This window comes from Lepidochelys kempii, chromosome 4, assembly GCF_965140265.1.
Source record: "Lepidochelys kempii isolate rLepKem1 chromosome 4, rLepKem1.hap2, whole genome shotgun sequence".
Classification (NCBI taxonomy): domain Eukaryota; kingdom Metazoa; phylum Chordata; order Testudines; family Cheloniidae; genus Lepidochelys; species Lepidochelys kempii.
The window spans coordinates 139,781,563-139,851,029 of record NC_133259.1 but is presented as its reverse complement, the minus strand read 5'-3'; the positions used below and the strand labels follow the sequence as shown (position 1 = coordinate 139,851,029).

Genomic DNA, 69,467 nt, shown 5'->3' with positions numbered 1-69,467 from the left:
TCAAAGAATCCAAAGCCTTCTCTCCGACACCACCTGCGTAGCCATTCGTTAACTTCCACGATTCAACGGTCTCTACCCAGGTCTTTTCCTTCCACAGAAATAACCTTCCACGGTTATTTTCTGGTCTGGGAAGTAAATCCCTTTCCTGCAGCCGTTTAAACAGACCAGAGTTCCCGAAGACGCGAGCATCATGAACCTTTCCTGGCCATCCCACGTTGATGTTGGTGAAACGTCCCTTGTGATCCACCAGTGCTTGCATCACCATTGAAAAGTACCCCTTTCAGTTTATATACTCGCTGCCTTGGTTCTCCGGTGCCAAGATAGGGATATGCATTCCGTCTATAGCCCCTCCACAGTTAGGGAATCCCATTGTAGCAAAGCCATCTAGTATGACCTGCACATTTCCCAGAGTCACTACCTTTGATAGCAGCAGCTCAATGATTGTGTTGGCTACTTGCATCACAGCAACCCCCACAGTAGATTTGCCCACTCCAAATTGATTCCCGACTGACCGGTAGCTGTCTGGCGTTGCAAGCTTCCACAGGGCTATTGCCACTCGCTTGTGAACTGTGAGGGCTGCTCTCATCTTGGTATTCATGCGCTTCAGGGCAGGGGAAAGCAAGTCACAAAGTTCCATGAAAGTGCCCTTAAGCATGCGAAAGTTTCAAAACAAGTAACAAGTATCTGCATTTTGATTTAACCCTTCTATTTAGTTTTAAACTAAACTGTCCTATGAAAAATTAAACACAGCAATTCTGGCCACAAGACAAACACCACAAGACAGGACATAGAACACAGAACAGAATTTCTATTGTGCCAGTAAATTCATGAGATGTTGAATTGCTTTTTAGCTGGCATCAGTTTTCTCTGAGTTTCTGAAAGACAAAAATAAAACACAGATCTACCCCTTTTGGGCAGTCAGTCATTGCTTAAAATATTTTCTTTTTATACAAATACCCTTGTTAATTGCAGGCAAAACAGAGGAATTACCCATATTTTCTTGTATTTGTTTTATAGGCAGCCCAGGTTTCAGTGGCCTCTACCTTATTAGTTAGGTAATTTACATAAAAAATAAATGCTTTCCGGCTTGCTTTTGGATCCACAGGTTAAAGATTCTTACTTTAAAAAGGGCACAATAAACTTTACCAGACTTTTGATTGCCTTTTACTTTTAACTCCTGCTGTCAAACACACAGCGACCTGAAAAGGAAGACACCACCTATTGTAGACTCTTGGAACCTAATACGATATTAATTAAGTAGCACTGTATAATTGCATTTCTTTGGAAAAGGGCCCATTTTTTTCCAAAATGGCTGCAAAGAAACCAAGCATTTTTTTTTCTTTTCAGTATTTTACAAAGTTTAACTGCTTAATTCTTTCCAGCAACTAAAGAGTTAACTTTTTACTTTTTTTTTTTTTTAAATTACTTGCTTATTTTTCAAAACGACACCCAATTACTTAGATTTTACCATTTTAAGTATTATTCCGGGATTTACGTTTTTCATTCCTGTAATTATTTACTCTTCTTTTTTCACTATGACCTTTAAGTTTTCAACCTGTTTTCCAACCTCTCTATCTGTTGCCTGCCCGCTTGAGCCCGATCCTGGTTGTTTTTTTTTTTTTGGAACTGTCCCTTCCATGAACACCAGCTTTGTTTCACTACCAAATTAACAAGGAGGGTGGGCTTCTTAACTAGCCCCCAGCCCTCCTGGTCTCTTTTTTTAAAATATTTTTACTTACAAGGGCTACCCGAGTCCTCCCCACATGAGGCTTGTCACTTGGACAGAAAGCACGGCTAATTGGCAAGCAAGGAGGTGACAGGCATAAGTCAGAAAGCCGAGGGTAAGCCGGAGGAGGGGCAGAAGCAGGCATAGCACAGAGCGGGGCTGGAGACCCCTGAGATGAATAAGAAAAGGAGGAGGAAAGAGGATGTCCTTTCGCAGCGCATAAGCCCAGTTGTCCCATACATACCAATAATCCATCTGGGCTGGAGCTTTGTCCTCCAGCCTCCTTTTAAGCACTGTTAATGTATCCCCAGCAAAGGACCCATCCGGTGGCCATTCAACAGATGTTTGAGTTGTTAGTGCTGGCCACTCAACCTTACATAAAATAACAGCTTTTTTCTGCCTAATCCATGGGTGCCAGAAATATTCTCCCAATTCTTGAGAATTTCAGCCAAAGGGGTCCCCTTACTTACACTCTGCCCAGAACCTATAATGGGCTACCAAAAGAACACAAAATGTGCCACCTTATCGCCTAAGCGACGGCTCACACCCCCCCTCCTCGGAGTTCTCAAAGGTGAACTCACCCTGTGCCGGCTGGAGCTGTCCGAGAGGAGGAGTGTAGTCTCGCTTGTTGGGGCGAGCCTAGAGTCCCATCTGGGTCGCCAAAACTGTTACAAATTACACCTGATAGGACACGCACACCAATGCTGCGAATTACACCTGATAGGACACGCACACCAATGCTGCGAATTACACCTGATAGGACACGCACACCAGTGCTGCGAATTATACCTGATAGGTCACGCACACAAGTGCTACGAATTACACCTGGTAGGACACGCACACAAGTGCTACGAATTACACCTGGTAGGACACGCACATAAGTGCTACGAATTACACCTGATAGGACACGCACACCAATGCTGCGAATTACACCTGATAGGACACGCACACCAGTGCTGCGAATTATACCTGATAGGTCACGCACACAAGTACTACGAATTACACCTGGTAGGACACGCACACAAGTGCTACGAATTACACCTGGTAGGACACGCACATAAGTGCTACGAATTACACCTGATAGGACACGCACACAAATGCTGCGAATTATACCTGATAGGACACGCACACCAGTGCTGCGAATTATACCTGATAGGTCACGCACAGTTCGAATCTAGGCTGAGGCACAGAAACAAAGTCCACAACTGCAGAGTTCCCAAAAGACACTAAGTTTATTACGCTCGAGCGTGGTGCCCCCCTGCTAGCCAGGAGGGGACCCTGAATGCAGATTATACAAAGGTTATATACTTTTTAGCAAAGCATGTTGCCCTCGTGCATCGGAAACCTTAGCCAATAAACAAACCCTTGTCTTATCTACCACCTATCCCTGCTTGGTGCATTCCTCGTGCTATACCAGTATGTTAATTACACAGCATGGTCCTAAAGCCATGCATCAGTAACTTTTATTATCAGGATGGGAGGCCTCACATCAAGGCCAAGAGACAGGGAGTTAGAGACTGACAAAAACCAGATACTGGGAGTCAAGGCAGGCTGGAGACAAGGAGGAGGATTTTCACAGGGATTCAATATCTAAGGATTACTTCTCCTGGTGTATGATGTGCTGGCATTTAAACAATGGTGGGCCCCAAACCAAAATGGAGTCACATGTGCTAACTTTTCTTTAACAGGCAGAACTTGGTTTTAACAGGAAACTCCCCTTTCCTCCTCTTAAAATGTTGTTTCTCACTTTGGCTGACGATGGAAGCTAGCTTACAAAAACCTCCCAATGCAGTAGGGCTGGGTTCTGCCATGCTAATCCACACTGGGTTATACCTTCCTCCACAAGCAGGTTCATTCATTTCAAGGGGACCAGCTGCAAATTAAGGTATTTGTCATAGTGAGTAAAAGTGGCAGAATCTCACCCTCTGGCTTGGTCTACACTACAGAGTTAGACACTGCAGGTTACTTACATCGGCTGTTGGCTGTCATTCATGGAGCAGCTGTATTGTGAGCCTCTGTGACCGTGTAAACCACCAGACAGGAGAGGGACATGAACTGGTGTGAAGTGCCGGTCTCCAGCAGAAGGTGTTACATCCTTCCCGACAGGAAAGGTCCATTGACACCAGACAGACTGTTGTGGGATGTGAAAGAGGATAAGATACATTGGTTGTTCTGCCCCTCCCCTGGGAAGATGAGTCATGCAAGTGGATTCTTCCATCAGCTGGGTTCACAGCTCAGAGCACATGGCAGTTTCCTCTATATTTTTCTCTTTTATTTAACTCTTTTTAAATGCTCTTTTCTTAACATACCCTTATATTTAATACACCTTTTAAATTTGCCTCAAAATTTTTATTTTTTAATAACATGCCCAACTAGTCCTTTAAAAACACCTCTCCTTACTAAACCTAACCAAAAATCTTTCTTTTCTTTAATAACTTGCCTCTCTTCTTTCAAACTAACCCTTTAAAAACAAAAATCGTTATTTTCCTTTCAGTTCTCTCTTTCTATTCTTTAATAACATGCCAAACTAGGCCTTTAAAATCATCTCTCCGTACCAAACCTAACCAAAAATCTGAGCACAGAGTGTGGAGCCAGGCAGGCGCAGCCCAGCTGGGCTGGGGAGCCTGGGCAGCAGCTCAGCTGGGAGCAGGGAGCCAAGAGCCTAGGGCGTAGCCGAGCTCTAGCTGGAGCTCCCCACACATCCCGGCGTTCTTCTCAATTTCACGGCTCCATGAATGAGCCAACAGCCGAGGTAAGTAACCCACAGTGTCTACACAGACACTGTGTTGCCCTAACTACACCGACATAAGGCCTATGCCCCTCATGGAGGTGGAGTTATTATGTCAGCGTAGTAGGGCACTTACATCTGTGGGACCAAAGCTCTGGTGTGTACACTGACATGAATAGGTCGACGTAAGGCAGCTTACGTAGACCTAACTCTGTAGTGTTCACCAAACCAGAGGGTGAGATTCTGCTACATTTACTCACTATGAGAAATACCTTAATTTGCACCTGATCCCCTTGAAATGAATGAGCCTGCTTGTCGGGGAAGGTATAACCCAGTGTGGATTAGCATGGCAGAACCCATGTTCTGGGGAACTACAGGCCAGTCAGCCTCACCTCAGTCCCTGGAAAAATCATGGAGCAGGTCCTCAAGGAATCAATTCTGAAGCACTTAGAGGAGAGGAAAGTGATCAGGAACAGTCAGCATGGATTCACCAAGGGCAAGTCATACCTGACTAATCTAATTGCCTTCTATGACGAGATAACTGGCTCTGTGGATGAGAGGAAAGCAGCGGATGAGTTGTTCCTTGACTTTAGCAAAGCTTTTGACATTGTCTCCCACAGTATTCTTGCCAGCAAGTTAAAGAAGTATGGGCTGGATGAATGGACTACAAGGTGGATAGAAAGCTGGCTAGATCGTCGGTCTCAATGGGTAGTGATCAATGGCTCCATGTCTAGTTGGCAGCCGGTATCAAGCGGAGTGCCCTGAAGGTCGCTCCCGAAGTCAATCCAGTTCCATATCTTCCACAACCCCCCTAAGCCTCTGTTCCATTGTCCTACTGCTCTTACAGTTGGGAAGTTTGTCCTGAGATTTAATCAAAATCTGCGGTGCTGTAGTTTGAACCCATCGCCTCTTGTCCTGCCCTCTGTATTGCAACCCTTCCCTCCTAGCTTTGTGTCATCTGCAAACTTGATCAGTATGCTCTCCATACCTACGCCCAGGACATTACTGAAGATGTTAAAGAACACTGGACCTAGAACTTGAGTTAACTAACTTGAGGTAAAATCCAAGCGAAGACAAGGCAGTGTGTAGTTTTCACATGAGTTGTTAGCAGGTCAAGTTAAAGCCTGTGGAGGTGCCTAACAAGTAATGTGAAAAATATGACCCACCTTGTCTCCACGAGGTTTTAGCTTGTGTTAAGAGCGAACCTTTCTCTCCATCCAGACAAGGCCATCTGGCGCTTAGGAGCACAGCAGGGGACTGCTTAGCATGGAGAAAAAGACTTTCAATTAAAATTAGAATCTTTTGGTTAAACCCAAATGACAAAATCTCCTGCCACACAGAGTACAAAGGGAGCCTGAATCCATGTTCTCTTGAGGTTAACACTAGGCTGGGGCGGAACTTGGTTTTAACAGGAAATCCTCCTTTCCTCCACTGAAAATGTTGTTTCTCACTTTGGCTGAGGATGGAAGCTAGCTTACAAAAACCTCTCGATGCAGGGAGGTTGTCTGGGATGGTTTAGACACAGCAAACCTGGCATCTTGGCAGGGGTTAGACTAGATGACCCTTGCGGCCCCTTCTAACTCGATGGTTCTATGAGTTAACATCCCTCTTCTGCAGTGACGACAAGGCCTTAAGGGTTGGCTCCTGGCCCTCACTCAGGTAGCTCCAGCCAGGCCTTTCCCTCTGACTGGTGTGGGGGAGGATACTTCCTGATGCCTCCCTGACCCTGGATCCTCTCTGGATCTTCCACAGGTCTCTTTCTGCCCTTTACCCTTCTATCAGGGCCACAGGCACCAGCTCTCCCAGAGTGAGGGAGCTCTACCAGCCCCTTACAAGACTCTGGGCCTCTCCCACCAGCCCCCTATGTCTTTCTGAGCCCCTTGTCTCCCCTCTGTGATACAGCAGGCTCCATTTTACAAGCAGCCCTGCTGTGACGTTATTGACTTGAACTGGGACCGTATAGAACATTGTTGCAACCAAGATCCTGTAGTGGCACCACATTGTGTATAAAGGGGGTCAAATAGGGCGTTTAAGATGAGGTTTTGGTTTGCTGGTTAGGATTATGCTGTCTGTTTGCATGTGTCATTTTTGTATTTAAAGATATAAGTATTGGCTCTATACTGTCTGCATTCCAAACTTGGTTAGTCTCTAAGGTGCCACGAGTCCTCCTTTTCTTTTTGCGGATACAGACTAACACGGCTGCTACTCTGAAACTGTCATTATGCAAGGCACTGCATTTAGCCGTATGGAGTGGAAATCTATCAACTTCATGAAAAAACTCGTACAGATACAGACAGATTTCATGGTCTGTGTGTATAGAAATCTCTTCACTGTATTTTCCACTTTATGCATCTGATGAAGTGAGCTGTAGCTCACGAAAGCTTATGCTCAAATAAATTGGTTAGTCTCTAAGGTGCCACAAGTCCTCCTTTTCTTTTTGCGAATACAGACTAACACGGCTGCTACTCTGAAACTCGTGCTGTGCTTCTGGGTGACACCCCAGACAAATTGGTGTCAGCTCTGCCTAGCCTGCTGGGTGGCCTGTTAAGGACCATCAGCTACACCACTGACCCATTGAGAGAAGACAGACTCGCCTGGGGACTCAGCCAGGTGTGCAGGGACCTGCCTAGGGACAGAACTCTGAGATGTTTCCAGGCCATGGGATGGGTAGCTTGTCTTTGGGACAAAGAAAGAGAGACCACATGGCAAGAGACTATAAAAAGCTGCGGCAGCTCCTCCATCTGGTCTTCAACCCTGCTTCCTACCTCTGGAGGGACTTTGCTACACGGAAGCTCTGAACCGAGGACTGAAGGACCTATCCCAGCTGGGGATGTTCTCCAGAGACGGGATTTGAACCTGCTGTTTATTCCATTGCGGCTGCAAGCCTGAACCAAGAACTTGGCCATCACTGTCTGTCATTGATTCCATTGAACCCATTCTCGCTGTCATCTTCCTTTTATGAATAAACCTTTAGATTTTAGATTCTAAAGGATTGGCAACAGCGTGATTTGTGGGTAAGATCTGATTTGTATATTGACCTGGGTCTGGGGCTTGGTCCTTTGGGGTCGAGGGAACTTTTTTTCTTTTACTGGGGTATTGGTTTTCATAACCATCTGTCCCCATAACGAGTGGCACTGGTGGGGATACTGGGAAACTGGGGTGTCTAAGGGAATTGCTTGTGTGACTTGTGGTTAGCCAGTGGGCTGAGACCAAAGTCCTCTCTGTCTGGCTGGTTTGGTTTGCCTTGGGGTGCACAGAAACCCCAGCCTGGGGCTGCCACTGCCCTGCTCGAAGCAGTTTGTCCTCAGTTGGCACGTCTCCGCTGGGTCCCACCAGAACCAGCCTCGTTACACCTGCCCCTACCCCAGGCTACCATCATGTGATGTCTGATGCAGCCAGCATCCCAAACCCATCACCTGGGGGTGGGGGAGAGGTAGGGGCTAACGGCACATTGATGGGGCTGAGCCCAAATCCCCTAAAAGGGCCAGCCCGCCCCATGACAGCACCCACCTGGCAGGTGATGGGGAAGCCGCTGCCAGGAGTCAGGCAGTGCTGTACCAGGGTGATGCTGGGGCAGTGCACAGAGATGCAATGGGCTAGGGGAGGGGTGGAAGCAGATTATGTGTAACTCTGACACCCCCTTCCCTCCCCCTCAGCACAACTCCCTGCTGAAGCGCTGGCCTGATCTCTGTCTTCTTAGGACTTCAAAAAAGAAAAGTATTGCACAGAGCAGCCCCTGACTGAAGGGGTTAATGACAGCGGCCAGTCAGCTCAGAGAGTCCCAGACAATTTCTTAAAAAGAAAAGGAGTACTTGTGGCACCTTAGAGACTAACCAATTTATTTGAGCATGAGCTTTCGTGAGCTACAGCTCACTTCATCGGATGCATACCGTGGAAACTGCAACAGACATTATATACACACAGAGATCATGAAACAATACCTCCTCCCACCCCACTCTCCTGCTGGTAATAGCTTATCTAAAGTGATCATCAAGTTGGGCCATTTCCAGCACAAATCCAGGTTTTCTCACCCTCCGCCCCCCCCCCACACAAACTCACTCTCCTGCTGGTAATAGCCCAACCAAAGTGACCACTCTCTTTAAAATGTGTATGAAAATCAAGGTGGGCCACACAGACCCTCGCAGGCAGGATTTGGGATACTCTTCAGTCCCTTCAGCAGCACGGGTAGGCAATAAATCTGCGGGGTTCCTTACGGAGACTCCCGGTGCTGTTGCTGTTACGTGTGTTTCAGGGCAAGGTTACAGCACAACACTCGCTTGTGTAGTTTCGGCCACACCTTCAGAGCATTCCCCTCCGAGCTCTCGCAGATCATTTCTCAGTCTCTGGGGCCGAGGGGGCGGGGGGCTCCAAACGTATCTGTCCCCCCTCGGGAGTCTCCGGGGCCTGAGGAGAATGGCGGCCTCTCCATCCCTGCCCAGCGCCTCGGCATCTCCTCAGCAAACACCAGTCCAAAGAGCGTGCGGCCAGCAGCACTTCCCGCCCCACGGCTAACAGACAACCAGACAGCCGTCTCCTCGTCGTTCAGTGAGATGGGGAATCCGGAGCCCGTTTCCAGGGTGGTTCGGGAACTGGGATGCAGCCTTCACAGCTCTTGGTCCCGCATGGATCAGCCACCAAGCCCCCAGGGCTGCCCCTAGCTCCCAGGTCTGAACCTTTCCCCCCTGAGCTCTGACCGGCTCAGCTCTCGGGGAATGTGTGGAACCTGCAAGGCTGCTTGCCCTTCCTGAAACTTCCCGTACAGCCTCAGAGATGGCTACCGAGGCCGTGTCTCCGCTACAAAGTTATGTCAGCGTTCAGCCACCAAAGTTTGTGTATGGCTGGGCATGTGCCCACTTGGCTGCTTGCATCAGTGCTGCTCACACTCACCAGAGTGCTTGTGTAACCCACTAAACTTTGATTCCACAAGTGCCCCCGTCAGCCCATGTTACCGCAGGAGCAGCGAGCAGGTTCTGTCTCTTTTGACAGCAGAACTCCCACCTGTGGATGATCACACACAGGGAAAATATGCAGATGTGAACAGTCGTGGATGCCCATAGGATGGGGCCGGCCTTCAGGGCGGGTGGCATGGGTGACTGCCCAGGGCGCCACGGTCCGGAGTCAAGGAGCAGGACACAGGCCTGGCCCCCACACTGCCCCCAGCCTGCCCCTCACCGTGCTTCAGCGGGATGATGCTGGAGGCCCAACAACACAAGCGGGGCCAGGACACAGAGCAGGACTGCCATGGCTGGGGTGGAACTGAGGGCATCCCAGGAGGGGAGAGGGCACAGGCTTCCCCAGGCCCAGCCCCACCGCTGCATGACCTCCGACAGCCAACTGCACACGCGGCGCATGGGGGTGATGCCTTTACGCTCTCGCCAGAGCCCCACCCACAAGAGGGGGCCATAAAATGCTGGGCACAGAGGGCTGGAACAATGTGTATAGTGGGGGGCTGAGAGCCACTGGACCCAACTGTAAACCCTGCATGTGATGGAAACCGCTTCCAGCCAGGGGGTGCGGCAGCCCCCCTAGATCCAGCCCCAGAGCACTGTCTTCCTCTTTCCTCACACCTCCTCCCCACATCGAACCACCTCTCCTCTCCACTCCCTCCCTGTCCCCCTCCTTCTCCATCCACCCATCTCTCGCCTCCCCCAGTCCTTTCCCCTCCAACCACCGTTCCCCTCTCTTCCCCCTCCTATCACCTCCTGTCAAGGTTCCTTCCCCACTCTGAACTCTAGGATACAGATGTGGGGACCTGCATGAAAAACCCCCTAAGCTTACTTTTACCAGCTTAGGTTAAAACTTCCCCAAGGTACAAACTATTTTACCTTTTGCCCTTGTACTTTATCGCTGCCACCACCAAACGTCTAACAAATATATAACCAGGAAAGAGCCCGCTTGGAAACGTCTTTCCCCCCAAAACCTACCCAAACCCTACATCCCCTTTCCTGGGGAAGGCTTGATAAAAATCCTCACCAATTTGCATAGGTGAACACAGACCCAAACCCTTGGATCTTAAGAACAATGAAAAAGCAATCAGGTTCTTAAAATAAGAATTTTAATTAAATAAAAAGTAAAATAATCACCTCTGTAAACTCAGGATGGTAAATACCTTACAGGGTAATTAGATTCAAAACATAGAGCATCCCTCTAGGCAAAACCTTAAGCTACAAAAAGACACAAAAACTGGAATATCCATTCCATTCAGCACAGCTTATTTTCTCAGCCATTTAAACAAACAGAATCTAACGCAGATCTAGCTAGATCACTTACTAAGTTCTCAGACTCCAATCCTGTTCTGTCCCCAGCAAAAGCATCACACAGACAGAGAGAGACTTTGTTTCTCGCCCCCTCCAGCTTTGAAAGTATCTTGTCTCCTCATTGGTCATTGTGGTCAGGTGCCAGCAAGGTTATCCCAGCTTCTTACCCTTTTACAGGTGAAAGGGGTTTTCCTCTGGCCAGGAGGGATTTTAAAGGTGTTTACCCTTCCCTTTATATTTATGACACCTCCCCTCCCCCTCCTTCCCCATCCAACCGCCTCTCCCTTCCACTCCCTCCCTCTCCTTCCCCCTCCAACCGCCCCACCCACACCCACTTCTTCCCCCTCCAACCGCCTCTACCCTACACCCACATCCTTCCTCCCCATCCTTCCCACCCTTCCTCACCTCATCTTCTGCCCCTCCCCCATGGTTCCCGAAAGGGTGGGGGTGCAGGGCTGTCAGAGGAGAACAACAGGGGACGCTGGCTGAACGGGGAAGATGGACCAGGAACCTGCGGGGGTTGCTGGCCAACCCTGGGAGAGCTCAAGTCACCTCTTACCGACCTGCTTGTTTTGGGGTGGCTTGAGCTTGTTTTTGAAAGGCAGGGTCGCATATTTATCTCGTGAGACTTGGCAACTTTGGTTGGCTTTTACCCATCTGCCTTGAGGTGAAAGGCTCAAAGCCCTGATCCACCCTGATCCCCCTCCTATTTCCTTAAAATGGTAAATCATAGAATCATAGAATCATAGAATATCAGGGTTGGAAGGGACCCCAGAAGGTCATCTAGTCCAACCCCCTGCTCAAAGCAGGACCAATTCCCAGTTAAATCATCCCAGCCAGGGCTTTGTCAAGCCTGACCTTAAAAACCTCTAAGGAAGGAGATTCTACCACCTCCCTAGGTAACGCATTCCAGTGTTTCACCACCCTCTTAGTGAAAAAGTTTTTCCTAATATCCAATCTAAACCTCCCCCACTGCAACTTGAGACCATTACTCCTCGTTCTGTCATCTGCTACCATTGAGAACAGTCTAGAGCCATCCTCTTTGGAACCCCCTTTCAGGTAGTTGAAAGCAGCTATCAAATCCCCCCTCATTCTTCTCTTCTGCAGGCTAAACAATCCCAGCTCCCTCAGCCTCTCCTCATAACTCATGTGTTCCAGTCCCCTAATCATTTTTGTTGCCCTTCGCTGGACTCTCTCCAATTTATCCACATCCTTCTTGAAGTGTGGGGCCCAAAACTGGACACAGTACTCCAGATGAGGCCTCACCAATGTCTAATAGAGGGGAACGATCACATCCCTCGATCTGCTCGCTATGCCCCTACTTATACATCCCAAAATGCCATTGGCCTTCTTGGCAACAAGGGCACACTGCTGACTCATATCCAGCTTCTCGTCCACTGTCACCCCTAGGTCCTTTTCTGCAGAACTGCTGCCTAGCCATTCGGTCCCTAGTCTGTAGCTGTGCATTGGGTTCTTCCGTCCTAAGTGCAGGACCCTGCACTTATCCTTATTGAACCTCATCAGATTCCTTTTGGCCCAATCTTCCAATTGGTCTAGGTCCTTCTGTATCCTATCCCTCCCCTCCAGCGTATCTACCACTCCTCCCAGTTTAGTATCATCCGCAAATTTGCTGAGAGTGCAATCCACACCATCCTCCAGATCATTTATGAAGATATTGAATAAAACCGGCCCCAGGACCGACCCTTGGGGCACTCCACTTGATACCGGCTGCCAACTAGACATGGAGCCATTGATCACTACCCGTTGAGCCCGACAATTTAGCCAGCTTTCTACCCACCTTATAGTGCATGGGGGAAACTGAGGGAAAATACATGGGGGAAACTGAGGCACAGACAGGTGAGGTAACTTGCCCAAGGTCTTCCAGTGAGTCAGGAGTAGAGGAAGGAATAGAAACCAGGAGTGCCTATTGCCAGGTCTTGTCAGGGACCAGACCAGCAGGGACAGCGGCTGGCCGGCTCTCTGAATAACCTCCCTGCTAGACAACCTATAAGGCCACCTGCTGTTCCTGGGACCTGCCGGAGGAGCCACAGCACTGGCTGGCTGCCAGCTCACCAGGCCTGCTTAGACGCCTGGCACCCAGATGAGCTCACTGGCTGCTCAATGTGTATCTTGCCCATGGCAGCTGTGCTTCCCCGTCGTCCAGTCCCTGCTCCAGCCGGCTTCCAGGCCCTGCTCCTGCTCTGCTCCAGGCCCTGCTCCCCTTCGGCTTCAGACGTCTGGTTTGATGCCCAGCCCTGCCTCTGCCTCACTCACTGCTTGGCCCCTCACTTCTGGCTTCGGCTTCTGTCTCTCTGGTACTGATCCCGGGCTCCGCCTCTGGCTGAGGACTCTGCTGTACTCCCACCCTGGCTCTGGCATTTGGCTTCTGACCCTGGGCCCATTTCCTGGATGCTGCCCATGCTGGACCCAGCTCGAGCCCGTTAGCTGAAGTCTCACTTCCACCACGAGGCCTGACCGCACGTGGCCCAGCTGGTGACAGGGTGGCTCTCACCACCAGGCATCCTCCCCATTTCTATTTCTGGGCCAGGGCTGCGTCAGAGGGAGGCTCTAACCCAGCAGGCTGCTGAAAGGATCTACCTGCCAGCGATCGGGGCTCGGCTCAGCGCGAAGGCAGGAGAATGGCGAGGGAGAATAACTATGAGAACCTGGAGATGATGGAAACTGCTCCCCAGCCAAAAGGTAAGCACAAGAGGCTGCACCGGATCCTGGACTCCCGCTGGCCTTTCCTTGGCTTTGTGTTCTCTGCATCAGCGTTCTGGGCAGCGATCGCTTGCTCCACTAACCATGTCCCCAGAGCTCAGCCTTGTGCTGGCTGGACAGCACCATGGGCAGTGGTCGAGGATACTCGGTCAGTCCTTCCCAGTCATTCTCTCCCCTGCCAGTCCCCAACGGGAGAAGGGCACAGGGAGGAGAGATGGGAGTCCCTGCACAGCATCCCAACCTCCTGCTGGGCAGAGCAGTGACATGGGCTGGCCATAAAAGCCATCCAGGCTCCCCGACCCCAGCCCACTGCCACCATCAGCCTCTCGCAGGAGGAGATCGCCTGGGTCAAATCTTCACAGCCCCCGTTTCTGGGGGCCAGCTCCCTCTCATTCCCCCCATTTCACAGTGACACTTCATTTCCTTACCCTCTGCCCCTTGCCTGCCGGAGCACGTGCTTCTATCCAGGAGCAGGGGTAGGGAGATGCTAGGTGTGTGAGCAGAGAAGGGTTTTCCCCAGGGCTCGGGGACAGGGGGAAGGGAACCTGTTCCTCCAAGGACCTCCAAGGAGCAAATGGAGCTGGAAGTTCTGAGATAAGGACCAAGCTGTTTTCCTAAAGCTCCCAGCACAGGCAGACTGCGAAGAGCTACAAAGGGATCTCACAAAACTGGGTGACTGGGCAACAAAATAGCAGATGAAATTCAGTCTTGATAAATGCAAAGTGATGCACCTTGGAAAACAATCCCAATTATACCTATAAAATGATGGGGTCTAAATTAGCTGTTACCACTCAAGCAAGAGATCTTGGGTCAGTGTGGGGAGTTCTCTGAAAACATCCACTCACTGTGCAGTGGCCGTCAGAAAAGCAAACAGAATGTTGGGCATCATTAAGAAAGGGAGAGATAAGAAGACAGAAAATATCGTATTCCCTCTATATAAATATAAATATCATATATATAAATATATATATTTATATATAAATATCGTATAAATCCATGCTATGCCCACATCTCGAATACTGTGTGCAGATGTGGTCACCCCATTTCAAAAAAGGGCAACAAAAATTATTAGGGGTACAGAACGGCTGCGGTATGAGGACAGATTAATAAAACTGGGATTATTCAGCTTGGAAGAGAGACGACTAAGGGGGGATATGATAGCGGTCTATAAAGTTGTGACTGGTGTGGAGAAAGTAAATAAGGAAAGTAAATATTTACTCCTTCTCATAACACAAGAACTAGGGGTCACCAAGTGAAATGAATAGGCAGCAGGTTTAAAACACACAAAAGGAAGAATTTCTTACCACAACGCACAGTCAACCTATGGAACTTCTTGTCAGAGGATGTTGTGAAGTCCAAGACTATAACAGGGTTCAAAAAAGAACTAGATAAGTTCATGGCCGATAGGTCCATCAATGGCTATTAGCCAGGCTGGGCAGGGATGGTGTCCCCAGCCTCTGTCTGCCAGAAGCTGGGAACAGGCGACAGGGGATGGATCACTTGGTGATTCCCTCTTCTGCTCATTCCCTCTGGGGCACCTGCCACTGGCCACTGTCGGAAGACAGGACACTGGGCTAGATGGACCCTTGGTCTCACCCAATCTGGCTGTTCTTATGTTCTTCTATTTGGTGGTACAGGTGTCAGCTGAACAAGGGCCTCCTCTGGGGCTTTCTTATCCCCTTTGGTCTCAGTGCAATCCAGATGCCATGTGCCAGCTGTTCTGGTTTTGAACACATGAAAGAAGCCCAGGGAGGGTCTAGAGACAGGCAGGGAGATGGAGCTGACGGAAGTGGAGGGTGCTGGTAAGGACGTGAGGTTCAATATGCAGCTGCAGCTAGCCACCGAGCTCAGCTAGGCTCTCTGCAGCGGCAAAGGAAAACCCAAGGGGAAACGTAGCCTGTGCTAGGTGACAGAGAAACTCCTCCCAGAATCTGTTTCAGTAAAGGCTGAGAACTGTAAACTTAGCACATTAGTGAGAGGCAGCTTCACCCTTTGGTTAGAGTGAGAGAAACCACTTCTGCAATGTAAGGGGATTATCTGGGCATCTGACTGTTGTCTTCTGGTTCCAGGAACCATACCCCATGGGGGAGCACTGCGAGCGAATGGCTGAGGCGCACAGCCAGGGAGGGGGTGCAACAGGCTGAGACTTTCAGGGAGAAAGTCCCTGAAAGTCCCTGCTTCCCTGTTGTCCAGCCCCTGCTCCAGCCGGCTTCCAGGCCCTGCTCCCTTCAGACGTCTGGTTTGATGCCCAGCCCTGCCTCTGCCTCACTCACTGCTTGGCCCCTCACTTCTGGCTTCGGCTTCTGTCTCTCTGGTACTGATCCCGGGCTCCGCCTCTGGCTGAGGACTCTGCTGTACCCCCACCCTGGCTCTGGCATTTGGCTTCTGACCCTGGGCCCATTTCCTGGATGCTGCCCATGCTGGACCCAGCTCAAGCCCGTTAGCTGAAGTCTCACTTCCACCACGAGGCCGGACCACACAGCTGGTGACAGGGTGGCTCTCACCACCAGGCATCCTCCCCATTTCTATTTCTGGGCCAGGGCTGCGTCAGAGGGCGGCTCTAACCCAGCAGGCTGCTGAAAGGATCTACCTGCCAGCGATCGGGGCTCGGCTCAGCACAAAGGCAGGAGAATGGCGAGGGAGAATAACTATGAGAACCTGGAGGTGATGGAAGCTGCTCCCCAGCCAAAAGGTAAGTACAAGAGGCTGCACCGGACCCTGGACTCCCGCTGGCCTTTCCTTGGCTTTGTGGTCTCTGCATCAGCGTTCTGGGCAGCGATCGCTTGCTCCACTGACCACGTCCCCAGAGCTCAGCCTTGTGCTGACTGGACGGCACCCTGGCAGTGGGCGAGGGTACTCGGTCAGTCCTTCCCAGTCATTCTCTCCCCTGCCAGTCCCCAACGGGAGAAGGGCACAGGGAGGAGAGATGGGAGTCCCTGCATCTGTAAACTGTAAACAAAGGACATTAGTGAGAGGCACCTTCACCTTTTGGTTAGAGTGAGAGAAGCCACTTCTGCAATGTAAGGGGATTATCGGGGCACCTGAGTGTTGTCTTCTGGTTCCAGGAACCACACCCCATGGGGGAGCACTGTGAGCGAATGGCTGAGGCCCACAGCCAGGGAGGGGGTGCCGCAGGCTGAGACTTTCAGGGAGAGGAGAATCTGACAGTCTTGTGTCTCCAAGCAGCTGCTGTTCAGCTTGGGGAGACCAAATCCAGACCACACAGAGCACACTTACTTCTGTCGACACATAGATCCCGGCTCGAATGCAGCTCTAGTCTTCTCCCTTTAATGTGCAGGGGAGACACAGTCTTCTGGCTTTGCCCTGTGAGCCACCCCTTGGCTGCCTTGCAGTGAGGAGCCCAGCATCCTGGAGATGGGTTATTAGACAGGGATGCTGTAGAAAGGCCCTTCTGAGCACACTGCTGCTGTCAGCCCCACTTTTCTCCTGCAAAGAATCATTTCCCCTCATTTCACTGCCTCCTTGTTTTGATATTTCGTAAGTTGTTTCAGGTTCCTTTTCTCATTTAAAAATTCTCCTTTGGGCATGGACTTCACAAGCCCTAAACTTCCCTCTCAAGAAAGGCTGAGGCAGGGGGAAAAGCCTGCTTCCAGTTCTCTCTCACAGGACGCCTGCCTGGTGCTACTGTCACCCCTGATGTAGGGAGGGTGGCTTTTCAGATTCAAGTTCAGGTCGGTTCTGACCTTATTTGGCCTGATTCTGCTGTTGCTGTTAACCACAGTCAGGGAACAGGAGGCTTAACAGTGATTAGATTTGGGGGATGGAGTTTCCGTGGTCACTGGCATTTGAGCTGTCACTTTCCACGGATATGTTTCTTCTTCTCCTTCAAGGAAATCCTACCGAGACATCGGTCCCTTGGCGGCGCGGGGCGGGGCGGATCATCACTGCTGTCCTTCTGCTCCTGACGCTTGTGGCCCTGGCCAGCTCCCTCCTTGCTGTGACGCTTCTATGTAAGTTCAGCTGCAGCTCCAAGGCCCACGTTGGCCAACGTCCATACAGGCCAGCTGGCTCAACTGCGGGGCGGGGCACCCCCACATTTCAGCAGAATGTCGACTGTGTTTCCAGTCTGTCCCTCCAAATAAATCTCCTACTCCAGGGAGTTCGAATGGAGTTGAAAGATCTTGCCCTACTGGTTTGATATGAGCACAAACCTTCCAAGTCTAACGATGGTCAAGCACTGGCCCAGGTCACCCAGGGAATCCCCATCACTGGAGATTTTAAGAAGAGGTTAGACAACCACCTGTCAGGGATGGTCTAGGTGTACTTCATCCTGCCTGAACTTCACCCCTGTGACTTCAGATCCCACATGCTCACCCTGCGCTCTGAGGGTCAAGCTGGGTCCTTTCCTGACCACATAGCACCAGCATGAGCCTCAGCCCCAGGCGTCCTCATGGCCCAATTGAAATGCCTGCCCTACGGAGAGACTGGACGGCCCAGAGCTTCGGGCACTTGTCTGGGGCTCCGATTGCTGGGTTTAATTCCCTGCCCTGGAGCCAGCAAACAGCTGAAAACAGGGGAGTTTGAGTGGAGAGCTCTTGGAGGAGAGGGGAGACAAGCCCCTGTTCCTTAGGGGCAGTGAGTGGCATCGACGACTGGTGCCTCCCCATGCTGGGGGTCCACAATCTAAAGGGGAGGACACGTGACCACCCCACGTGTCTCCTCTGCCCAGCGACCCCTGCGCCCAGCCCAGGGCCTCCCTGCAGTCCCCACCCCACCAGAGTTACCTGTGGGGGGGTCTGTCCTTTTCGCGCTGCGCCTCTCCCCTCCCGCCAGCACATTCGGCCGCTCTCCCTGGCAGCCGGCCCCAAGCGGGGAGCAGGAGGGAGCCACCTCTCATGCGGCTGAAGCTGGTCGCTCCAGGTCACTGCTCTGGGCAGTGCAGCAGCTGCCTGAGAGAACCTGGCTGGGGGCCTGGCGCCGGGCCGCCCCCACCATGGCCTGGCTGCTGGGGACAGGCGCCGAGGGAGCCGGAAACGTGCCGGGGGAGAGGGGACTCCAGCTTGCTCGACCCCTGTCCCTGGTAGCCTGGCCTTGGTGGGGCAGCCCCGCCACCTCCCCAACCAGGCTGTCTCAGGCAGATGCTGCGCCGCACAGAGCAGCGACCCCGAGCGGCCGACATGAGAAGTGGCTGGTCCTGCCCCTTCCACTCCCTGCCCGGGCCCGGCTGCCAGAGACGGGGCCGATCGCACTGGGGTCAGTATCAGCAGGAGAAGGACAGAGCCCCTCTTCCTCCTCCCCACCCCCGGCATGCCAAGCAGAAATCTGGGGGGTGCTTCACCCTGCACACACACCCCTGTGCATCGCCTCTGGAGAGTGGGTTCTTGAGAGTTTGCTGGCTGGTGTGTTGCGTTCACTTTGCAGAGGCTGGTACGGGCAGTGCGCTGAGAGATGCAGAGCCTTTGATCAGATCAGATCAGGGCGGGGCTTCCCTGACTAGGAGGCCTATAAATGCAAGCAATGGATTGGCAAAGAAGTCAGCAAACAACTGGAGACAGGGCAGTTAGAGTGCACGGTTGTAAGGAGAGTTTGTGGGAGGGGCGGTGGCGTTCTGTTTTTGTGTCGTGTGGGGTTTTCTTTCTCCTTGACTGGCGCTTGGGCGGGAAGGGTGTGACAGACACAGAGGCAGCAGTGGTAGTGACCCAAGCATTAGAGGAGACAATGAAGATGACCAGATGTGGAAGCTGCAGGATGTGCATGATCCTGGAGTGGGTACCTGAAAAGAGCTTGTTTGTATGAAGTGCCGGCTGAGAGAGCTGATGGAAGAGAAGAGCTGAGGTCTGGAGATGCAGGTGGAAAGTATGGTTGAGTTTGGAAGGGGATTCGAGCAGATGATGGAGGGAAGCCGAGAGGAGGCTGAAGGGAAAACTCAAGACTGGCAGATCCAAGCTGGACTGGAAAACTGGGAGGGGACACTCCTGGGTGAGTAAAGTGGCCAGTGGAAATGTGATTATGAGAACTGGGCAGAGGAAAAGACCAGCTAGTGAAGGAGAAGTAGAGCTCAGGAATAGGTTTGCTGAATTGGAAAATGAAGAAGACTTGTGGCAGGGAGTAGCGGAAGGTGGGAGGGCCAGGCAGAAGAGAAGAGCAGCTAGTCCTACAAGAAGAGGGGAAGAGTCAATGTAGATACCCAGAGGTCGGAGCCCCAGGAGGACAGAGGATGACTTGCAGTAGATTGCAAGGGAAAGCAAAAGACAAGAGGACTTGCATGGAGAAGGAATGGGAGGAAGGCTGGAGAATGGCACCAACACCAGGAAGAGGCAGGTCTATGTGATTGGTGACTCCTTACTAAGAAGAATGGACAGGTCTGGCACCAGAGCTGATCCAGAGAACACAAGGGCATGCTGTCTGCCAGGAGCTAAGTTATGGGATGTGGACCTGAGGCTGAAGAGGATCCTAATGGGAGCAGGAAAGAATCCACTGATTGTCCTTCATGTGGAAACAAATGATACTGCTAGATTCTTGCTGAAACGTACCAAGGGAGATGATGCCAGGCTGGGGAAGACACTTAAAGAAATGGAGGCTCAGGTGATCTTCAAGGGGATTCTACCTGTCCCTAGAGGAGGAGAATGGAGGTGAGACAAGATGATGATGATGATCAACCCACAGCTCAGGCAGCGGAGCTGTAAGGAGGTCTCTGGGATGACCGACCACTGGGAGTCATTCACGGACACAGGACTGTTCTCATGGGACAGACTCCACCTGATTAGGGAGGGAAATAGATTCTGGGAAGGAGGGTGGCACAACTGATTAACAGAGCGTTAAGCTTGGAATTCAGGGGAGGCAGTTGAGAGATGCTCATGCAATCCCCACTTCTGATTCTAATCCTGAGCAGGAGAAAAAGAAGTAAGAGCAGATGCAGCGATGGAGAAAGGAACAGCAGAGGGGAGATGAATGGACATCAAGAGGAAAGACAGTTCCCATACCAATGATGCTAACACCCAAGTAGGAGGTGATACTGGCAGTAGCATGACTGTACCTAACCGCGTGAGGAACCCTGGCGGAGCCGAGCGGAAACACCGCAGGTGTCTGCACCCCAGCGCAAGGAGCCCGGGGACAAAATGGAGGAAGTGGATCTACTGGTGCAGGAAATGAAACCAGGTGTTACAGGGAGAAAAGGAACAGGGCGGAATAGAAGCCAGGCCTGGAGTGCAGGCGAGGAAGAATCATAGAATCATAGAATATCAGGGTTGGAAGGGACCCCAGAAGGTCATCTAGTCCAACCCCCTGCTCGAAGCAGGACCAATTCCCAGTTAAATCATCCCAGCCAGGGCTTTGTCAAGGAGATTCTACCACCTCCCTAGGTAACGCCTTCCAGTGTTTCACCACCCTCTTAGTGAAAAAGTTTTTCGTAATATCCAATCTAAACGTCCCCCACTGCAACTTGAGTATGTGCCATTCAGGAAAGAGAGAAATGCAGGTAAAGGTGGTGCCGTAGCATTGTACATTAATGCTGAGGTAGACTGACTGTGAAGAAATTAGAAGTGCTGGAACAGATAAAACAGAGTCTGTTTGGGTCAAAATCACTTTGGGGAAGAAAGCTACCAGAGGCTCCCCTCAGATAGTGCTTGGGGTCTGCTACAGACCCCCAGCATCCTATCTGGATATCGATAGAGACCTCCGGAATACCTGTCATGACATATATACTCCTGGGAGCGGTGTGATTAGGAGGGACTTTAATTTCCCAGGTATAGATTGGAGGACAAGTGCTAATCATAATGGTAGGGCCCACGCTTTCCTGGCTGTGAGAGCTGACAGCTTTCTCCACCAAATAGTCACCAAACCAAGAGGAGGTGATGCCATTTTAGATTGAGTGTTGGCGAGTAGGGAGGACATCCAGAGAAGAATTGCTTGTAGGGGACAACCTTGGTTCGCGTGATCATGAGCTAATTCAGTTTCAACTAAATGGAAGGATAAACAAAACTAGGTCTGCAACTAGGGGCCTTGATTTCAAAAGGGCAAACTTTAAAATATTAAGGCAATTAACTAGGGGAGTGGACTGGGCTGAAGAACTCAAGGACCTGAAAGTGGGGGAGGCTTGGCATTACTTTAAGTCAAAGTTGCAGAAGCTCTCTGAAGCCCGCATCCCAAGCAAGGGGAAAAACTTCCTCGGGAAGGGTTGCAGGCCAGGCTGGATGAAGAAGCGTCTCACACAGGTGATTGAGAGAAAGCAAAAATCCTGCAAGGAATAGAAGATGGGATGGATCAGCAAGGAAAACTACCTCTTGGAGATCAGAAAGTGCAGGGAAAAGAGAACTGCCAAGAGCCAAGCAGATCTGGACCTTGCAAAGGGAATTAAAACCAACAGCAAATGGTTCTATAGGCATATAAACAAGAAGGGACTGCCAAAGACGGAGGATGTGTTGGAGACTGAAGATAATCTAGGCATGGGCAAATGCCTAAACATATACTTTGACTCCATTTTTAATAAATGGAATTAGGAGTTTAGGGGTAGTGGCAGGCTGACTAATGGGAGTGAGGATATGGAAGTAGAAATTCCCACATCTGAGGTGGAAGTCAAACTCGAACCGCTTAATAGGACCAAACGGGGGGGCCTGGATAATCTCCATCCAAGAATATTAAAGGAACTGACACGTGAAATTGCAAGCCCACCAGCAAGGATCTTTAGTGAATCCATAAACTTAGGGGTCAGACCCTGTGACTGGAGAATTGCTAATGGAGTTCCTATTTTTCAGAAAGAGGAAAAAAGTGATCTGGGAAACTACAGACCTTTTAGTTTGACCTCAATTGTCTGCTAGGTCTTCGAACGAATGTGGAAGGAGAAAGTAGTTAGGGGCATAGAGGTTAACGGTAATTGGGATAAAATACAACATGGTTTTTCCAAAGATAGATCATGGCAGATCAGCCTTCTCTTTCTTTCTTCGAGGACTGATTTTTTAGAGAAAGGAAATGCAGTAGATCTCATCTATCTGGATTTCAGTGGCATTTGATACAGTTCCACATGGGGAATTATGAGTCAAATTGGAAAAGATGGGGATTAATATTGCTGTTAACCCCTATGTGCATGACCTTGCCCTTTGCACTACTGAATTTCATCCCATTTCTGCTACTCCAGGTTTCGAGGTTGTCCAGCTCCACTCGTAGGATATTCCGGTGCTCCTCCATCATGGCAATACCTCCCAACTTGGTGTCATCTGCAGAGTTCATTAGCGCACTCCCGCTTTTTGTGCCAAGGTCTTCAATGAAAACCTTAAATAAGATTTGTCCCAAGACCAATTCCTGAGGAACTCCACTAGTAACCTCCCTCTGGCCTGACAGTTCGCCTTTGAGAACAACCCGTTGTAGTCTCCCATTTAACTGGGTCCTGATCCACCTTTCAATGGGGTCGGGAAGGAATTTTCCCCCAAATCAGATTGGCAGAGACCCTGAGGCTTTTTGCCGTCTTCTGCAGCATGGGACACGGGTCACTTGCAGGTTTGAACTAGTGTAAATGGTGGATTCTCTATAACTTGAAGTCTTTAAATCAGTAACTCAGGCAGAGGTTAAGGGCCTATTACAGGAATGGGTGGGTGAGGTTCTGTAGTCTGCAGGAGGTCAGATTATGATCATGATGGGCCCTTCTGGCTGTAAGGTCTTTGAGACCTGTCTCTGCCTCAGTTCTCCACCTGTAAAATGGGGGGAGGAGACTTCCCTACTTCACAGGGGTGTTGTGTGACATTAAATAATATATTAAAGACTGTGAGGTGCTCAGGTACTGCTGTGAAAGGAGCCAGAGACGTACGATGGATTGGGGGAAACATTCTGCAGACAGCACTTAGATCATAAGTCTGTTGATGCACGAGCTGGGAGAGAAGCTGGTTCCCTGGGGCATCGCTGTGTTGGCCCTGCAGCTCTCAGGGGAGTGAAAAGCTGATTTTTAGGGACAGATGCTCTGCAGGTGTAAATTGAAGGAGCTCCTCTGAAGTCAGATTTACACCATCTGAGCAGCTGGCCATCAGTCTTGCAAGCCCAGATCCTCAGAGGCATTTGGGCTTCTGGTTTCCATTGAAATCTCTGGGAGTTTTTTGCTTGAACACCTTGAAGGGTCTGGGCCTAAAGTTAGCAGACAGGCCCCTGAGAAACACCAGGAGCAGAGCGGTCAGGATTGTTAATAAGCACTTGGACTGCCAGCGCCCTGAAGCTGCACCCAGGTCCTGCTTTCCATAGCACTAGGTGCTGCAAAAACACACAGTAAAATGAGGTCATAGAATCACAGAACCATAAGTCAGAAGGGACCGCAAGGGCCTCCAGTCTAACCCCCTGCCAAGATGCAGGAGCTGTTGTGTCCGACCCATCCCAGACAGACGGCTCCAGCCTCCTTTTGGAAACCTCCCATGAAGGAGCTTCCATAACCCCCTTAGGCGTCCGTTCCATCGCCCTGCTGGTCTCACAGTCAGGAAGTTTGTCCTGAGATATAATCTCAATCTGCGATGCTGGAGTTTGTAGCTCCCTGCTCCAGAGAGCTGATGCCCTACGTTAAGACAGTGTAACATACACCAGGAGAGAGCCCCAAACGGGGCCTTGGCTTTGCCCGTGTCCCTCCTCGGGAGGGAAGCTTTCCAAGATTAAAATGAAAGAAGTCCTAGAGAACAGGCTCGCACTCGGAGCATATTCCTTCTCTGGACATGGCTGGTCTCCAGCCACAGTTCAGTTCGGTCGCTGACCTGCAGACATGTGATTTCTAGATTTCCGGGCACAGAGCAAGCTGCAAGCGGTTGAAGAAGCGGTGCAGAAGCTCCAAGTCTCTCTGCGGCCTGACAACGCCTCGGATACGTCAGCAAAGGAATCGGACAGTAAGTCGCAGGACGAGGGTCTCAGGCATCAGGGTCGGCTCCCTTCCCTTGGCCTGGAAGCTGAGCACTCTCCTGCCGAGAGGTATGGTGGGTGCCTGGCATCCTCCTACTCCCCTCCATATACTTCCCTGCCAGGTGGTCCCATCCCCCTGTCTAATGAGCTGCTGCTCTGCACATTCCTCTGCCAACAGAGGCTCTGTTCCCAGGGGTGGGGGGCTGCTCCAGGTTCCCTCCTAGCGCCCTCCCTGGCCGTGGCAGGCTGGCTGCATCCGTCCCATGCTCCTAAACAGTTTGCCTAGTGGTCAACGTCTTCCGTCCTGTCCCTGTTGCTTCCTTCGCTCCATAGTTTTCACCAGGGCCCCCGTACTGTCAGGACTGCATTCGCGGGAAAGACAGATGCAGCTCATGAGACACACAGGGCCCAGTTCAGTCCCTGGGGTAAGCAGGACGCCCGTGGAGCTGCACTCGTGGGTCTCAACGTGTCCCCTACCCCAGTCCCCGAGCCCTTCCCATGCAGCTACCATAATTCGGGTAACTGCCACAGTCTCATTGCTGGAAGCAGGCGCCCTCTTGTGGCCAGGTGTCACAACTGTCTGTCTATCGGACACAGGGCTGGACATACAAACCGGGCTGTGGATCAGGTTATTCAGCGTCCAATCAGAAGATGGGCCTGAACTAAAACCCCGGCACAGAGCACACCCCAAAGCTGGGCTGTTGAAAATCCCGGCCTGGAGCCCAGTGCCATGGCTCAGGTCCGTGGATGTTCCTGCAGCCCCAGCTCTGCCACATGCGACCCACTCACAGCTCACAAGGCAGGAGCGAATGGGGAGGAGGAGGCTGGGTAGATTGGGGGTACAGGGCTAGAGTTCAGGAGAGCTGGGTTCAATTCCCCGCTCTGCTGCAAACTTCCTGTGTGATCCTGGGCCCGCCTCCCTGCACCTCAGTTTCCCAGCAGGAAAATCATCCTTTATTTCTCCCACCTAGAGTCTACTTTGACTGTGAGCTGTTGAGAGCAGGGACTGTCCCCTCCTGTCTGTACAGCGCCTGGCACACAGGGGCCTGCAGGTGCTGCTCTACTGCATGTGCCGGTAATCAGGAGTTCTGCATCTCCACTGACGTGGCTGTGACTTTCTGCTAGGTCTGCAGCTCCTGGATGAAGCGCTGGCAGGAGTCCGGATGCTGAGAGACCAGCTGGGCCACGTCAGTGCAGCGTATGGAGAAATCCAGACCCGTCTGGACAACGTCAGCGCAGCGCAAGCAGCAGGGCAAGGTCGCTGCAGTAAGCACTAGCTGCAGAGCCGGCTGGTGCCATCTCTCCTGGTGCTGAGGATGAACAGAGCATTTCAGCTCCAAGGCTGTGAGCGCAGCGCCTTCCACCAGCACCGAGTTCTGTCCGGTCACAGGCGAAAAGTGATGCTGGCATTTCAGTGTATGGGGCGTTACTTTCACCAAGCCAGCGCCCCCTGCAGGGTGTGGGGGGAGGTGCCCAAGTGCGAAAGACCCGAGACCTTCACCACTTACAATCACTGAAAATTGTTGATACAGAACCAGGGGGTGTTCCACCTTGGGCAGCTACATTCCCCCTCCTGAATTCCCCCTGCCAGCTCAGCTGAACAATGAATCTCCCCTTTCCCATTACAGCCCTGCTGCTCTGCACTGGGACCAGTGCCCATAGTCCACCCCAGATGCAGCTGCACCCCGTGGTGTCTGCTTTCTGCAGTGCTCTTTGGGATCCTTCCTAGGGCCATGAAAGTTATCCACTGTGGTGCTGGAGAATCAGGATTCAGAAGTTCCCTGAGCTTGGGGCAGTTGAAGGGGAATGCAGCACTAGAATCCCTGAGCTTCCTGTGTGTGTCCCTGTGACTTTAGCCCAGGTTTCTCACCTCAGTCTCTGCTCCTAGGTTATGTGCTGACAAAGCTCTCCAGAGGCTGGAGGTTTTATGGTGGGAACCTCTATTACTTTTCACAAGAAAAAAAGCCGTGGGACGAGGCCGAGCAGTTCTGTGTGTCTCAGGACTCGCACCTGACCTCTGTCTCCTCCCCGGTGGAACAGGTGAGTGAGGGAACCTCCTAGGGGCTTGGATAACAGGTCAGTGCCTTGTTTCGTACCAGGAGGTGGAAGGTGGCAGCTGAGGTAGCAAATCTGCAACATGCCTTGTGGCAAACCATCGGAGAGGATGCCAAGCCTTGGAACCTGACTCAGGGGATTCACCCATCAGTTTAAAAGCAGAGATGGGCAGAGGAACAGTGCCAGGATCTGGACTTCCCATAGTCTGGGGTGCCAGGAGAGGGGGATTTGGGGTCAGGCTCATTTCTGATTTTCCCTACTTCCAATGTAGCATTTTCTGCAACCCCAATGACTTTTCCAGTGAGGACTCGCTTTGATCCCTCTCCCCAGTCCTGAGCTCTTGCTGGACAATCTAGAAGCCTGTATCTGGAAGGCTTGTGAGCAAGGGGCCATGCGCCTCTCAGAAAATCCTCTCTCCCCATGTGCCCACGGTAGCCCTCACCCCAGGCCTCTGGGGCACTTTCTGAGGAGGAAAATCCCACCCTCCTGCAGGGCCAGACTTTGCACCCAGTTCTCTGCTCCTAGCTTTGCTGCCTCCAAGGGCAGGGGGCCGATGTGAACTCTGAGGTGCCCGTCAGTAACTGCCGCACCCAGCTCTGAGGCGGCCGTGGTGGGGAGCGTTCTGAGACGGGTCGCTGTTGTTAGCCCCATTCGGATACAGATGCAGACACAGACACAGAGCTGCTCCAGGACTCCCTCGGGGTCTCCCAGCTAGTCACTGTCAGCGTTTGGGGCTGGACACCATGTCTCCCGCTGCCCAGTGCCCTGTTCACACCACCGGACGCCCTTTCCTCTCGCCCAAAATCTGCTCAGCCCAGGCAGCTGTGGCTGCATCCTGCAGCCTCTCTTGACTGACCTGGACACGCTGCAAACTGTGTCGTGCAGGAGTTTCTCTCCAACGAGACCAAGGGAGAAAGTCACTGGATTGGACTCACTGACCGGGGGACAGAAGGCAGCTGGCGCTGGGTGGATGGCACAGAATTCAGAGCAGATGCAAGCAGGGGGTGAGTAAAGCTGGAGATACGTGATTATTTATTACACGTTTGGTCACCAGCTCTTTCAGGCAGCGTCTGTACGGCCCCTTGCGTCTATGCAGCACCCGGCACAGTGGGCCCGATCCTGAGGGAGGCCCCTGGGCGCTGTCACCCAACAGCAATTAATCCTCTCAGGAATTTCTACTAATGCCCCTTTGCTTAGAGCAGGAGCCTAAAGACGGAGTGTGTGTTCTGTGCCCACTGAGCAAGGGCCAGAGCCTCACCTGGGGTAACTCGGCATTGACTTGAATGAACCACATCCATTTACACCAGCTGAGGATCTGGCCCCAAGTCAACTCAGTACAGCCAGGTCAGTCCGGTGGCAGGGTTCAGCGCTCTCCTTGGGATTGCTCTGTGCTTTCCCCTCTCTCCGGCTGGGGACGGGGAGGCTGTAGGGCCCGGGGGCCTGGCCGGAGCCAGCTGCAGTCGGTGCAATGACCTCAGTGGGCTGTGGACGAGTCCCATAACCCAGGGCCATGGAGAAGTTAATGAATGACCCCTGCTGCCCTCTCTCTCCATTCCTGCGTTCCCACCTCGGGGTGATCCTGGGACGTGCTGGGCCACGTGCTTTGGTTCTGGGCACTGAGATCTGAGCTGCTGCTGCTCAGCATTTGGAGTCACAAACTGACTTTGGCTCTTTGCTGGCCCATCAGGCGCAGGGCAGTTGCTACCCCTTGTCCTCAGAATCCCTTCGTTACCATGGCCACGAGTGCTGTGGAGAACTCTGAGGGGTCACCGCGTCATTTCCGGGTGTCGTGGTCCCCTGCCAACAACAGAGTCCACAGAGCAGAACTGAGCTCAGGAATTGGCTGTGGTTCTCCACTGAGACATTAACACTCTGATCTGTAGGTTCTGGGAGGAGAATCAGCCAGACAACTGGCATCAGGAGACAGGAGGCAGAGAAGACTGTGTGGAGATCCGCACAATGGAGGTAAAGTGGTGGAATGATGCCAACTGCACTCTGCCTTCTAGGTGGATTTGTAAGCAGGCCCATGGACAGGCTGAGCTGTGACATGCAGTTCCCAGCACCTCAGAAAGTGCCTTAATTTCCAGGCTATGGAGCATGTTTTCCAGCCACCTGCCAATGAGGAGCCCTGTGCACTGGCAGGGGCCGCTTGGCATGTGCATTGCAGGGACGCTTTGTCTTGGTGTGATATTTCTGCTGTAGCAGACAGCTGCCCGTATGCCGCTCAGTGTGCATGGCTCTGTAATTTGTCTGTTTCCAGGTCTGTCACAAAATAAAGTCCTTGGATCATAGAGTTATTGTTTCAGAATCACCCAATAAATAATTATTTGCCTGACTTGAATTTCTAATTTTTGCACCTTTGAATGAGATGTTATGATGATGTCAGAACCATCTATATACACATTTAAAAAGTCCAGTTGTATATGGTAAGCAAGATATGTCACCAAATATATGTGGGCCACTGAGGAGATAAATTCAGGCTCAGCTAGGAGACCAGCTTCAACAGCTGTTCAAATTCTCCAATCCCTGCGCCGCTGTGCCACGTATCAAAACGTGTCTGTCCATTCCAACCCAACAGGAGCAGTCCCTCGCAAACCTGTCACTTCCTTGGAAGGACCCAATCTGTTATTTTTCTGCATCTTAGGCTGCTCTTCCTTCAAAGACGTGTAATATTTATTTCCAAGGGCATTTAATACTGGGAGAAAGATGACAGCTCTTAGGATTGATCTCTACAGCAAGTAGCTCTGCTGATGGACCTCTACCAACACCCAGCCTCCTCACCGGAGATGGGGTAGATCCATCTCTGAGACCCACTCAGTTCTTAACAAATAGCTACCAATCATGGTGCTGGTTTGGGGGCACCTCTCTACAGGGACCACAAAATTATTTCCACAGAAGATGATGAACAGCAACCAGCTGGCAACAACCTTCAGCCACTACCCGCTGGAGTGGATTTAAGTTGTTGACCTAGATGTGAAATGCTCGAGTCAGTTACCACTTGCTCAAAGCAGCCTGGCCCTGGGTTAGTCGCCCTGCTCTTGGTAATGTGTTTTACGTAGATCCCAAGGCTAGAATCACTGTGATCATCTAGTCTGTCCTCCTGTATAACACCGGCCAGAGACGGTCACCCAGTTACCCATGCATCGAGCCCATAGCTTGTGGTTGAGATACAGCATGAATTCTAAAAAGCCATCCAATCTTGATTTAAAGACATCAAGAGATGGAGAATCCACCACATTCCTCAGTAAGTTGTCCCAATGGTTAATTGCTTCTCAATATTAAGCATTAACTAAGCTCTGAGATGACAGACTCGGAGTCAGAGTTCTTTAAAATAATCACGTATTTTTGCTAGTGTGCCCATATTAAAGGAAAACAGAACAGCAAGTGAAGCACAGGTACCAAAAACTCTCCAATAAATTAAGAATTGCCCATTTCAGACACTTTTGAGAGGAAAGAAGTTATTCTAAATTGGGCTCACCCTCAACCCAGCTATGCAGAATCTGCCCAGAACCTTCCCCAATAGCCAGAAGGCCATTAAAAGCATCCCCATGATTTTTGGAAGGGACAGTGTCATGACACACTTCTTAAGGCTGCAACCCTCATGCCAGGCTGCAATTAGCTAGGGAAAAGAATCCTGAGCTGGGTTTATACTCTCGGGGTCTGATTCTGGTCTCTTATACACAGGAGTAACTCAAGACAATAGAATCAGACTGGTGTGAGACTGGAACCCGGCCCTCGCTTTTCACAGTAATAGCCCAGTTCCAAAGCCATCATGACTGTATCTTGACAGCAGAGTGAGTCTTCTGCATCCCTTGGAAATTCTTCTTTCTTGAGGATGTGCTCAGAGTTGCAGCAGTAATTGCTTTGCTTCAGGACCCAGGAGGGACTAGTTTCCTTAAAGGGCCAGGAATTATTGGAAATTGGTTGTATTTTGAGTCGGGTGACCACATTTCCCAGATAAAAGAATGTTATTGTCTCAGTGGAGAATCAAAGCCACTTTCTGAGCTTGGTTCTGCTGTGCAGACTCAGTTGTCTTCTACCCCTGCCCCCATCTGCAGCTCCACTACGGCCAGAGGCCTCCTCAGCCCCCTCTTAGTGCTGGCCAAGATGGCCGCCCATCTGTCCAGGAGGGGGAAGATGGACAAGGAGGTGCTCAGGGATTATGAGGCCTTTTCTGAGTCACAGTCTGCCCAGAGCTCCTCTGGGGAGCATCAGCTGCTCCCTCCCCATCCTCCCAGAGCAGTGAGCATTGTTTGGGGTGCTTTGTCAGGCATCCCACCTTGGCTGACCTCACTCCTAGCCCTGCTTTACATTTGGCCCAAGACATCCCCCATTTGTTTGTGTGGCCCTTTGTTTGTGTGGCCCTTTCCCCTGTGGAGGAGGGTGGCTATTGTTCCCGAGGGTGGGGCTCCACCCATCCGCCAAAGATCCAAGAGGCCAGCTCCTCGCCCCATTCCTCAGCTCACACTGACAAGGAAACAGGACTCCCTTGCGCAGTGCGTGACGCAGGCGGGTTTCTCCCAGCCGAGCCTAGTTTATTGAAAATAGGAACTGAGCAATCGTTTCAAGCGGGGGACAAGTACACATCACCCAACCGCACGCACATCTCCCCCTCCCTCTAACGGCTGCAACTGCCTCCACTGTGGGACAGGATATTTCAGTGGGTCCCTTGGGGGGATGCAGCCAGAGGGACATGCTGCATGGCCAGGACGATGATAATAAAACCTACTAGGGCCACAGTTACCAACCTTGATGTGTCTCCTTTAAACGACAGTGCACCCTCCGCCCCTCCCAGTGTTCATGCTGCCTGGATGGCGTGTTCCACAAGAGCCTTCTATTTGGACAGACAGGCAACCAGCTCCTTTTCCAGTCCCTGGACAAACTGATCATTCAGGAAGAGCAACTGCCCATGGGGCAGGAATTTGCTCAGGATGATCTCGGTCTTGTCTGCCTTGAGGACCACGTTGCTGCCCTGGCTTAGCAGCTTCAGATGCTCCAGGAGATACTTCACCACCAGCCGCAGGGTGTTCTCAGCCAGCATCAGGTTCTCCTGGGGATCGCACACCAGAGCAAAGCCCAGAGACAGGACCCCTAGCCAGAGCACCATCTTGTTCTCACGGAAAGGATCCCCGGGAGGGAGGCGGAACACCCCGGATGGGGCATCCTGGAGGGAAATTGGCTCGTCGGGCAGCTGGATGGGGAAGTCAGAGGCAGGGCGCCCTGACGCCTGGTGCAGCAGTTTACATGTTGAATCCACCTGCCTGGGAAAGGCCAGAAACAGAGAGAGAGGCAGAATCACAAGTCATTTTATAAGAGGATGGGATTAAGAAAAGAAAACGGGACCTGAACATCTCTGGAAGGCCTGCCTGACAGCAAGATGACGCAGGCTGCAGATTCATCCCCCAAGGGGAACATGTGGGAGCCCCATCGCTTGGGAAGTTTAAAACTAGACAAAACAAAGCCCCACAGAACAAGCCTGCTCTGGGCCGTGGGTGGGCTGGAAGGGACGTACCAAGCCTTTCTCTCTGGGATGAAGCACAGAGAACAGCTGGGGTATTTTACTTTATAAAGAGCTCCCTGGGACGTTCACATTCCCTCCTCTCCCCAGCAGGGAATAAGGGACCCTGTTCTAGAGTCTAAGGGTACATCTACCCTACCAAAAAAGACCCATGGTAGCAGGTCTCAGAAGCTGAGTCAACTGACTCAGACTCACGGGGCTCACGTTATGAGGCTAAAAAGAGTAGCTCAGACATTCAGGATCGGGCTGGAGCCAGGGCTCTAAGACGTAAGAACGGCCAGATTGGGTCAGACCAAAGGTCCATCTAGCCCAGTCTCCTGTCTTCCGACAGCGGCCAATGCCAGGTGCCCCAGAGGGAATGAACAGAACAGGACAATTAGTGAGCAATCCATCGCCGGTCACCCAGTCCCAGCTTCTGGCAAACAGAGGGTAGGGACACGCAGAGCATGGGGTTGCATCCCTGAAAACCTTGGCTAATAGCCATTGGTGGACCCATCCTCCATGAACTTTTGAACCCAGTTATACTTTTGGCCTTCACATCATCCCCTGGCATGAGTTCCTCAGGTTGACTGTGCATAGTGTGAAGAAATACTTCCTTTTGTGTGTTTTAAATCTACTGCCTAGTAATTTCATTGGCTGACCCCGATTCTTGTGTTATGAGGAGTAAATAACATGTCCTTACTCACTTTCTCCACACCAGTCATGACTGTATAGACCTAAGTCATCTCCCCACTTAGTCGTCTCTTTTCCAAGCTGAAAAGTCCCAGTCTTATTAATCTCTCCTCCTATGGAAGCCGTTCCATACCCCTCAACATTTTTGTTGCCCTTTTCTGAACCTTTTCCAATTCTAATATATCTATTGGGACGACCAGCTCTGCACACAGTGTTCAAGGTGGGGCGTACTATGGATTTATCTAGAGGCAAGATGATATTTTCTGCTTTATTCTCTATCCCTTTCCTTATGGTTCCTAACTTTCCCCTTTGCTCGCCCGAAGGTCTCCACTGCTATCTTTAGCCCAGCAGCATGAGCTCCTGGGCTCTGAGTCTTGCTGCCACAGGTCTTTTTCTTTGCAGTGTAGACGTACGCTAGATTCTAGAACCCTAACTCCCCTCCCCAGTGCTGGGCCCCCCAGCGCTGTCACATTCAGATGGGGGTGAATCTTTTACCTTGCCACAGCCAAAATCTGCTCCTTCCTGCCCAGTCTCTCCTTCTCGAGATCATGCGGCCCGGACTCCTCTGGTGACTGGTCCAGCCTCTCAGAGCCAAAGACCCTGGAATACAGCACCCGGCAGAGCCCAGCCTCTTCCCCGGGCCGAGGGTGCAGTGTATGGATGAGGAATGCGTGAACCATAATGCTGCATCCTAAGGAAGGACACGCAAGCGGTGAGTGATCATCACAGGGTATCGGAGCATGAGGTTCAGGGGTACTAGGGCCCCTCTACAGCCAGCTGGGAGGGGCATTCCCCTCTTCCCAAAGCTTTGGAATAACAGGAATAGGAGGGAAATGAGAGGCACCATCAACCCCAGCCTCGCCTCTCACTCCCTGTGCCCCTCAGAGCAGGGCATTTGGGGGTGGGGCTCCTTTCCCCATCCCCAGGAGGGGCAGTTGAGGCTGGGAAAGAAGATGTGGGCACAAGAGCCCCCTGCAGCCAGGCGTGACAGGCTCACATGGTCCGGGGATGGCATGGAGTCGCCATAGAAGCACATGGCAGCAACCTGACTGCACTGCAGGATGTTCTGAGAGCAAGACATGGCACAGCGTTGCCAGGGCATAGCAGGGACGCATGGCACTCTGACTATGCTGGGTCAGTACGGTGGGACTGGCGAGGTCCCAGGTGTGTCAAGGAAGCAGGCCCTTGGGGCGATGCACAGATGATGTAAGGGAAGTCTCAGGGGGTGGCTCAGGGGCTGAGGGAGGAGCTGTGGGCAGGAATGATGGAGCAGCTGAAGGAGGAGTGCAGGGAATGCACTGAGGCCCATGGGGGGCAGCGGCATAGCTAGGAGGGGAAATCTGGGTGGGCCCTGACTTTCGGGTGGGCAATGACAGACGGTGCTCGCTCCGCTTCTCCCCCAATGCCCTGCCCTCTTCCTTGCCCGGTGCCCCCAGGCACTGGGCTTCACCTGCCGAGCTGGGCAGGTGCATGGGGCGGCTCAGACCATGGCCAGGCAGAGCTGCCAGAGCGCGGCTTTCTGACGGGCGGGCGCAGCGCTCGGTCCTGCACCTCAGATGCCCGAGGGACACTCCAGGCCGCTGCGGCACCACACCCCTGCTCAGAGCTGGCAGGGTCAGAGCTGGGTGGGTCGCAGGGGGTGGCGCTAAGATTGGACAGAGAACAGAGGCCCAGGGTGTGTGGGGCACACTGGGGTCTCAGGGGGGATGCAGGGGGTGGCACTAAGAAGGGGGGGTTGCATGGGGGGGCTGCAGGGAGAGGACAGAGGCCCAGGGCGTGTGGGGCACACTGGGGTCTCGGGGGGGGATGTAGGGGGTGGCACTGAGAAGGGGGGGTTGCATGGGGGGGCTGCAGGGAGAGGACAGAGGCCCAGAGCGTGTGGGGCACACTGGGGTCTCGGGGGGGATGCAGAGGGTGGCACTGAGAAGGGGGGGTTGCATGGGGGGGCTGCAGGGAGAGGACAGAGGCCCAGGGCGTGTGGGGCACACTGGGGTCTCGGGGGGGATGCAGGGGGTGGCACTGAGAAGGGGGGGTTGCATGGGGGGGCTGCAGGGAGAGGACAGAGGCCCAGAGCATGTGGGGCACACTGGGGTCTCGGGGGGGGATGTAGGGGGTGGCACTGAGAAGGGGGGGTTGCATGGGGGGGGCTGCAGGGAGAGGACAGAGGCCCAGAGCGTGTGGGGCACACTGGGGTCTCGGGGGGGATGCAGGGGGTGGCACTGAGAAGGGGGGGTTGCATGGGGGGGCTGCAGGGAGAGGACAGAGGCCCAGGGCGTGTGGGGCACACTGGGGTCTCGGGGGGGATGCAGGGGGTGGCACTGAGAAGGGGGGGTTGCATGGAGGGGCTGCAGGGAGAGGACAGAGGCCCAGGGCGTGTGGGGCACACTGGGGTCTCGGGGGGGATGCAGGGGGTGGCACTGAGAAGGGGGGGTTGCATGGAGGGGCTGCAGGGAGAGGACAGAGGCCCAGGGCGTGTGGGGCACACTGGGGTCTCGGGGGGGATGCAGGGGGTGGCACTGAGAAGGGGGGGTTGCATGGGGGGGCTGCAGGGAGAGGACAGAGGCCCAGGGCGTGTGGGGCACACTGGGGTCTCGGGGGGAGAGGCAGGGGGTGCCCTGAGGGCCCGGGGCGGGGAGCTGCAGGGCGGTGCCGGCGGGGGAGGGGGAGGCACCGGGACGGGGGGGGCTCAGCGGTGCACGGAGAGGACCCAGAGGCGCTCGGGCCGCACGGGCACGCGAGGACGTAGCTCTAAGCCCGCGCCCGCGCCCGCGCCCCCTCCAGGTGCATGCTGGGAAATGTAGTCCGGTGGCCGCGCGCGGCCGGCAGCTCCCGGGAGCCCCCTGCCCGCACTCACCGCCGCTCCTCGCAGGGCGCGTTTCCGCAGGGGCAGGACCTAGAGCGGCCGAGCTGGGCGGGGCCTGGGGAAACCCAACGGCAGAACCCTCCTGGGATTGGCTCTCGCTGGGTGGGGCGGGGCAGAGCCCTGCGGGGATTGGTTCTCCCCGGCAAAGGGGCGGGCAGAGCCCTGCGGGGATTGGCTCTCGCTGGGTGGGGCGGGGCAGAGCCCTGCGGGGATTGGCTCTCGCTGGGTGGGGCGGGGCAGAGCCCTGCGGGGATTGGTTCTCGCCGGCAAAGGGGCGGGCAGAGCTCTGCGGGCATTGGCTCTCGCTGGGTGGGGCGGGGCAGAGCCCTGCGGCGATTGGCTCTCGCCGGCAAAGGGGCGGGATCGCTTGGGGGGGGCGGGGCTAGTGGCCAGCGCCGGCCGGGGCGGGGAGCCGCGCCAGGGACACGCCTGGCCCCGGGTCGGGGGTCCGGCGGGCGGGGCGCCTGGCTGGGCTCCGGGCCCCCCGGAGAGCAGGGAACAGTCCCTGTCCCGCGCTGAGGCCCCCGGAGCAGGCCGGGCGGGGCTGCCGGGGACAAGGCCCGAGGGCCCGGGGGGGGGGGGCGGTTACCCCAACGCCCCCGGCTGGTTAACAAAGGCCGCCCCGGGCGGGCGCTTTCGGCTTCGTGGGCAGCGGTGTGCCAGGCCCGCGGAAACGCAGCGGCAGCAGGGCCGGTCCCGGCGTCAGACCGGTGGCGGGGGGGCTTGCACCGGGGCGGCCGGGCAGGGGCGCCCCGGGCTCGGAGGGGGCGCCCCGGGCTCGGAGGGGGCGCCCCGGGCTCGGAGGGGGCGCCCCGGGCTCGGAGGGCGGCGCTGGCGTGGCGAGACTCTCCCTGGCCCGTGCTGCCGGGCGCCCCGTTCCGGCCCCGCGCCCCGCGCCCCGCGCAGGCTGCCCGGGGGGTTTAATCCTTTGCTGAGGGCGTCGCTCCGCAGAGCCTGTCGCCAGCGGAACGCAGCCTGGGCCGGCAGCCGCTGGTCCCCTCTGCTGCCTGGTTTTTGGCCTGCCTGGCACGGGTTGGGTGGGTCTCAGCCGAGTCCCTTGGCCGGCCAGTGTTTGCATCCAAAAAAAGAACAGCCCCCGCAGCATAGCAAGGGCCAGAAAGGGCAATGGAAACTGAGCCCAGCCGCCCTCCAGCTTAAGGCCGGGTCACCTGGTGCTTGGCTTGCCCTGCCGCTGCCTGTTGCGTAGGAAAGCCAAGGGCTTCGGTTTCCAGGGCTGCTCGCTGGCCCTTTTCATCAGCGCTAAACGCATTCACTGTAAAAACTCCCGGGTGAACTGGGCTTGTGTTGGGAATTGGTGGAGATGGATCAAAACCACCCTAGGAGCTGGCTAGGCTCCAGGGACTCAACCGGCACAGCTGCGGCGCCCTAGGTCTGCCGGCATAACCCCGAAGCATAGGCCCCGCTGGTTTCCCCATGGAAAGCGACCCTGCTGCCCCAAGCGAGGTAACTGGCTCCACGGAAATATTCTTCTGTTGACCTAGTCACGTCTCCACTCGGGGGGTTAAGTCAGCACAGCCGTGTTTTCCGAAGGTAATGAAGTGGCCCCTCTCGGCCAGGGGGCTTGTCTGCTCCTGAAAGCTAATTCGGGTGAAGGCAGGGTGTGAATTTAAAGCAGAATAGCTATTCCAGAGTAACTCTGTGTAGACAGGTTTCAGAGTAACAGCCGTGTTAGTCTGTATTCGCAAAAAGAAAAGGAGGACTTGGGGCACCTTAGAGACTAACCAATTTATTTGAGCATGAGCTTAGACAAGCTATAAGGGCCTGGATGTACTGGGGTCTTTGCCACCAGGAAAGCTGCATCAGTGCAAACCTCCAGTGCATTAGCATTGCACTGCGGCAGGTAACTGCAACAATGAAATTACACCACTATAAATTTCCTAGTCTACGTAAAGCCTTAATTCTTCCTTCCTCTGGGATCCCCCCTCGTATCCTGCCTTCTCAAGGTTAGCCTGTAAGTGTTCCTAGGCACAGATCTCCTCATTTTTGTGGCTTGCACAGCACTTAGTACAATATTAATAGTGATAACAGCAACTCCACGGTGTAAAGCAAACCCCTGAATAGTAAATGTGAAGCCTGCCTCGTCAGCCTTAATGATTCCTGTCCTGAATGCCCAAAGGCAAGCATTTGCAGTCAATACCATGGTGGATAAATCATCTGTCACACTCAGGCGTCTGGGGGAGGTTTAATCAGACACACAGCATAAAGCCTGCAGAAGTGAGATCTTTGGGGTGACATGGGAGGGTAGAACCCCAGCAGTCTGGCCCCTCCATGGCCACCTCCTTCCCCAAGAGTGATTTGTGTTTGTGTGTGCACCAGAGAGAATATATTTATTTATTATTCTAAACTGTGTAGTGTTGCTGTGGGCTGTTAAACAGAGGTTGCATTTCACCCCAGAGGAGGCTGCATTTCAGTAAGGATTGATGTGATTAAGGTATCTTAATACACAAGCACTGCGACTGCTTCTGTAATGAGTGTTTGTGAGATTTTACAAATGGTAAAGTGTGGGATACAACTAGCTGACAGTTGTGACAGAACTATTAAATAATTGAGCTTAAGACTATAGTTCTTACTCCTTGAAACACTGGGGAAGATCCAGCAGATTTGAAGGAAGCTTATGTTGTGCCAGTATTTAGAGACTAAACAGGATGTCTTGGGTAATTATAGGCTGCTTGGTCTGACATTGATACTGGACAAGATAATGGAGCGGCTGCTATGGGACTCAATTAATAAAGCACATCATTAGAAGGTGTTTTAATAAGCCATAGTAATGGATACTTTAACAGTTGATCCACCATTCACTGAAACAGGTATTCATCCTTTATAAGGCCTTTGGAAAAGGCAAGATCAATAAAAAGCAACATGAACATTTTTGAAAAATCTGGTCTTTTTAGATGCCATCAAGAGGGATAAAAAGAGGAGCACAGAGCCCCACTGTTACTCTCCATTTCGCCGTTGTCTTTGAGGTGAACATTACAAAGAATAGTAGCATTTGAGCTACGTTCACCAGCACGTCCCAGCTGCTTTGGGCCATTTCAGCTAAACAGCTGGAGCAGCCCGGTGAATCTAGCCCAAATTCTTCTTCTTCTTCTTCTTGCAAAATTAAATCTTTCCCACCAGCTCCCATCGCCCTCCATAAATTCTAGCCGTAGAGCTTGGGTTTTTAAAAAGAAGCCCACGCCCTGAGAGAAGCCTGTGCCGTTTTGTCATTCTTTGCCTTTGCAGCTCCTCCGGCATGGGACCTGTAGCCGGACAGTGCAAACACGTGCAGGGAGAATTCAAGGTGGGTGGGGGATGGGCTTGTCGTGGAATGTGATTCGTAATTTTAAACAGCACATAGAGGAAATCCAGCGGGGGCGTGGCTGTGAGCAAAGGGGGCAGAGCCGTCACGGGGCCCGGCCATGTGAAATCGACATTCCCTTCTCTGGGCCCAGTGGGACAGTGGAATTCAGCAACCTGGTGACTCACGCTCAGAACTAGTTGGCAGCCAGTCGGTGCCACGACTTCTGCGGTGACACAGGAGAGACAGAGCACGCGGCCTCCTGCCTTGGCAGCGTTCGCACGGAGAGGGGCCGTGCCCGTGGGAGGCCGCGGTGCCCAAGCTGGAGGCCCTGCTCTGTCCGTGCCCGTAGGGGAAGGGCTGCTTTTTGAATGTAAACAGCTGCCTCTGTGACATCCCCAAAAGCAATGCCCTAGGCTGTGACCTTCATAGGGGGTTGGGGAGCAGATTATCCCCTACCTGCCTATGGCAGCGTTCTTGCTCCTTCCTCTGCAGAATCTGGTACGGTCAGAGACAGGATAAGAGATTGGCTGGACCGCGGGTCTGATTCAGTCTGGCACTCCCTATATTGCTTGGTGAGCACAGTCACTTTCACAATGACCCTTCCAAGGTCCGTGTTAATACCTCTCCCCTCCCAGGGGTAGGGGGAGGACTCAGGGGCTGGGGGTCTCTAAGTAGCCGGATGCATGAGCTGGGTGAAGGGCTGCACCTGAGAAACGGCAAACGTAGTTACGGTCTGTTGAACGCAGTCAGGGCCCAAGCCTGCAAGCCCGTACGGGTGTGAGTCAATGAGGTCACCTCTGAACTAAAGGGATGTTACCTTAGCAGGGCCAGGTCCCTTAGCCTCTCCCTGGGCAACCCCCGGAGACCTGGCTCGCCCTCTCAGACCCACAAAGCCAGTGCTTTACTCATAGGAGGAAGAGGTGCAGGATCAGACCCAGCGAGCACTAGGCTCACCAGAAAATCCTGAGGTGGGTGAGTGGATAAAGCAAGATACAGTCCTATCCCTGCTTTGCATAAAGTCAAACGCCCGTCCGCCATCTCACTCTGGACAATTAGAAACCCAGCTCAGCTAGCCCTAAGAGCCCTGTCAGCTCTGGGGCTGACGGAAGTGTTTGCATGTTCAAGACAAACTTGCTGAAATCCAGTTTTGGCTCACGGCTGCTGCATCCGGATTCCACATCACACCGCGACCTGCTGCCAGGAGGCCCAGAATCCGGGCTGGGTAGGCGAGGGAGGAGAAATCGCACTGGGGCAGGTTTGCACGATCCCTGCAGCATGGTCCGATGCGGTGCGCATTGAACAGTGCGGCAGGAGCCCTGGGTTCTGTTCCTGGCTCTGCCGGGTGCCGTTGGCTAACTCACATCCCCTCGCTCCTCTATAATGGCGGCTAATCACATTCCCCACCCTGGCGAAGGACTTGCAGATCTGTGCTGGAGTGCTAAGCTGTGTTGTCTAGAACCCCCTCACAACACTCTCATCAGCCCTATTACAACCAACGCCAGTGAGCGGTGCCCATTAGCACAACAGCCACATGCCCGCTGGGTGTGAGAGTCCCTCTGCCCTGCTGTCTCTTCAGCCCAGTGGAAAATCCCCCCAGTGCCCAGCACGGGACAGAGCCCGCAGCGAACACACCCAGGGAACGACGCCCTCCCAAATTCTCCACTGCACAGAGCGCTGAGAGGAAGGAGGCCAGGTCAAACCACTGGCAGAGGCATAGCAAGGCCATGCATCTAAATGGCATTGTCCTGCACCAATCACAGAAAGGCACCCATGGGCCAGCGCTGCACTAACTGCTTAGCAGCTGCAGCAGGGCCAGGTCTCAAAGGCCTCTTTGAGAACGGGGTTAAGGCGTGGCAGCCACTGAACTGTTTGTTTTAACGGGGTTTGCCCCTGCGTGCCTCAGTTTCCCCATCTCAAAGCAGCGGGTGGAAGGGGGCGGTTGGTTTGCAAAAGCGATCCAAGATGCTCAGGAGAGCGCTATAAATGTGCCAGGGTTCCAATCTTTCCTGTTATAGGTGAGACCGTTTACTTAAACCTGGTGCTTCACCCTGTGTTGCAATGCAGCCACCTCTAGGGTGAAACACAGCCGTCCTGCTAGCAGCCACATTGAGAATTGGTGAACAGGAAACCAGCACGTTTTCTCAGCCCCATTGCTGAGTCTTAAGCCTTGCTGAGCCCCGGCAGGAAACGCCACACACCAAAAGCACTGACCTACAAGCGACTCTGCCAGAGTTATTTTAAACTCGGCTGCCACGTGAGCAGCCTGCGAAATGCTTGCCAGCCCCTCCCGGGCATGTGGGCAGAACTTTTCCAGAGATTAGCAAGTTGCTTCCAAAACAGGCCCTGGGGAGTGGAAAGAGAGTTTCATTTTTCTCGCCCCTTTGAGGAAGCCAAAACTGTACACGTGATGGGTGGGGCTGGTTCATGGAACCACGTGAAATCCTGGCTCATTTGGCTAAGCATGTAAGAGACACCACCAGAGATGCAGCAGGGCCAGGGTATTTATAAGTAGTTGGCTTGCTGCTGTGATTTAAAACTTTTTTTAAAAAAAATCACTCAAGCGTTGGGATTTAACGTAGCTGCCTCCACATTAAAGCTAGGCAGGAATTTCCCCCCTCCCCCACACTTATATCCTTTAAACATTACAGCCCAGGAATCCAAGCCTGTTGCAGTTTGTATGGAGACTGGGAGAGTCACTAAGGCAGAGTGGGTGCGAATCAGGCCTTAAATAGCCCAGACGTTTGGAAGACGAGGCCCTTACAGCAGCAGGTTTTAGATTTCCTGCATTCCCCCCCCCCCCCATCACCCCACGCAGAAGCCCAGCACAAAGCCCAGGCATTAATATTAGCCCTGTGTCTACAATGAATCTGCACCCAGCTGTACAAATGTCATTCCACCATTATCTGGTGGAGACCTGCCTACTGAGTCTTGGGCCTGCTGAGCTCGGATGGGGTTGCACCTGCCGACTGGGCCATTGCATGGGCAAAGGGAGCAGAGTTAGGCTTGTGCCAGTTACACAACCACAGCTTGCAATCCGTGCTCGTGCACCTAGCAGGATCCTTTGCAAATTCCTCTTAAAGAGCCCAGGGCCCCACTGTCCTGGCCCAGAATTCCCTTCCTTGGGGGCTCTGCTCATCCCAGAAATTGTTGTGGGGAAAAGTGGTGTGTGGAGCTTGGAAAGTATGTTGGAAGCTTTTATGGTCTCTGACTGCCTCCCTGCAGGATTGCAAGGAATTCACAGGCTTGACCCGGCCGGAGAGGCTGCTACACCTCCCTAGGCCATAAAGTGCCCTGCAGCACCCCAGAAATAAATGGCAACCTGAAGGCTCATGCCATTGTCGCACTGGGTGTGTGCAAAGTGGATGTGAAATGCTAGCAGTTCAAAACAGCAGGGACTTACGGGGGCAAGCTATTTTGTGCCTGTGCAGGAGGGCCGTAGTGTAAGTTTGCTCTGGGTGTGGCTACATCAGTGCAGTTTTCACAAGAGTTCGCACATGTGGAGCTGGATTCTCCTGGTATAAAACCAGGAAAGTCAAGTGGATTGAAGAACAAACTCAAGGAACCTGACCTGACAAGCCTCTTCCCTTGGTAGTGGATACAGTTAAAGCTCAAAAACACTGATTGCACAAGGCGTACTTTTGACCCAGAAGTTTATTTTTCTCTTGGTTACACATCACTGCAGAGGAAACAAGGAGATGCCTTGGGAAATAAGTCATGACGGGGGTGTAAAACTTTTAACACAAATGTACAAAGAAAACAAAGCAATCACGCAGCTCACAATACCCAACCCTGGCAATCAGCTTCAGTCCAATGAGTTTCCTGTACAACACAGGCCGCGGTAGAGGCAGAGCACCCCTATGTTAAAAGGCAGGAAATTTACACTGGAGGGTAGTTTAGCCTGATTCTCTGCTGCCTTGCACCTCATGGTGTCATTTACACCAGTGTAAGTTCGGATCGGGTAGCATTTCCATTGTGCGGGCCAGACTGGTTTAAAGCTCGAGTTACCACCACTTAAGTCAATGGCATTGCTCCATACTTACGCTGGAAGATGCAAGCTCAGAATCCAGCCCACTGTGTGGGCTGCAAGTGGTACATCGTTTAAGCCTCCAGCTACATAGGGGGTTTTATTCTTGTTGCATCCACGAGTGACTGATTTGATCATTTGTAAAAACAGACATTGGAAAGTTTTGGGTCATAAATATACATGAAAGATAACCCTGGAAACCCTCCCCCCACACCACATAAAAATCGCTGAACGTATCCAGAAATAGTATTATTAAAATACAAAATCTGTTAAATAATTAAAAAAACCCAACACACACCTTGCGTCAGATGCAATCGAAGAGTTAATGTTCCCAATGATTCAGAACTCGGATTGGTGCCAGAGGCACCGCCTGATCTCGCCTCCCCTTTCACAGGACACCGTCCTCACTCTGACTCCAATGCAGTTACTCCTGATTTACGCCAGAGCAAGCAGAGCATCAGGCCCTTACACAGGCACAAAGCTACAGCCAGTCTTGCTCTTTAGCTGCAAATTAGGTTTAAGTGCTTTTCCCACATCGCTGCTAACTGAGCCCCGGTGTGGGCATCCCAGTGCTTCTAGTTTCTTGCTATTAAGTTAGATTCAATCCTTGCGGTCGCCTTCACTTAGGAAGCGCCAGAGGGGCCAACACAGCCCTAGCTGCCCAGGATGATCACAGAACACGTGATGGAAGAGTTTCTCCCAGGTGGTTTTAGTACATGGCTATTCGGATAGGCTGCAGGATTCTCGGTTTCACAGCCTGTTTGGTTTCATCGGGTCAATTCACACTAGTTATTACCCATTAGATACACCCGTGGGATAGCCCTGAAGTCAGGTTCCTACTGTTTCAGTGCAATTACACTCATTGAGCATCGCAATGGTGAATCAGGCCCCAGAATTCCACCGGTCACAGAGAAGAACACAAGCTAGCCTACAAAAGATACATTTGCACAACAAGCAGCTCCCCGGATGGCGTTTTTACCCCCCGCCCACTTGTGCAAAGACAGGTCAGTATTTGTGGAAGGCAGTCAGATACTACAGTCATGGGCAGCAGTGTCAAATCCTAAAACACGTAGATGGGGAAACTGAGGCAGCGAGAGGTTAAAGCCCTAATCGGTTTTACCCTGATGCAAATCTGGATTGACCCCACTGAAGTCAACGGAGCTAAACTGGGTTTACACACCTGTAATTAAGAGGAGACTCCGGCCCAGAGCCTAACTCAAGAAACCAAGCCCTGACTTCCCCAGGCTCAGCTCTAACCACCAGACTCTGCTGCCTCCCTGAACTGAGCATTGTGATGTAGAGGGAGAAAGCAAAGCCAATCCTCAGGCTGCAGAGCCTTCCCCACCTCCCCTAGGAGGGAGATAAAGTGGCCAGTTTAGGCTAACCAAGGTCCCCTGAAGCAAGCAATTTTGCAGCCTAGCAGGACCGCCGCAGTCCAGAGGTTGGATGCTTCGCTACCCTCTGATCTAGGCGCCTCACGGGATTGGCTTTCAGTCATGTCACAAGTCCTGCCCAGCAGCATTGCCTCAGGCAGAAGTTGGTATTTCCACCTTGTGCCACAAACAGGCACTCTAGGTGTGACCTGGAAGGTGTTAAGGGAACGGTCTCTGACCTCAAGAGCAGATTAAAAAAGGCACTGGGGTGCCGGTCTAGCAGAGCTTTTTTCAGCACTGAATTTGGCAAATCCTGGAGCTTTCCCCCAGACCCTGAGGCCCTTTTTTAACACCCCCACCCCGCCCTTGGAGCATTCCCACTCTTGGCCAAGATTAAAAGGACAAACAACGTCCCTGGCTAAGACAGCAATCCATACTGCACCCAAGGGCCATGCGGCTCCAGGAGGCCCTAAGACACTGAGCTGGGCCAAAATGAAGATCTCGGTCAAGCACGACCTTCCCCCGAGTCAGCTTCCGATTGCATTTGGTTTGTTTAACCTTTCCAGAGCCTGAAGCTTGTGGACACACCCATCCACACTCAGAACAGCTTGCAGGGGGCTGATGCAACACTCACACCTCTTGCGGCCATTGGTGGATGCTCGACAGCGCACTGGTTTTCACCTCCTCAAGGCAGGGCAGGTGCCGCTGCAGATACTGAAAGATGATCCCACCAACCAGGTCAGAGAACAGTCGGCACTTGAAACACGCAGACTTGGACAGCGTCAACCGATCCTCGCACGGTACCTGAAATATCCAGCCTAGCTTCTATGTCCAGTGCAACCACACGTTCATGGAGGATCTGGGTCAATGTCAGAGCTACAAATCCTACCCCCCGGTAGGAGTTTCACAGCATGGAGAGGGCAACTAGCCCAGGGGACTCGGAAGCCCTTGAGCGCCACACAGTTCTGTCGTTATGGGAGGTATGTGCGGTTACGGGAGGTATGTGTGTGTGTTACTCTGTCCCATGGCTTCCTGGCCAAGGAGTAGATGGATCTCCAACCGTGTCCAAAGAAACTGGCTCAGCAGAACGGTTCTCACCTTGGGAACCAGCCCGAGCCTTGCGGCAAGGTGTGTCAAGTCTCTCTTCAATGCATGTGGCAGTCGCCCTGTGGCCCCCCCCCACCCTGTCCCCCTTCAGAAGTTCTTGAGGCGGCTGTACAGCTCCCGCTTGCTCTTTTCTCCTGCCCACGTGCGGCTCTTCTGGCGGAACTTCCGCAGGTCCTCCTTGAAGTCCTCGTGGTGCATGGGACGGTAGTCCCGAGGTTCACAGTGCGCCTGGGGACAGACGCACAGGGCTCGTGTTAACAGAATGGCCAACCGCCCCCAGGGTGACCCCAAGCAGGGCCTGAGCCCCTTCCCACCCACAACTCTGCTCCAGTCAAGAGCCCCTTGGAACAGCTGTTGGTTTACCTGCTAAGAGCGGCCAGACATACAGCAGTGTCTAAAACCCGTGACAATGCCAGGAGGGCCCAAGGCACTGCAGCCAGACTGCTCTTGGCCCTGTCCTTGGTCCCCTTCACAGGCTAATCAACAAACCCTACCCAGAGACACTGGCCCCTTTGCTGGCTTCCTGCAGCCACCTGGAAATCCCCCTATTTGGTTTTTAAACTTGCCATGGACTCAGTCACCACCAGCCCCGCTCACAAGGCCTCTCCTTCAACCATGACCTCACACCCCATCATGCCCCAGTCCCCAGGGAGGGGAAAATGCAGCTCTCTTGTGTCTCAAGCTCCCCCAGTCTGTGTACAATGAGTCACTTCCCTTCTCTAAGTCTAAGACCCATCCCGCTCTCTGGGTCCCCTGATTCTGCCGTTACGTGGCACTCAGCTGCAGGTTCTGCAAAGGCTCAAAATCTGGAGGTTTTAAACAGAACCTGGAACCTCTTGCTTCCAGGATACCCGCTGTCCCCATTCCAGAGGGTGAATGCGCTGGGGCAGGGAAGGTATTTTGGTGCATGCCATTGCCACCTGGCATCTGCCAACCTCGGAGCGGGTAACACAAGCCTTAGTCACACACTCGGCTATGCTTCCCATTGCACCAGTGGGTGCCCCCAGCCAAAGGCAGGGCTTCTGGGATGGACAGACACACACTTCACTGACAGGAAGACTCCGCCATGACTTACTTGGTACTGCGGGAAGAATTCTTTGTATCCTCCTTTCAAGATGTACAGTTCTGGATAGTGTAGGTTGGGGTACTCATTGCGTGCCCGATCTTTTTCCCTGACAAACCGGCACCTTCAAGGCACAGAAGCATGAGGTTAAAGATCATCTGACCCTGTTTAATTTTGCGCACACAAGGGACTGCGCTGAATGCCATTGTGCCATGGAATGATTGGGCCAGATCCTTAGCTAGTTGCTCTGAAGTCAGAGCTGGGCCAATGTACGTTGGGCTAAGGATCTGGCCCACCATTTTCCATAGCACCTTTGGCCCAAATACATTCCACCCTAGAGGTGGCTGCATTTCATAGCCTGAATGAGACAGCAGCACTGCACGATCCCTCAATCAGCTACAGACCTCGGTGGCATCGCTCCGGGTTTCTGCTGGTTAGAGAAGGGTCAGGCCCAGTGTCTGGAAGGGAGGATTTAGCCTGATGTGGAAGCTGCAGGGAGAACCCTAGAGTTGGGATTCACCCAGGCCATGAGTGGTCAAGAGCACGGATTCTTTCGGTTCTCTCCCAACAAGACAGGCTGTTGCACTCAGACAGAAAGATCGCAGTGCTGGAGTGCTTACAGGACCATAAGCCAGACAGAGCGAGTCAATGGACAACAAAGTCCTCCAGAAGCTTAGATCCAGGAGGCAACTGTCTATCATTTAGTCTTGTAGGTTGATCTGTCAACACACAAGTTTCTTGGGGACCCAATGGCTCAGGGACGGATTAACCGCTTTGTACCCGTCCCAACATCTTGGGATCTATAATTTGGTGGGATGGCATCACTATGCCAGGGATCGTTCAAACAATTCCTGACTGGTACAGTCAAACTGGGTCCTTAACCACCTCCTGCAGCTACATCGTTTCAAGCTCTTTTAAGTACACTAGTGTCTAAACAGAGACCCCTCCTCTGTGGCCGGTAGACAAGGGTGTTGGGAGGACGTGTAGCTCCCACACAGCTTGTGGCCCACTTACATTCTGGGACCCCTCTCCGAAGAAAATTCACAGTGGAATATCACTATCACCCTCTTCTGCACGTCGAACGGGACGATGGGGTTCTTCAGCAGGAAGTCCTCTACGTCCTGCTCCAGCGGCAGGTTCACAGCCCCCTGGAGGAAACGGCATTTCCAAGTCAGAGGCAGCAGGAAAGACCCTCCCCTTTCTCACTGACCCAGAGAAGCAGCAGGAGGTGTAACACCCTACAGGACCACTGAGGTCTTCAGAAACGAGAGGGCTTAAGGGCCTGATTCCCTGCGCCACTGCTCATCACTCAGCATGTGCAATGGGTGAACTATGCTACACAACCAGCATTTCCCCTCCCCGACCCATTGCCAACAGCAGCGTTGTATGCTCCTGGGATCTCTGTCCAGTGCCCACAAACCCACTAAGCACCTGTACCCCCATTCAAGTGAAGGGAATTTGCAGGAGCAAATTAATTCTTTGCATCGGTCTTCATTGTTGAGGATGTGAGGGAGATTCCCAAACCTGAGCCATTTTTTGGGTGACAGATCTGAGGAACTGTTCCAAATTGAGGTGTCAGTAGAGGAGGTTTTGGAACAAATTGATAAACTAAACAGAGTCTCCAGGACCTGATGGTTCACCCAAGAGTTCTGAAGGACCTCAAATGTGAAATTGCAGGACTGCTAACTGTCATCTGTAACCCATCATTGAAATCAGTGTCTGTACCAAATGACTGGAGGGTAGCTAATGTGACACCAATTTTTAAAAAAGGGCTCCAGAGGTGACCCTGGCAACTACAAGCCAGTAAGCCTCACTTCAGTACTGGGCAAACTGGTTGAAACTATAGTAAAGAACAAAATTGTCAGACACAAAGATGAACATAATTTGTTAGGAGATAGTCAGCATGGTTTTTGTAAAGGGAAATCATGCCCCACCAATCTACTAGAATTCTTTGAGGGGGTCAACAAGCATGCGGACAAAGGAGATCCAGTGGATATAGTATATTTAGAGATTTTCAGAAAGCCTTTGACAAGATCCCTCACCAAAGGCTCTTAAGCAAAATAAGCAGTCATGGGATAAGAGGCAAGGTCCTCTCACAGATTGGTAACTGGTTAAAAGATAGGAAACAAAGGGTAGGAATAAATGGTCAGTTTTCAGAATGGAGGGAGGTAAATAGTGGTGTCCCCCAGGGATCTGTACTGGGCCCAGTCCTATTTAACATATTCATAAATGATCTGGAAAAGAGGGTAAACAGTGAGGTGGCAAAATTTGCAAATGATACAAAACTACTCAAGATAGTTACATAAGAACATAAGAATGGCTATACTGGGTCAGACCAAGGGTCCATCCAGCCCAGTATCCTGTCTACCAACAGTGGCCAATGCCAGGTGCCCCAGAGGGAATGAATCTAACAGGTAATGATCTAGTGATCTCTCTCCTGCCATCCCTCTCCACCCTCTGACAAACAGAGGCTCGGGACACTATTCCTTACCCATCCTGGCTAATAGCCATTAACGGACTTAACCTCCATGAATTTATCCAGTTCTCTTTTAAACCTGGTTATAGCCCTAGCCTTCACAACTTCAAGTCCCAGGCAGACTGTGAAGAGCTACAAAAGGATCTCACACAACTGGGTGACTGGGCAACAAAATGGCAGATGAAATTGAATATTGATAAATGCAAAGTAATGCACATTGGAAAACAATCCTAACTCTACATATACAATGATGGAGTCTAAATTAGCTGTTACCACTCAAGAAAGATCTTGGAGTCATTGTGGATAGTTCTCCGAAATCATCCACTCAGTGTGCAGCAGCTGTCCAACAAGCGAACAGAACGTTGGGAATCATCAAGAAAGGGATAGATAATAAGACAGAAAAGATCACAATTGCCTCTGTATAAATCCATGGTACGCCCACACCTTGAATACTGCGTGCTGATATGGTCGCCCCATCTCAAAAAAAAAAGATATATTGGAATTGGAAAAGGTTCAGAAAAGGACAACAAAAATGATTAGGGATATGGAACAGATTCCATATGAGGAGAGAGATTAATAAGACTGGGACTTTTCAGCTTGGAAAAGAGGCAACTAAGGGGGGATATGATAGAGGTCTATAAACTCATGAGCAGTATATAGAAAGTAAATAAGGAAATGTTATTTACTCCTTCTCATAATACAAAAACAAGGGGCCACCAAATGAAACAGGTAGCAGGTTTAAAACACACACAAGAAAGTATTTTTTCATGCAATGCACTGTCGACCTCTGGAACTCCTTGCCAGAGGGTGTTGTGAAAGCCAATACTATAATGGGGTTCAAAAGGGAGTTAGATAGATTCATGGAAGATAGGTCCATCAATGGCTATTAGCCAGAATGGGCAGGAATGATGTCCCTAGCCTCTGCTTGCCAGAAGCTGGGATTGGGTGACAGGGCATGGATCACTTGATAACCTGTCTGTTCATTCCCTTTGGGGCACCTGCCATTGGCCACTGTCAGAGGACAGGATACTGGGCTTGATGGACCTTTGGTCTGACCCAGTATGGCTGTTCCTATGAGCTCAGCATCTTAAAGAGAATCATCCCACTTGTTTGGGTGCCAGACTCTAGGCACCCAAACATTTTTACTGTTTTTGCTTTAAGGACTGACCCCAGGGTCACGGAGGAGAGCAGAACTCCCCAGCACTGGCTCCTGTGCTCACACCACTGGGCCATGCTGCCTGTCAAGGTTAAACAGAGACAAACAAGGCAGCGGTTCTGACCTTGATGTGACCTCCTTCATATTCGTAGGGATACCGGCAGTCCACGATCACACAGTTCTCAAGGAGGCTGTTGAACTGGCCGTTCAGTACGGCCACCATCTGCAGCGGAGAGAAGAAAAGCACACGGTTGCTTGACGCAGGACTGTGCTGTTCCACTGGTCTAAACAAGCCCCCGCTTCCCAGGGGCCTGGCCCTGCTGCCCCCGCGCAGGCTAAACAGCTGGAGTTCAGACTCTGGGCTGCAGAATCAGGCCTAAGCAGCTGATGGTCACAGTGAGGGCTGCGGGGGTCACGGCGAAGTCACGGACCAGATTTAGTACAAGTCACAGGTATATTGCAAATGAGGGGGCACCAGCCAGCCACAGCAGCACCCTCTGCCCCGGCACCTTTACCCTAATCCCAGCCTGTTGGAGGACGAGAGGCTGGGGGAGGGAGAGGCTGGAAAGTAAACCTCCCCCACTCACCCCAGGCTTGGCTCCCTGCTCTGGCCATTCCAAGCTACAACACGGGATCACAGCACCACTCAAGCTTGACCCTGCTACTCCTCCATTAAGGCCAAGACAGTGACGCATGTGAGATTGAGTGAGTGATGCTGCAGCCCCGTGCGCCAGGTTGTAATGCCCAGAGTGAAGAGCGGAGCCCATCCCTGCAGGACACAGTGGAACCATCTGCCCCACCACCCCAGGGGCTCCCCTCCACACAGGGCAGGGGACCCACTCCAAGCCTTCCTGCAGGAAGTCAGACAGAAGTCAGACGAAACAAGAAATCACAGTGTCTAACTTTTTACTGCACCGTGATAAACCTGCAGCCCTAGTCACGATCAGTTGCCTCCTTACCATTTCTGGGGAGATGTATTTCAAGTCCTGATGTTTCCCCTCCACAGTCTGTAGAAGATAGGCCTACAACAAAGGAGCAGTTAGCGACTGCAGTTAAGCTCTTTCCTTGTGGAATGTATCCGGAGCTGGGGTGATGGTTTTTAGGGCATTTCCCTGCATTACCAATACCTCAGATCAGAACTTTATAAAGGGGCACTATGAATTCACTTGGGGAGCAAAGGTTACATTTTTAGAAGAGTTTTAATAAGACTCAAGACCAAAAGAAATCATTCCTTTACCACCCCAAGGCAGACAGTTCTTTCAAACCAATCGTTCATCTGTGGGGTTGGAAATCCCAAAGTGGGACCAGTTCTGCCCTCTCTCCTGTTGTAATTGTACAGCTGGGGAGGAGCTGGCATGAGCAGCTACCATTTTGATCTCATCGCTTTTATAAAGTTGGCATAGGTAGAAGGAAGGGGGCAAGACAGAAGAATCCACCACCCTTGTGTTGTCTGTAACATGCCAGGCACGATTCACAAACAAACAGGCATTCCCTTCCCTTTGGACAAGGACATTCGACTGGTCTGTTTCACGTCAGCGTCTAGTCCGTTTCACGGCCCACACAAGGGCAGGCGGCTACTGGGTTTCCAACACAGCCCGGGGAAGGTTTCAATAGCTTTTGGGGGTGGGGGAGATTCATTTTGGTCGATTTAGTATGAAGGGGTTTTCCTTCTCCCCCACCCCAGCCCCAATACCTTTGAGAAGTCCCCGATGAGTTCTCGGTGGTCATTATCCAAGATGTTCTCAATCTCATCATGGCAAAAGGACCTGGAGCGCAACAGCCGTGCTTTCTAGGAGGAAACCGAGGCTGGATGTCAAATCCACACCAGAGAGCCTTCTCTATGAGAATGCAGCTAGCAGCTCTGGGCGGAGGAACCCGGGGTGGAGGTCTCCAGCTTGGGCTAGCCAGGAGGCCAGACAAGAGGACGAGAATGCTTCTGCAGACTGCAAAGCAGAAGCGACCATCATGATCATCTCGTCAGACCTCCTGCCTAGCCCAGGCCAGAGACCTGCCCCACCATAATCCCTAGAGCCGAGCTTTTAGGCAAACATCCCATCTTGATTCAAAAATTGTCAGTGATGGAAAAAAATCGACCACAACCCTGGTAATTGTTCAATCTGGCCCTAAAGACTATGATCACCAACATTTATGCTCCCAGCAGACACATGGATCACCAATCCTGGCCAGATTTTGCAGCTATATGGTTAATTCACTTGGTTTTACCACATGGGGGTGCCAGAATCTAAAGAGGCAAGAAGCCTGCAGCCTTTAACTCATGTTATCAGCCCTATCCAAGTCTATGGGTCTAGATCCCTCTCCTCCAGTGCCTTGAATGTGGTGTAGTTCCTTAGACTCTGCACCAGGAGTGAGAGACAGGGACAGCAGGGTTCTGATGCAGGAGCATCTCACAGCCGCTTCGCGGGAGTGCCAGGGAGGACACACGGCAGCCAAGTATCAGGCTCACAAGGGCTGCAACAGCGCTTGACAGAGACTCCTCTCGGCCGTAACTCTTAGGTCTCACCCGCCCCATTTTCCTAGTGGCTCCTTGCCCCTTGTGGGGGCTCAGCTCGCGTTGCGGTCTGTGGGCGACAGGCTGGTGCGCCTGCGAGCTATGCGGAGGTGGGAGATTCCAGCTGGGTTACAGCAGAGAATCGCTTGCTCCTCCCAGGACAGCAGGAGGAGGGAAGAATGAAGAAAAACGGATTTGGGAGGAGCAGGGCATGGGGAAAACACCTCCCATTTAAAGGGACAGCGCCCCTCGACTGCCAAAGTGCTGGGGCCCATGTTCCAGCGCTGGGAGAGAAGGACGTATGACATGGCGGAGCTAGCCAAGAGGCTTCCCCTACCATCCACTGATTTCCGATGGCCGGCTGGGCCATTCCAGATGCCTACAGTACAGCCCTAGCTAGTGATTTCCTGCTGAAGGCTTTGGCGGGGCAGAGGAGAAGGGAGATCTCGAAGCATACCCCAGTATGTCTAGTAGCCAGCCCTCCCTGGGCTGGGAGGTTCTGGAGCCAGGGAATGGAGAGGGAGATGTCCCTGGCCCCAAGTCCGTCTCTGTATCACCTACCGGCTCCTCCGCCTTCTCCTCGATCGGGGTGCCAGCCACGCTCTTCCGCCTCTTGGTTTTGACCGGAGTGTCTTTGTCCTGCGGCCTGTCCAGACGCTTCAGGATGGGCCGGATCACGCTGCTGGGCATGGAGGGGGACCGGAAGAGCTGGCGACATTTGCTGCGTCTCACCAATCTCTGCAGAGACAAAAGCGAGACGTGGTTAGAGCCTCATTCTGGCTTCTCGCTCCCCCATGGGCATGGAGGGCAGGGCAGCCGTTTGCTGCGGCCTGGGAGGGGCAGGTCTTGTCTGCCCCATTTCACATCCCGGGGGGGGCAGTTTGACCCAGACACGCCGAATTTGGCTTCACGCTTGGTTTAGGAGACACTAAGAGGCCATGGGCCCAATTCTGCTCCCAGCCACACCCGGGAGGAGGAGCAACTCCGATTTGGCGTCAGTGGGGCTCAGGGAGGAGAATGAGGTGCAGAACCCCGCCCCCCACCACTTGACCCTTTGCTCCTTGCACATCAATTGCCTTTCTAGAAAGGTCTCCCAGCAGGCCTGCCTCAGACTGACCCCAGCACGAAGGCCAGTCGTTGGCAGAGAGCACACGGGCACCCCTTCAGAACAAGGGGAGCACGGTCTCTGGGCTGGCTCGCCCGGCACCTTTCACCCCCTGCAAGCTCCCTGGAAGGAGAGGCCCCAACCCTGCACCAGGCTTCCACATACCAGATCAGCGCCTTCCTTTTTCACCAGTGGGGCAGTCAGCAGGTTCTCCATCCCCGGTGGCACGTCTGCATCGCTCTGAGGAAGAGGCAGCGGGATCAGGGCAATGCACACCAAGAATGAGGCAATGGATTCCCACCAGCCCCATCCCATCCTCCCCTCTTGGCAGGGAGACTGAGACAGGAGTTGGCAAATCACAAGCTACTGAGGGGCTGCAGGAGCCAGACAGACCCCGTGGTTCTCTCTGGCTCTCAGCAGGGGCCGGAGGGTTTCCCTAAGACCTGCGCTCTGCAGATTGCTAGCTATATTTGCCCCATGAACATTCATTTGTGATTGTGGAGTCAGAGACCACCCAGGTACAGGGGAGGGACTGGCAGGTCATCCAGACTGAGTGTGGTGGATCGTCAGACAGCCTGGGGAAGAGGGCAGCACATCCCCTGCTCGAGGGAGGCCAGGAAGGAGCGAGGGGCTGGGTGGCAACGCATGAGCCAGGGGGATGGGGTTGTGCTCCATTTCGGAGCAGGATGGGAGCACAGGCTCGAGGCTTAGCTCCCGAAGCCAGCGCTCCCCAAGCTACGATCCAGCAGCCTGCAGGAGCAGCTGGGGTGCAGGATGTTAGGGGGCCGCGAGGGATGACCACGCGCGTGCTGTACCTTCAGCTCCTCCTCATCCAGGATCATCATAAACCCATCCTCCTCCTCCTCGGTCACGAAGGAGGTCAGGGAGGAGCGGCGCAGGCTCACCGGGCTCTCGGCTTCCATCCCCATGTTCTCCTTCTCGGGCGTGCCACACTGGGGAGCACACAGCGAAGGGGGAGGGGTTAGAGTGTGCCTGGGGGCCGCAGACCGAGCAGGAGACGTCTGGCTGCGGGACCTGCCGTGATGCGGGGCTCTGAGGGAGGCCTCCTCTGACAAAGGAGGCGTGCAACTGGGGGACAAGCCACCAGGAAGTGCAAAGCCATGGCACGAGACGTGGACCCAAAGTCACGGCCACCTGTAGCAATTAGGGATCCCAAAGCACTGAGCTAGCTTGCTGCCTGCCGGGTGCTGCCAGACCAGTGCACAGTAACCAGAGCAAGGGACAGACCCTGGCCTGGTACCTCCTTCACCTCCTGTCCCAGACAGTCAGTCACTATTAGACACCGACTATACCCTGCCCCAGAAGCAGGTGCATTTCAGCCACAGGTAGCTTCTGTATTTACACATCTCCACCCCGGTCCATACGGCAGCCCAGGTGCTATGCAGACGATAGGGATTAACATTAAGAGGGACCCTGCATCAGCTTCACGGGCACAGGCTCCCGGGTCCTGGCATCACCACATTAACAGCAGGTGTTACGTGCAGCTGGTACCATGCTATGCTCCAGATCTCCCCACTATGGCCATGCACACCCCCCCACACCCTATCCCGCCCCAGACCCGCGCTCACCAGGAGGTCCGGGGCGGAGTTTGGTCTCTGTGCAAAAGGGTCCTTCTCGCTGCTCCCATCGAAGGGGTGAAGCCGGCTGTGATTCGTGGGCCTCAGCGGTATCTTAAATACAAACCCCGCCTGCGAAGGCCAAAGGCCTAAACGTTACCCGACCGGGGATGCACTTCACAGGCATTTTGCCCAGCCCTTCTGGGCCACCCCCGCTTGGACTGCTTGCCAGCAACACGCCATCTGAGCAGGACGCAGCCCTGGCTTAAGTGGACATGACTCCGTCACCAACACTGAAGGGCTTGTGCCACTCACACCGGCTCTCCCCGGGCCAAGGCACGATGGTTTGCCAAGGACAGAGGCAACACAAGCCCAGGGCTAAGTCCCACCTGCCTGAGACCAGCCCTTTTCTGGGCTCGCGAGATGGGAGGGTCAGGCTGATCAGAAAGGGGCAGCCGCTGGAGGGCTGAAGGGGCTGGAGCCAAGAGGCTTAGGATGAAACTGAGCAGAGAATTCAGGCTCAGTATCTAGGAACATCTCCAGAAGGCGAGACCCCTTCATAATCCAGCAGGAACTAGGTGGGGCACGGCCCCAAGAAATGGGCTGTAAGGGACAAGTCTACCCTGCTCCTTTCTTCAGTGGTGGGGCTGGGACAGCTCTTGAAATCTGCTCCCCCGTCACATCCCCAGTCCATCCCTTCTCTGCCTCCCGACTCACATTCTCCTTGTTCTCTTTCCGGCGCGAGGGCCATTCATGTGTCTCCGGGCTGCCGAACTCCTTGCCGTTGGAAATGTGTTTCAGGGCAGGACTGGTGCCCAGGAGCCTCTCCTGGATGAGAGGGGGGAGAGATCATCAAACCTGCTGCCACACAGGCTCCTGCCACCATTCAGGGCCCTTCCCTACAAGCGGAGACTGGCTGACAGGGGGTGGATCACTTGATAATTGCCCTGTTCTGTTCATTCCCTCTAGGGCACCTGGCACTGGCCACTGTCAAAAGCCAGAATACTGGGCTTGATGGACCATTGGTCTGCCTCAGTCTGGCCATTCTTGTGGTCTCTCCAGGGTCCACGGTTCTGACACAGGTTTGCCATCCGTGGGTCACCTATTTCCCCACTTCAGTGCAGCACCTGGGGGCTCTTTCTACCCCCACTCAGGCACGTGACAGGGGACTGACCCATTATATGTGCTGGATGCTGCTCCCTTCAGAGCCCATTACAGACACTTCTAGCCCAGACACAGGAAAACGGGGGGGGGTCGGGGAAGTAGCAATGCACTCACCCCCTAATGGATGAGCTGCACCCCCAAAACGCTGAATCCCTCCCCTCTGTCATGGGCCAGCAGCCGTGGGCTCCTCCCTGGCCAACACAGCATCCAGCCAGCCCCAGCCACCCTGGCCACAGCAGGTCAGTAGCTGTCACCCTTGGGTTTCCCCGAAGCCGGCACTTCCGGCCGTGTGATCAGATCCGCAGAGGGGAGACGGGAACTCACCGGCAGGGAGTGGATCCTCCGGACGGGGAATCTGTTGCTAAAAAGACAAAGCAGGAAAAAGTGTTGGTCAGCGACCCCTGCCAGAGGCTGTGCCATCCTGAACCCACCCTCCCCTTCCCACTCAGGCCCCAAAAGCCACCAAGAGACCCTGCAAGAACTGACCGGTACAGGCAACCCCACAGCTAACTAGCTCTCACAAGTGACCCTCCCACAAGTGAGGGCAGGGGAAGCAAATCTCTGTGCAGGTTGTTATACAGGAGGGGCAGTGCTAGGGGTAATCTACACAGGTGGGTTTGATTCTCCTAAGCACGAATTAAGGCTGCTTTACACCCTTCCGGCAGCGTAAAGGCCTCTCAGAACAGAATGGGGTTGCAGTCACACTCAGTATTTCCGTGAGGGGAGCAGCAGAAAGTGGCCTTAGCATGAATGAGAACCGGGCTCCGTGCTGACAGGCACCGCCTTTGTGAGCGCAGCTCCGCTCCCCGACCCGCTCAGCTGTCTGGACACGGCATTAAGGCCTCTCCCTGTAGCGACTGATGCTCTGAACATGGCAAGATGGGAGAAAAGCTCTTGAGAGGGCAAACAGCCACTGCAAAGGACAGCAATGGATGTGGGCTCTATGTCGGCGGCTGGACGCTGCCAGAGGTTTGTTCAGGACCCGATCAATCCTACCACAAGTGGGAAATAAAATCCAAACGGCCTGATCTGCACAGAGGAGCTTGGCCCTTCCCTTCCCTTCCCTGGGTTCAGCATGCATGTAGGGGTGCAGCACAGGGAGGAGAGACTGTGAAGGATAAAATTCAGCCTTTACAAAGAGGGAAAGAAAGGTCAGTGCACTTACCCTTTGACAACTCTTCCTGATTCCAGAATTGCTTTCTCAAAGCTGCAGGAGGAGAGGGAGGAGAGCCGCATGTTAGTTCACATTCACATGAGCAAAGGGCCTGCATCTCAGCCAACTTACAGTGGCACTGACTGCCCAGGGAGAGGTTAAGGAGGCGTTTTAACTCCCGGGCCCAATTCGGCCACCCTTCCACACACTCAACAGCTCACTTCACAAGCAGGAGCCTAGGGAGCAGCGCTATACTCCACGCACCCAGAGACTAAGCCATCTGGCCCAACACGGCTTCCCAGCTGGTAAAAGGAGAGGAGACAGTGGGTCTCCGGTCACTCCGGACAGCTCCAAAAAGCAACAAAGTAACTGAGAAGCGATCAGGTCCATGGGTCAGATCTCCACCACCCTGCTTCCCTTCATCCCCTCAAACGCCTCCTGCCCCACAAGCAAGCCAAGGAAGCTGCATAACAGAAGGATGGTGATGTGTTTAGAGTATGGCACAGGCCGGACGCCTGGGTTCCAGTCCCACGCTGCTCAAGGTCATAACAGCCAAGGTTGTTGAGAGTGGCTACTGATTGCAGGTGTCTCTGAATCTGGGCCTGCGGGATGCTGTGCACCCAGTGACTTCAGACGGAGTTCGGGGGGAAATCAGGCACCCCAAAGACTGTTTGCATATTTATGTGGGGGGATGGGGGAGGAAATCAGACCCAGGCTGTCCCAAGTTGTGCATCCTAAAAACAAAAGCCCGCAAAATTTGAGGCCACGTCCTGCATTGTGCCTGTCAGCCTACAAGATCTCAAAGCCCCAACATACAGACTAGGGCCCTGGTCGCATGTGGGGCTAAGCCGTGTTTGAATACAGCTGAGGTCAGCCAGGTTTAAACCCTTGTGCAGGCAGGGTCTTAAAGGAACGCTGGCTCCCTGCGTGCACGAGCCATGTCGTGCCACTTGAGTGAAGGAGCGCGGATTAATTAAACGCCCTCTGAACAACAGGGTGGTCTTGAAAAACAACAATCCAAGAAGCCGCAGTTGCTGCTGCTGACCTAGTTCTGATTCCCATGAAGTTAAATCAAAGCTTGGCTGGGCGGGGCGCGGGCGGGGGGCTCCCTAAAGCCAGCCGGGGACAAAGCTCTCCCAGAAAGGAAGCCAATAAAAGCGCCTTTTGTGAGCCGGGCTGCAGAGCCAGGCTCCAGATAGCGGGGGCATTTCTATAGCAACTGGCCCGAAGCGGCTGCTTTCCACCTGTATGTAAATGGGCCCCGTGGTGGGAGGGGAGGTTGCCAGGGCTCAGCAGCTGGTCGGGAGGGGTGAAGTGTGGCAGCACAATGGGAGGGGGCTGCCCCTCAGCACGTGGGTGAGGGGGGCCCCCCAATGCCAGGCAGATGGAAGAATGTGCCCAGCCCCAATTCACTCCGGACAGGAGGAGTGGGGGGGCTGCAACCTTTGGACTCTCTCCCTTGTGGAATTCAATCCTCCAGCCTGCCTAGCAACCTTCCCCCCCCACCCCCATCACCTGGTGACCCAGGGGGCTCCCGCTGGAAGGGAGCTCGTGTTAGCCCACTTAGGGAGTGCAGGCATGTGGGCAGAGGAGCCAGGAACCATCTGTTCACCTCCACCCCAAAGTTACACATTCTCCAGCACATCTGTCGGGGGGAGTGGGGGGAGGGAAACTCCTCCCAAACCGTCAGAGCAGGTGCGAGGAGGGCGAGTGAGGGATCGCGGGAGGAGAGCAGCCGCTCGCCCAGATGCAACCGCCTTTTTTTAAAATGTCAGATGTCAATCAAAATCGACAATAGAGCTTCCAAGAGCCCAGGAGGGTCCCCAATCGCCCGGCTCAGCCTGACTCACCCATGGCCTGCAGCGTGTGCAGCTGTTGACCCCAGTGCAAACCAGTTTCAGACTGAAGCATTTGGCACTTGTTTCAAGCAGGATTAAACACCCTCCCCCCCCCAGCTCTAACACCTGAGAGTTTACAGGAGTGGGTGGCTGAGGCTCTGTGGCCTGCGTTGTGCAGGAGGTCAGACTAGACGATCATAATGGTCCCTTCTGACCTTAAAGTCTAGGACTCTCCCTGCACGCAGCATCTAGCGCTCGCTGCCAGATCTCCAGTGGCCCCGTTCAGAACGGCCCCCACCCACAACAGGAATCCTGAGCCATTCAAGGGGAAGGACTTTTGAGAGCAAATGCAAAACTACCAAGAATCTTCGGTGGCACCCCACGCCCAAGACAATTGTTAACAGGAACTCAGGCAGCCCCACGCAGCAGCAAACTGCAGTGCAAGAAAGAGCAGACCACAGAGACCACCACAGCTCCTTGATCTGGCTGGGGTGATGGGTTTAAGATCCCCTCCCGCTTTTACTGCCTTCACACCTGAACCCAGCTGGGAAGGAATTTTGGAGATGCTGTCCAGGACTCTGGAGGTCAATGGATTTGCACCTGGGAGAGCAGTTACTCCACATTTACACCCACGTAACCAGAATCCGGCCCAGCAACGGTGACATAAAGCACCTTCGTGAGCACTGCCTTCGATTTCCTGTTTGCAATCGATTCTGCCGAGTTCTGTTTGAAGCAGAGGCCGATTCAGTCCGTTGGGGGAGTTGCACAAGGAATGAACCTGGCCCGTGGTCTATCTACAGCTAGCTGGTTTCTGAACTCCAAGAAAGATTTCAGACCCCAATAGCCACAGCCCAGAGGGCCTAATTGCTCAATACCTTCATCCCAGTATTCAGCTGATGCAACTCCAGTGAAGTAACAGATGGCCATCCGGCACAGAGATCTTTAAGCTCAACTTGAAAACAAAAGCCTATGTCCAGAATGGAATAACTAACACTGATTTCCAGGCTCAAATCTCAAAGGGACTAGAAAGAACCCTCTGCCCATATACATCTATTGAAAGCCTGAGCTCCAGATTCAACAGTGCCCGGGAGCCCCTGGGGCCTGCTCTACACTGCAGACCAATAGCAGTCTATCTACATCACTCAGGGATATGAAAATCCACCCCCCTGAGCAATGTAGTTACACCAACCTAACCCCGCCGTGTAGACAGCGCTATGTGGATCGGAGAGTTTCTCACCAGAACAGCTACTGCCTCTCGGGGAGGGGGATTAACTACGCTCTCCCGTCGGCATAGAGTGTCTTCACTAAAATGCTGCAGCAGCCCAGCTGCGCCGATGCAGCATTTTGAACCGCAGGTGCCAGATGGCTCTGGAGAGATGCCAGCTGTCCCTTAACGGCCTCGTCTGTGCACAGATTCCTTGTGTTGATCGCTGGTGGCCAGGGTGAGTTGGCAGCAAGGCCTGGGGATGCAGCATCAGAAGTGAAGCCAACACCAGTTCTGTCTGTGGGTATGTCTACGCTAGGAACACGACAACTGTGGTCACATAGACACTTTCTTCAGCACCAGGAGGGTTCTTCCATCGCTGGTGTTAATCCACCTCTCCGAGAGGCTGTAGACTTATTCTGCTGACCTAGCAGTGTCTACACCAGGGCTTAGGTCGGCTTAGTTACACATCACAGGGCATGAAATTTCAGGAGCTAGTCACTGCTACTGCACTGGACTCAGATAAACAATCCACCCCTTCCTCCTCCCTGGCTTCTTCCCCCGCTCTCCAAAAAATGGATTAAGCTCACTTGTGGACAATCCTTGGAAAAGTAGATCCAATTACAATTTCACTTTATACTGGATTACAGGAGTCAATTCCCCCACTACTGAAATGCAGCCACCTCTGGGCTGGAGCACAGAAGCTGTTTAACAGTGCACAGCAACACTTCACACAACTGTTTGGGACAGGAATTGATGCGGGAGGGGGGGGAGATACTGGGAGGCAGAACGGAATTACTTCAAAACAGGGTTTGCAAAAAGTGCCCTGACTTGAAAGGCCATGAGCAAATTCACCTCTGATTTGACAACAGGCATCTCCAGCAGCGCAGCACCCCCAAGCGATGCGCTGATTCAGTGCTGCCTTCCAGAGAAAAGCACCAGTCTCGAGTCACCGACACCATCTAAGTTTGCTTGGGTGTCTCTCATCCAAGAATTAACCTGGCCTGTCCCTGCTTAGCAAGGCTTCCTAGGATCACCGCACAAGGTAGATGTACCCAAACTCCCACATTAACCCTTAAAACTCCAGCTATACTGTAGCTCCCTGTTTTCCAGGGTTAAGTGGAATCCAACAGGCCAAGTGACAAGGAAAAGGAGACATTAACTTACACGTCTTCAAAGGGTTCTGGGTCCAGCTGTCCAGGGGAATCCAGCCCAACTCCTGTGCAAATGAAACACCCATGGATAAGTCCCTAGGAAAACGGAGGTGGGGGCCTAGCAGCAGCAAGGGTGCAAAACCTCAGCTTCCTTCACATACATTTCATCTCTTGGGGAGAGGTGAATGGCGGCAGGGTGAAAGGCAGATACTGCCAGGTCTGCCGACTTCTCCACCAAGCTGCCCACAAGCCAAGCAGAGATGGATTTAAAGTTCATTGTGATTAGGGGAACCAAGCACACTAGCCCTTGCCGTTCTTTCCAAGGTTAAATTAAGCCTCCCCCGGTTCATCTCCATTTTATAGACAGGGGAAGCGACTTGCCCACAGCAAGTCAGTGGCAAGCTGAGAACAGAATTCAGGAGTCTTATCTCCCAGTCCCCATGGGCAGCCACAAGACCCACTGCCTCCCGGAAACAGGAGTTGAACTCAGGAGTCCTGATGCCCTGTGCTCTGCAGCAGTCACTGCCCTCCACATAGGGAATAAGAAACTTGTTCCATACAGTTGCTTCTCGCTCTCCCCAGGGCACAGAACGAAGGCTTCCCAGATTCCAAGCCCTGCCCGCCCCAAACTCCGCCCTGGGCCAACGGTGCTGGACTGCAGCTCCCCCCCAGAGCCCACAGTGCAGGAGGTGCCAGAAGCTGCTGCCTTTTCCCAGAGGGATTGATTTAATCACACACACCCCTCCACCACATAAAAGGTTTCCCTTATCTGGAGATGGCCAATAACTTAAAGGCAAGTCAGCCTCACTTCTCCCCCACACACACACAGTGCTCCCATTCCAGACAGATGGCTTAAATGTAGGTGGGACTTTAGAGGAGATTTCAAACAGGGGGCAGGTCACTCAACCCAGATCATTTTTAGTGATAATAGTGTAAACAAAACCCAGCGGGGGGGAAGGGGGGGGAATTAACTGTCCGTCCCTAGTCCATACATCGTAATTCAATCAGGCAAGGGCTGGATTCCTAGGCATCCTTTCCCCTGCACTCAGAGCATCCCTCGCTGGCTGGGGACCTGGGACCCTAGCAACGCTCTGGGCCTTAGGAAGCATTAGGGGAAGCTCCCGAAGGGAAGTGAAGGCTCTCCCCACAGGGAGGAGAGAGGGCCAAATGGAAGAGTGTCTCTTTAGCAGACGTTCTCCCCACGACGGGGACAGCAAAGGTAGAGCCCAGACACAGCCGGGATCTGTTTAAAGGGGAGGGAATTTAGTTCACGTGGAAATGAGCTGCGGACAGCACGGACCGGAGGCAGGCAGTGTGTAAGCACGCTTCCCAGTGTCCCCGACCCACAGCCTCCTGCGGGGCCAGTCCTGGGCCTCCCCCCTGGGCCCACGCCGCTCGCTCCTCACACCCGGTCTGCAGCACGGTACCCCCTCCACGCTATTCCAGGCCTCGGCATGCTTGGCCTGAGAGGCCCAGGACAGCAAACTGCATGGTAGGGAAGTGGTACAAAGACATGGGAGACCCCCCCCTTACACTCTCCAAAAGTCAACTGCACTTGGAGACCTGGCCCTGCCCCAGCGTCCAGGGACAAAAGCCAAGGGAGTGGCCCCACACCACAGCAGTGCTGACCTGAATCCAAAGACTCGGACCACCCGGAGTCCTGCGACGACTCAGACGAGACGGAGTCCTGCGACACCGAAGACCATTCGCTCTTGAAGCCGATCCCCAGCTTCTTCCTCTTTGGGGTGTCATATGGACTGGAGGGGGGGGGCAGAGAACACAATTACTAAGAAGCCAAAGCAAAAGGCACGATGACCCACCTAGGCTGAGGCAGGGGGGGACACAGCGGTTTGGCAAGGCGCCGAGGTTCAGGACTCCTGGGTTTCTCTTATGCTACCCCGGCCACAGAGTCCCTGGATCTTGGGCGAGTCTCTCAGGCCTACGGTTTCATAGGTGTCCACTGATTTTGGGTGCCCAACTTGAGACACCCAGTGCTTGGTTTTCAGGAGGTGCTGAGTCCTCAGGTGGGCAACACAACAAAAAAACAAAAAGAGGCCCCGCCTGCCGACCCCAAGGCAACTGAAAATCTTGGACACCAGCCCCACCTCATTGGTAAAATGGGCATAAAGCTGTCGCCAGCCATCCCGGGCTCGGTCACTCACACCTGCAGAGCCCGGAGATCCCCAGAGAGGCGGTGGAGGAGGGGGGGAGCTTGAAAGGATCGTTAGCTATGAGCCAGAGATAATGGTGTTTAGCGCCCTTCCTCCAGGGACCTCCAAGTGTTTTATAATCCTGCAGCAGGCCCCTTATCTCCACTTAGATATGCGAAGCCAGGGGGCAGAGAGGAAGTGATTTGCTCAAAGTCAGAGATGGACTCTGCGGCAGAGCGTCCATCTCCAGAGGATTAAAACAGGACAGACCCTCAGCTGCGTAAACTGGATATCAAAGACGTCCATGGAGCTGGACACTGGTTTATACCCCCTGAAGGGTCTGGTCCAACATTTCCACAGCACCTTCCACTTGGAAATGCCTTACTGGGACCTGCCTTGTTAGAACTGCTTGAGCAGGGCACTGTACACCTATGTATAAAGCCCTTTACACGTGTTAACGAAGCCTCACAATAGCCATTAAGGAAGGTGGATTTTCAGAAACAGCTGAGTGAATATGGTTGTTCAGTCTAAGACCACTGCTGGGGCCAGGCTAGCACCAGGAGTGCATTAGACCCACTGCATAGTTCTGGAAGAACAGGAGTTCTTTGAGTGCAGAGGGCTGAAATGAGGAGGAGTAGGAACCTCAGGGGCTTGTGAAAAAGTCTCCCAGTCCCTCACCACCACTGGCTTCTCTGTCCGAGGGGCTGGCACAAACGCAGGCTTCCTCCTGCGAAACCTGCAGGAGGCAGCTGGCCCAGTGTCTCCGCTCACCCTGCCGCTCTGGAGGAGGCTCTCTGTACTAGGCCATGTGCTTAGACACAGCGGCTCAGGCTGCAAGAAAAAAACCCCCTTTCTCTTCCCTGAAAAGTACAGCCCTGCCAGCCTCCAAGGGAAGACAGCATCCCGGGGCACATACCGCTGATCAACCTGCCCCTATGAGAAACAACAAATCCCCCAAACTCCCAGCCATACAGAACAGAATCATCTCACCACCCACATTCAACCATCACAGGCTCAGTCCTGGGGGTCAGATCTATGGGGGGGATGCCACGAGAGTTAGGGTCAAATCCTGACCCAACAAAGCCAAGTGGGGATTGCCTGTAGCATCACTGGAATCAGGATCTGGTCCACGGCGCAGTTATCCAGAAACCCATAAGCAATACTGCCAGCGGTTTCAACAGGGCCAGGATTTCACCCCTTCCTTTCCCAAACTCTCCTCCCCAACCCCCCCGGAGGTGAAAAAAATTATTCTGCTGTGTGGAGCAGGATCCTGGACACCCGCCCTCCTGCTCAATGGAGGAGAAGGGCCAAAGGTTGCTCCCAGGTATGTGGCTGTACGTCCCTACCAACTGCACACGTGGAAACCAGCGCAGAGAACTCAGTTCACTCATCGTTCGGTCTGCCAGCGAAACCAAGGGGAACTTTGCACCCGTGCCTCCGGGGAGAGCAGGATTGGGCCCCTTAGCACCGCACTATGTGGTCGAGACTGCAGCTGATGGTAGAAGAAAGCTCGGAAGCAAGCAGGCAAAATGAAGCTAGGACAGGCACGGCTCGCAGAGAGCCAGCGGCTTCCTGCGCAGAGTCATTCTGAGCTTTGGTAGCGGGCTGCTCCCACCCAGATCCCACTCCAGCAGTTATTCTACAGCAAGGGGCATAAGCAGCTCTGTTCCCCCTGCATTTGGGCCTTGAACAAAGGCATGGAAATCACATGCACTACACTGCATGCAACTTCCCCCGCCCTGGCCTCAAAGCCAGCTTGGAAAAAATCTGTTCCCCGAGGCCCAGCTCTCAGAAGGTATTGCCTCAACACGGGTGCAAGGGAGATTGCACATTGCCACTGAGTTCAGGAAAAGCAGGGCCTAGGGTGCCTCACAGCAGGGCTGCCATGGTTGGTTGTTTAGGCCCGGCTCTTAAAACAGGTCTCCGCAGCTGGAGAATTGGGACACTGAGCAAGAGAAAATAAGACTGGCTGGTTTTCTACCTGATTTGCTCTGGGAATTATCTCCGACCTGGGGAACGCAGCGGGTCAGGCTAGGTGATCACGATGGTCCCTCCTTATGAATCGGGACACCACTAATGGGGCTCGATTGTGCGTGCACCCTGGTCTAGGGCTGTACGTTCACTGCCAGAGCGGGCACTGCCATCCCCGGCTCTGCCCTCAGACACACCAGGGGCAGCTTCGCTGGCTCTGGAGCGGGGTCAGGATCAGGCTTGCCTAGTTAACTTCCAGCCACGCTCTTCCCGGATGAGCCGCATGGCGATTTGCCCTTCCCCCAGGGCAGGTAGGGCTGACAGCCCAGCTCTGGAACCCTCTCTTTGGGAGCGGGGAAGGGGAACACATGCACCAGCTAAGCCCTGGGGCCTGCCCAGCTGGGGATCAGGGCCAGGGGCTGCTCTTGGGGTGAGGGGAATATTTTGCAGTTTGGGGTTTTGATCATGCACCCTCTGCATGGGTTATATGAAGTACGGGAGGCAACCCCAGCCCCTCACCCCCCACCCCAATACATTATACCCCCCTCCCCCGCCACAGATTCAGCAGCCGGGTCACCTTCCTCCTCACACCAACATAGTCTGCATGGGATTCACATACAATACACGGAATATACATGCAATCCACCCCCACACCGCATACAATGCACCCACATCATACTCACAGAGTGCATGCAATCCTCTCCTTCCCCTCCACTTCATACAATGCATCCACACCATCCACGCACACAGGGCATGCAATATAGACACACAACGCACCCACCCCGCCAGCCACCCTTGCACGCCGCCGCGGCGCTCACCTTCCCAGCCCGGCCAGGTTGTTCAGATTGAGGGTCAGGTTGGTGACTGGAGACAGGACCCCCGGCGACAAGAGGCCGCTGGCCCCCCGGGGGAAGCCGCCGGAGAGCCCGGGGAGCCGGGACGGTCTCGCCGCCGCGCTCCTGCCCCGGGCAGGGCTGCAGCCGCCCGGGACGCCCTGGCCGTCCATGCGGAGCGGCGCGGGGCGGTCGCTGCGGGGCCGGGCTCGGGCTGTTACGGGGACCCCGGGGGCGGCTCTGCGCTGCGGCTCGGGGCATGCGGGGCCGGGCGCTGCGGGGCGAGCATCCAGCGAGGCGGCGGGGAAGCGCCCCCCGGGGGGCAGCGAGCGCCGGGCAGGACTCGGGGCGCTGAGCCGGGCTCCCCGCTTCGCTCTCTCCGGCTCTCTCCGGGCTACAGCGCGCCCCAGCCCCGGGCCTGTCCTTATATTCGAAAAATAACACGGGCGGGCGGGGAGCGGGCAGCCAATCGCACGGGCCGCCCGGCAGGGCCAGCCCCGCCAGCCGGGGGGGGACCCCCAGCCCCCAGCCGGGGAGGGGTCAGGCTGCAAGGGGGGGGAGCGTGCGGTGCTGGGAAAGCGGCTCGCTGGAGCAAACGGCAGCGGGGCGGGGGGGTTGCAGTTTACAGCGCTTGGGGGCGCCCTGGAATAGGGGAGCCCCCTCGCCTCATCCCAGGAGTCCCCCCATCTTTGCTCCCCGCACTAACCCCAATCCATGCCTCCTCCACGCCCTCTCCTACCGCCTGGGACGGGGATCGAGCCCCCAAAAGTCTGATTCCCCCCCCTCCTTGTTTGTTTTTTGTTGTTTTTTTTTGCTTCCGCAACCTAAATGTTAAACCCCCTGCAGCTTCGGCCCCAGAGAGGTGAAGTCCCACAAAGCCAGGAGCCCCTCTGTCCGGGGCCTTGAAAAGAACTTGGGTGGCTAGAAATGTTCGAGGGTTTTTTTTTATTATTTAAATGGTGCAATCCCAGGGGAGGCTGTTTGGGATTAAATCCTCTCTGCCCACCCCCCTTCCCGCAATGTTTGCAGCCCACATGTTGCAGCTTGATCCTAAGGAGATGGAGGGGGGAGTTTCTTGAGGTGGGGGGGAACCGCTGGGACTGGGAGAAGCTGAATGTGAAACTGGCTTAGAGCAAAAGCGAAAGCTGCAGGGCCTGTTATCGTTGCCAAGAGTAAAAGCAAAGAGAAATGCCTGGAAGTAAATTAGATGCTCCCTATGGGGACAGGGGTCTAATGGTCTGAGTGACGGGGGCCTGGGGAGAGGGGGACGTCTTAGACCCTGATCCTGCCAGCAGGTCCATGCTGCCGAAGCCCCTGCAGCATGCACGGAGCAGCTGACAGGGTCTGGGCCTGAAATGTCTCAGTTCACCCCATCCCATTGCTTAAGGGCTAGAGCAGCAGCCTCAGCCCCCCTCCTGCATCCTGCCTCCCCACCCCCACCCCACGAGCAGGGTGACGGGGATGTGTGGCTGCTCCACCTAAATGCTAATCTGTGGCCCAGCTTTGCAGCTCCCTGGGCTGGGCTACTTGGGCTTGCCACAGAGAGCATCTGCTGGGCTCAGGTACCCCTCTTTCCCTGCTCTTTCCCTCCATCCCCAAAGCCACATCTCAGGGCTTACGAGACCCCGAAGGTCCTGCATGGGGCCTGCACCAGGGTGAATTTAACACAAGGGCACCATTCCGAGCCACCCAGCCAGCCCACCACGGAGCAAGGATCCTGGCTGGATCCGAGGAGGCCAGTTGGGTCAGGCAGGTCAAGGGAAAGTTCGGGGAGTGTCCATGGGCTCCGTGACCGTGCAGATTCAGGGGCCAGACCCCTGCACGGTGGCTGAGAAAACTGGTTGTTTATTTTCTCAAGCAAAAAATGAACCAGGAAGTTGTGCAGTGAAGGCCTAGCCCTGCCCCCGTTGAAATCAATGGGGTTTTTGCCATGGATACCCGCCAGGAGTAAGAACTCATACTCCAGTGCACCGTCCATTAACCCTTTGGAGACTGCAGCCCCTCGGTGCAGAATGAGCCCCTAAGTATTCAGGGAAAGACCCGGGCTAGAAGAGCTATTCTGAAGGTAACAGCGGATGCAAACAGCTAAAGGAAGCAAGGTTAAAGGTGCCATTTCAAAGCATGAGGCCTTCCCGGGGTTCCTGCATGTGCAGAGAAAGGGGAATTCTGCTCCTTGGCTGTTTTCTGTTTTTCTTTCTTTTTTCTTCTGTTCAATCAAAAGCCCACAACATGTTCTTTATCTTTTTGCCTCCCTGCCTCCAACCTAAATATTAAACCCACCGCAATTTTCAGACTCAGGCATGCTATGGGGAATTTCCACACAGCCATAAACAAAACCAGGTACATTTTACCACATAGTTTGAAGGGTTTATTCCATAGATTCCCTGGGAAAACGGTGAGATCCCCCCACCCGCCCAAAGGCAATTCCCTTGTACTACATCTGAAAACACTCATAAATGGCATACGGACATTGTTTGTGACTTTCCTTAGTCGTTTGTTTAAAAGCTGCTTTTTTATTTCACCCAGCCTTGTTAAAAATCAAACTCGCTCACACCACATCCCTGAGAATGATCTGCCCCCTAAAGACAGGTTTTGAGGTATTTCTCAGGCTCCTAGTTTAAAGAGATTAGATAGATGATACAGGGGGTGGATGGGGATAGATAGATTAGATTAGATATGTGTATTATGTAGCAGATAGGAGCCCCAGTTATGGATTAGGATTGTGCTAGGTGCGGTACAAACCCAGAACAAATTATTACTTAGATTGGAAGCTGCTCGGGGCAGGGACCATCTTTTTGTCCTGGGTTTGTACAGCAGCTAGTCCCATGAGTAGGGCTCCTCCTACACTCCTGCACCAGTAATCCTATTAGAAGTAAAGAGAATATTTGCATTCTTTCAGAGTTGTTCTTTTCACCCTGTGCAATGGTCTACCCAGCCCCTGCTGG

General features: G+C 53.5%; 3 protein-coding genes across 3 annotated transcripts; 1 reads left to right on the top strand and 2 right to left on the bottom strand.

Annotated features, from left to right (window-relative positions):
* Positions 1–25,387: 25,387 nt before the first annotated feature.
* Positions 25,388–28,646, top strand: LOC140910052 (C-type lectin domain family 4 member F-like). The gene is made up of 5 exons (XM_073340163.1): positions 25,388–25,522; positions 26,145–26,296; positions 27,197–27,315; positions 28,195–28,276; positions 28,399–28,646. The coding sequence occupies exons 1-5, from the start codon at positions 25,420–25,422 to the stop codon at positions 28,585–28,587; spliced, it is 645 nt and encodes a 214-aa protein (XP_073196264.1). The 5' UTR covers positions 25,388–25,419; the 3' UTR covers positions 28,588–28,646.
* Positions 28,647–30,800: 2,154 nt separating this feature from the next.
* Positions 30,801–35,429, bottom strand: AP5S1 (adaptor related protein complex 5 subunit sigma 1). Its single transcript, XM_073340162.1, has 3 exons — positions 35,356–35,429; positions 32,997–33,192; positions 30,801–31,572 (listed from the first exon to the last, which is right to left on the bottom strand). The coding sequence occupies exons 2-3, from the start codon at positions 33,179–33,181 to the stop codon at positions 31,146–31,148; spliced, it is 612 nt and encodes a 203-aa protein (XP_073196263.1). The 5' UTR covers positions 33,182–33,192; positions 35,356–35,429; the 3' UTR covers positions 30,801–31,145.
* A 6,869-nt stretch (positions 35,430–42,298) lies between these two features.
* Positions 42,299–66,955, bottom strand: CDC25B (cell division cycle 25B). Its single transcript, XM_073343072.1, has 16 exons — positions 66,508–66,955; positions 63,198–63,325; positions 61,582–61,633; positions 57,385–57,426; positions 56,544–56,580; positions 55,773–55,883; positions 55,068–55,187; positions 54,294–54,431; positions 53,644–53,718; positions 52,935–53,111; positions 51,558–51,653; positions 50,824–50,886; positions 49,989–50,087; positions 47,247–47,380; positions 46,245–46,356; positions 42,299–45,397 (listed from the first exon to the last, which is right to left on the bottom strand). The coding sequence occupies exons 1-16, from the start codon at positions 66,693–66,695 to the stop codon at positions 45,257–45,259; spliced, it is 1,713 nt and encodes a 570-aa protein (XP_073199173.1). The 5' UTR covers positions 66,696–66,955; the 3' UTR covers positions 42,299–45,256.
* Between the last annotated feature and the right edge of the window lie 2,512 nt (positions 66,956–69,467).

What these genes read in the sequence shown, in the direction of transcription:
- LOC140910052 (XM_073340163.1), top strand. Translation starts at nt 25,420, where the DNA reads ATGCTGAGAGACCAGCTGGGCCACGTCAGTGCAGCGTATGGAGAAATC. An exon ending in AGAGCAGATGCAAGCAGGGG is followed by an intron (nt 27,316 to 28,194) that starts GTGAGTAAAGCT and finishes TCTGATCTGTAG; the next exon opens with GTTCTGGGAGGAGAATCAGC. An exon ending in TGGAGATCCGCACAATGGAG is followed by an intron (nt 28,277 to 28,398) that starts GTAAAGTGGTGG and finishes CTTAATTTCCAG; the next exon opens with GCTATGGAGCATGTTTTCCA.
- AP5S1 (XM_073340162.1), bottom strand. Translation starts at nt 33,181, where the DNA reads ATGGTTCACGCATTCCTCATCCATACACTGCACCCTCGGCCCGGGGAA. An exon ending in CAGATTTTGGCTGTGGCAAG is followed by an intron (nt 31,573 to 32,996) that starts GTAAAAGATTCA and finishes GGCCTTTCCCAG; the next exon opens with GCAGGTGGATTCAACATGTA.
- CDC25B (XM_073343072.1), bottom strand. Translation starts at nt 66,695, where the DNA reads ATGGACGGCCAGGGCGTCCCGGGCGGCTGCAGCCCTGCCCGGGGCAGG. An exon ending in GGAAAGAGAACAAGGAGAAT is followed by an intron (nt 55,188 to 55,772) that starts GTGAGTCGGGAG and finishes TGGCCTTCGCAG; the next exon opens with GCGGGGTTTGTATTTAAGAT. An exon ending in TGGATGAGGAGGAGCTGAAG is followed by an intron (nt 53,719 to 54,293) that starts GTACAGCACGCG and finishes CCTCTTCCTCAG; the next exon opens with AGCGATGCAGACGTGCCACC.